Source organism: Tachyglossus aculeatus, chromosome 11 (genome assembly GCF_015852505.1).
Source record: "Tachyglossus aculeatus isolate mTacAcu1 chromosome 11, mTacAcu1.pri, whole genome shotgun sequence".
Classification (NCBI taxonomy): domain Eukaryota; kingdom Metazoa; phylum Chordata; class Mammalia; order Monotremata; family Tachyglossidae; genus Tachyglossus; species Tachyglossus aculeatus.
Genome location: NC_052076.1, coordinates 36749841 through 36820850, shown reverse-complemented (window position 1 = coordinate 36820850; position 71010 = coordinate 36749841). Strand labels below are relative to the sequence as shown.

At 51.6% G+C, this 71010-nt stretch overlaps 2 protein-coding genes across 2 annotated transcripts in view; one reads left to right on the top strand and one right to left on the bottom strand.

Moving 5' to 3' along the window:
* Positions 1 to 23942: 23942 nt before the first annotated feature.
* SRRM2 (serine/arginine repetitive matrix 2) lies at positions 23943 to 55189 on the top strand. Its single transcript, XM_038754024.1, is given in 15 exon segments — positions 23943 to 24110; positions 41482 to 41753; positions 42707 to 42814; positions 43129 to 43293; positions 43505 to 43582; positions 43945 to 44007; positions 44094 to 44126; positions 44378 to 44428; positions 44649 to 44741; positions 45431 to 45617; positions 45838 to 52631; positions 53681 to 53894; positions 53896 to 53972; positions 54734 to 54847; positions 55072 to 55189. Coding segments are annotated over 14 exon segments (8337 nt in total). The 5' UTR covers positions 23943 to 24110; positions 41482 to 41511.
* A 9973-nt stretch (positions 55190 to 65162) lies between these two features.
* The window catches only part of ELOB (elongin B), an 11101-nt gene continuing 5253 nt past the window's right edge, over positions 65163 to 71010 (bottom strand). The window contains exons 3-4 of the mRNA XM_038754162.1: positions 67050 to 67158; positions 65163 to 65372 (exon numbers count right to left, since the gene is read on the bottom strand). Of these exons, the coding sequence (XP_038610090.1) occupies positions 65260 to 65372; positions 67050 to 67158 (222 nt within the window). The 3' untranslated portion in view covers positions 65163 to 65259. The remainder of the gene's footprint in view (positions 65373 to 67049; positions 67159 to 71010) is intronic.

The window sequence follows — 71010 nt, the reverse complement described above, 5'->3', positions numbered from 1 at the left end:
CGCAACCACAGCGCAGGAACGAGAAGCTTTCTGTGGAGACTGGACCGCCACAAGAAAAATCAGGCTGAGGGGTGACTTTGCATCATAGAAAAAGCAACTGAGGAAATGGGGATCCTGGTTGGAGAAATCCTGAATGAGCTGCTTGACGACAAAGTGACCCACTGGAAGCCTGGAGACTGCTAAGAAATGCCAATTTAGGGGTCCCTGGACTTATCAATTTAGCAACAGATGCCGTCGTTATTATTATTATTCTTATCAAGCCGTGAAACGAACTGAAGCCCCAAAGACAGAGGCACCAACATCTTTGGCCAGCCAGAGCCCTGTATGGGCTCCTATGTTGTCAATTCGAAGGCCATGTGATCAGAACCAAGTGAAGACTCCCGTGGGCTTTGGAGCGATCTGATTTTGAGGGATGACCCGCACGACACGTGACAGTATTATGTCACGCTACACTCGATGCAATGAACTGATGTCATCGATCCGTGCCCCTCCTCTCCAATCCAAAGCCCGAGCCTCAGTCTCTCAAACCCCTATTCGGTGCCACACTCATCCCTGCCATGAAATGTGAGGGAGCATCCGGCTCCAGCGCCAGGGAGCGGCTGGGCGCCAGGAGATCACCTTGTCCAACGGGCTCACTAATCTGCCGACCCTCACCCTGGCCCCAGAAAGACCCCTCCCCTTCCCCATGGAGCGAGGAGAGCTCTCCCACCACCCCCATCATCAAAATCGTAACAACTGGGGTCTGTGTGGCCATCATGGGGAGAAACCCACCAGGGCAGAGCCACGGGAGCCTTTATGCACCATGCAGGATGGGAGTAGGGTGTGTCTGTCAGATGATTGACGGGCCGGCCGGATGCTGTGAGCAACTCGAGGACTGAGCCCAGGGCCGAGATTTACCGTATTTCAGAGCCTGTCCGTAGAGCCCTTCCCACCCGTTCACCGTTTAGCCGCTTGGTAGTCATTTCCAACCGAAAACATCTATGAAACACCATGGAGCGGCGATATTCCTAAGGCATCTGGTGACAAAAATGATCGATCTGCTGAAGACGAAGGGAGTTGGGAAAGGGCCTGTGGGCAAGTCGGGAAGAGTCACTCACGATTGAAATTGCCAGAGTTGACATTTCTGCTACCAGAGAAGCTGGATCTGGTATTTCCCAGGTCTTCTCCTCTTTGTCACTGTAGGACCTGATTCTCCGGGAGGGAGAAAAGTGCAGAGTTAGTCCACTACTGTCAGGAGCCAGGCCTCCTCCACTCACCCTGTTCTCAAAACACCTGAATTCAAGTCATCTCCCGACTCAGGCTTTGGGTCCCAGCTCTCCATCTCAGCCCCAGACATCTGGACCGTTGGCTCCCCTCTGCTCTGGGGTTGTCCCCAACCTGAGACCCAGTCATTTCCTGTCCCAGCTTTGCTCCTTCCTCCTTCTGTTGCCCACTCCCCTCCCTTCTCCCCTCACTCTGGACTTGTTCCCGCCAGGGGCCATACTTTTCATTTGGGGAAAGGGGAGAAACAGGATTTTTAGGGGAGATGGCGGGTTGGAGAAGAGGAGTTGTATTTTTGGCTCTAGAGATTGAGAGGGGGCAGAGCTACCATTTTTAGACTGTGAGCTCCCTGAGGGAGGGGAACCGTCTCCAATTCCTGCCTGAAGGAAAGATCCTAGCACTTAGTACTGTGCTCTGCTCACAGTAAGTACTTAATAAATACCGTTACTACTATTTGGAATCTTTTTTTGCCCTGATTGGAAACTCAGTTCCTGCAGGGCACTTAGGAGTGCAGTTTGGAAACCTGGGGGGGATTGCCCCCTCTCCCCCTTCGACTGGACCCCAGTGGTTCTCTCCTCGCTCCTCCCTGGGTTATTCTCCTCCCCGGTCCCCCCGTTAGTCCCCACAAACCCAACACTTGCAGGGGTCTGGCCGATCTGTCCGTTCCTTGGCTTAGGCGCTGATGAAATGGTGGAGCAGGGCAGGGCAGGAAATGTTTTTCTTTGCTTTCAATTTCATCTGGGCAACCGGCACGCAGCGCTTCTGGTTGGATTTTTTAAAGGGCTCGCATCCTCTGAGTACTGACTGAACCTGAGTAGAGGAGAGCAGCAGCCAAATTTTGTGAGGGCCACCCATCTTCCAGCCCCCACTTCCCCTCTCGGGCAGATGCCGTTGTCTCATGGCGAGGAAGCAACAGCTGCAGAGGTCCCTCCCAACACCCAAAGAAGCGGACTGGCCTCGTGGAAAGTTCAGGGGCCTGGGAGTTGGAGGGCTTGGTTTCTAATCCAGTCTCCTCATTTGCCTGCTCAGTCATACTTACTGAGTGCTTACTGTGTGCAGAGCACTCTACTGTGCACTTGGAAAGTACAATTCGGCAACAAATAGAGACAATCCCTACCCAACAATGACCACGGGCAAGTCGCTTCACTTCTCGGGCCTCAGTTTCCTCAGTTTCCTCATCCGTCCGATGGGGATCGATCCCCGTTTTCCCTCCTACTGGATGCGGGAGAGGGACTGTGTCCGACCTGATGATCTTGTCTCTACCCCAGCGCTTAGTATTGCGCTCGGCACATAGCAAATCGATCAATCAATCAATTAATCATATTTATGGAGTGCTTATTGTGTGCAGAGCACTGTACTAAGTGCTTGGCAGAGTACAACACTGTACTAACGGACACATTCACTGCCCGCAACAAGATTACAGTCTAGAGGAGGAGACAGACATTAATACAAATAAAGAAGTTACTGATATATACGGATATAAGTGCTGCGGGGTTGAGGGGCAGGGTGGTGAATAACGGGAGCAAGTCAGGGTGATGTAGAAGGGAGTGGGAAAAGAGAAAATGAGGGCTTAGTCAGGGAAGACCTCTTGGAGGTGACGTGCCTTCAATAAGGCTATGGAGGTGGGGAGAGTAATTGTCTGTCGGATATGGAAAGGGAGGGCATTCCAGGGCAGAGACAGGGCGTGGATGAGAGGTCGGCATTGAGGTCGTTGAGATCAAGGTACCGTGAATAGGTTGGTATGAAAGGAGCAAAATGTGAGGTCTGGGTTGTAGTAGAAGAGTAGTGAGGTGAGGTAGGAGGGGGCAAGGTGATTGAGTGCTCTAAAGCCAACGTTAAGGATGCGGAGGGCAACCAATGACGATTCTTCAGGAGTAGGGAAACATGGGCTGAATGTTTATGTAGAAAAATGATCCGGGTAGCAGAGTAATGTACGGACTAGAATGGGGAGAGACAGGAAGCTGGGAGGTCAGCAAGAAGGTTGACATGGTAATTAAGGTGGGGTAGGATAAGTGCTTGGATTAACGTGGTAGCAGTTTGGACGGAGAGGAAAGGGCAGATTTTAGCGATGTCGTGAAGGTGGAATCGACGAGATTTAGCGATAGATTGAATATGTGGGTTGAATGAGAGAGCAGAGTCAAGGATAACACCATGCCACAGTTATTATTGTTATCCATTCCCAATTCCCCTCAGAACCCACTTCCTCTTGTTCAGTTTCAGTGAACGTGGAGAACACCTGGACCTTCTCCTCCCCAAAGAAGCCTCTTCCCAGATGGAACAAGGGTTCTGAGTTCTGTTCCAGCCTTTCCATCTCCAGACTGAATGGCCCCCGGGCTTCCAACCTGCCCCGCTCCGGTCTCCCCTCGCCCCAGGCCCTTTCATCCCTGTGGTTGCTCTCCTCTGAACTCTCTCCAGGGTACATACCCGTAATCCGTAATTTTATTTATTTGTACTGATGTCTGTCTCCCCCACTGGATTGGAAGCTCGTTTTGGGCAGGGAATGTGACTGTTTCTTGTTGTATCGTATTCTCCCAAGCACTTAGTACAGTGCTCTGCACACAGTAAGCACTCAATGAATATGATTGAAGGAATGAATGACCTCCTCTCCCTTCTTAAAGGACGGTGACCCAGGCTGAGTGCTGAGCGTCGAGGAGGGGGTGCTCAGGGTGAGATATGGCGATGGCTTCTGGATCCTGCACATTGCTGTGATGATAATAGTGATAATGATAATAAGATGAAGAAGTCTAGTTTTCGTTAAGCGCTTTCTAGGTCTCGAGCACTGCACTAAACACTTGTGTGAATACCAGATCACAAGGTCAGCACAGTTCCCATCCCACACGGAACCTCACAGTCTAAGGATGAAAGAGAACAGGCATTTCATCCCCTAGATGTTAGAGAAGCAGCGTGGCCCAGTGGAAAGAGCCCAGGCTTTGGAGTCAGAGGTCATGGGTGTAACTCCCGGCTCTGCCGTTTGTCAACTGTGTGACTTGGGCAAGCCACTTGACTTCTCTGTGCCTCAGTTACCTCATCTGTAAAATGGGGATTAAGACTGTGAGCCCCATGTGGGACAACCTGATCACCTTGTAACCTCCCCAGTGCTTAGAACAGTGCTTTGCACATAGTAAGAGCTTAATAAATGCCATTATTATTATATCCCCCCCCATCTTACCTCCTTCCCTTCCCCACAGCACCTGTATATATGTATATATGTTTGTACATATTTATTACTCTATTTATTTATTTATTTTATTTGTACATATCTATTCTATTTATTTTTATTTTAATTTGTTAGTACATTTGGTTTTGTTCTCTGTCTCCCCCTTTTAGACTGTGAGCCCACTGTTGGGTAGGGACTGTCTCTATATGTTGCCAATTTGCACTTCCCAAGCGCTTAGTACAGTCCTCTGCACATAGTAAGCGCTCAATAAATACGATTGATGATGATGATGATAGATACAGATGAGAAAGTTGTGGCCCGGAGAGAGTAAGGGACCTGCCCGAGGTCACGCGGCAGGCAAGCGGCAGAGCCGGAGTTAGGACTCAGGTTCCCTAACTGGGCCTGGGCTCTTTCCACTAGGCCACTCTGCTTGTCAGCGCTGCATCCCAGTGCCCCGTTGACGTGGGCATGAGAAGCAGCGTGGAACAGCGGAAAAGAGCCCGGGCTTTGGAGTCAGAGGTCATGGGTTCAAATCCCAACTCCGCCAATTGTCAGCTGTGTGACTCTGGGCAAGTAATTTCACTTCTCTGAGCCTCAATTCCCTCATCTGTAAAATGGGGATTAAGACTGTGAGCCCCCCTGGGACAACCTGATCACCTTGTAACCTCCCCGGTGCTTAGAACAGTGCTTTGCACATAGTAAGCGCTTAATAAATGCCATTATTATTATTATTATTATTATTATTATTATGGGCAATGCAGGATCAATCAATCAACCATATTTATCGAGTGTTTACTGTATGCAGAGCACTGTACTTAGCACTTGGGAGAGTATAATATAATGGAGTTGGTAGTCAAGTTCCCTTCCCACAGCATGATCACACCACGGTCTGTAATTACACTGTGACGCTGGTTTTTAGACTGTGAGCCCACTGTTGGGTAGGGACCGTCTCTATGTGTTGCCAACTTGTACTTCCCAAGCACTTAGTACGGTGCTCTGCACACAGTAAGCGCTCAATAAATACGATTGATGATGATGGTGATGATGACGGTTGGTTTCCGCTCTGTCTGGACCCAGCCTTTTCCCATCCCTAAATGCACCCCCTCGCCTTCGTCTCACTGAATTCCTTCCCGTGGCTCTAGGCCCATTTTCCAAAAAGTCTGAGTCCCTCTGAATGTTTTTCTTGGCTCGCTCATTCATTCATTCATTCATTCAATCGTATTTATTGAGCGCTTACTGTGTGTACAGCACTGTACTAAGCGCTTGGGAAGTACAAGTCGGCAACGTATAGGGACGGTCACTATCCAACAGCGGGCTCACAGTCTAGAAGGGGAGACAGACTACAAAACAAAACATGCGGACAGGTGTCAGGTCATCAGAATAAAGAAAAATAAAGCTAGATGCACATTATTAACAAAATAAATAGAATAGTAAATATGTACAAGTAAAATAAATGGAGTAATAAATCTGTCCAAACCTATATACAGGTGCTGTGGGGAGGGGAAGGAGGTAGGGCGGGGGGAGATGGGGAAGGAGAGAGGAAAAAGGGGGCTCAGTGTGGGAAGGCCTCCTGGAGGAGGTGAGCTCTCAGTAGGGCTTTGAAGGGAGGAAGAGAGCCGGCTTGGCGGCTGTGCGGAGGGAGGGCATTCCGGGCCAGGGGGAGGACGTAGGCCAGGGGTCGACGGCGGGACAGGCGAGAACGAGCTCATTGACATCGACTTCATCATCACTACCTTAGGGGGAGAGAGAGGATGGGGTCTGGGACTGTGCAAGCTGGGTGGTGAGAGTGAAGTGGTGTTTCGTTTTGTTGTCTGTCTCCCCCTTCTAGACGGTGAGCCCATTGCTGGGTAGGGACCATCTCTATGTGTTGCTGACTTGGACTTCCCAAGCACTTAGTGCATCATCATCATCATCAATTGCGTTTATTGAGCGCTTACTGTGTGCAGAGCACTGTACTAAGCACTTGGGAAGTACAAATTGGCAACATAGAGAGACAGTCCCTACCCAACAGTGGGCTCACAGTCTAAAAGGGGGAGACAGAGAACAAAACCAAACACACTAACAAAATAAAATAAATAGAATAGATATGTACAAGTAAAATCAATCAATCACTCAATAAATAGAGTAATAAATATGTACAAACATATAGACATATATACAGGTGCTGTGGGGAAGGGAAGGAGGTAAGATGGGGGGGATGGAGAGGGGGACGAGGGGGAGAGGAAGGAAGGGGCGGCTCTGCACACAGTAAGCCCTCAATAAATACAATTGAATGAGTGAGGGGTTGGGCGAGGGGAGTGGGGCAGGACTAAGGAAACAGGACTAGGGGGACCAGAGTGGCAGGGGGAATTGCTTGGAGAGTAGGAACTGGGGTTCTAGGGAGGCGGTGGGGGTGGGGGCAGAGCCATAGAGGGAAGCAGAAGTGGGAAGGAAATGGCCAGAAGCTCAGGGGGATCTTTGCCTCACATTGTTATCATAGAGATCACATATCCAGCAAAGGCTAGGGCTGCGACCGTGACTACGATGAGCCCCAAAGTGCTTATGGGGTGGTTACCGACTGCCGGTCCGATGAGTCCCAAGCCAGCTTCATCCACAGTCTGGATGGAGAGAAAATGGATTAAGTTGGGAGCAGTGGATGGACAGGCAGCCCCGATGCCAGAGGTCCACGTGGGAAAGTTATTCTGCCAGCCCGGCCGCAACGCAGGGACTTGAACCCGTGGGGAATGGACCGCCGCAACGATATCAAGCAGCGGGAGGATGTAGAAAAACAACTGAAGAAACGGGGATCCTGGTTGGAGAAATCCTGGACGAGCTGCTCGACAAAGAAGGGAGCTGCCGGGATCCTGGAGGGGGCCAAGAAATGCCAATTTGCAGGTCCCTGGACTCATCAAGGTGGAGACCGAACCGAAGCCTCAAAGAGAGAGGCGCCAACATCTTCACCCAGCCGTGGACCAGGCCTGGCTTCCGTGTTCTAGATTCGAAGGCCGTGGTGATCGGAGCCAGATTGAGACTCCCATGGCTCTGAGGTCATTTGGGGGCCACTTTGGGGCTGGGAAGCAGCGTGGCTTAGTGGAAAGAGCCCAAGCTTGGGAATCAGAGGCCGTGGGTTCTAATCCCAGCTCCGCCACTTGTCAGCTGTGTGACTTTGGACAAGTCACTTAACTTTTCTGCGCCTCAGTGACCTCATCTGTAAAATGGGGATTAAGACTGTGAACCCCATGTGGGACAACCTGGGAACCTTGTATCTATCCCAGTGCTTAGAACAGTGCTCTCCCCCTTTTAGACTGTGAGCCCACTGTTGGGTAGGGACTGTCTCTATATGTTGCCAACTTGTACTTCCCAAGCGCTTAGTACAGTGCTCTGCACACAGTAAGCGCTCAATAAATACGATTGATGATGATGATGCTTGGTACATAGTAAGCACTTAACAAATACCACCACCACCATCATCATCATCATCATCACTTAATTTTGAGGGCAGATCCACGTGACACGTGACATTCATTCATGCATTCAATCATATTTATTGAGCACTTACTGTGTGCAGAGCACTGTACTAAGCGCTTGGGAAGTCCAAGTCGACAACATCTAGAGACGGCCCCTACCCAACAACAGGCTCACAGTCTAGAAGGGGGAGACGGACGACAAAACAAAACAGAGCCTATCAACTCTGTTGTACTATACTTTCCCAAGCGCTTAGTACAGTGCTCTGAAAAAAGTAGACCATCAATAAATCATCATCATCATCATCAATCGTATCTACTGAGTGCTTACTATGTGCAGAGCACTGTATTAAGCACTTGGGAAGTACAAATTGGCAACACATAGAGACAGTCCCTACCCAACAATAAATATCACCAAAGAATTGATACCTGATATATGCTAAAACCTTAAGGCTGTATATCCAACATTATGATGTCACGCTGCACCCAGAGCAATGAAATGACATCATTTCTCCACGCCTCTCCTCTCTAATCCAAAACCCGGGCTGGAGTCTCTCAAAACCCTAGTCTTTTTTTTTTGTATGGCATTTATCAAGCGCTTACTGTGTGCAAAGTACTGTTCGAAGCGCTGGGGGATACAAGGTAATCAGGTTGTCCCACGGAGGGCTCACGGTCAATCCCCATTTTGCAGATGAGGGAACTGAGGCACAGAGAAGTGAAGTGACCTGCCCAAAGTCACACAGCTGACAGTTGGCAGAGCCGGGATCAATCAATCAATCAATCAATTGTATTTATTGAGCGCTTACTATGTGCAGAGCACTGTACTAAGCGCTTGGGAAGCACAAATTGGCAACACATAGAGACAGTCCCTACCCAACAGTGGGCTCACAGTCTAAAAGGGGGAGGCAGAGAACAGAACCAAACATACCAACAAAATAAAATAAATAGGATAGAAATGTACAAGTAAAATAAATAAATAAATAAATAAATGAGTAATAAATATGCACAACCATATATCCATATATACAGGTGCTGTGGGGAAGGGAAGGAGGTAAGATGGGGGGATGGAGAGGGGGATGAGGGGGAGAGGAAGGAAGGGGCTCAGTCTGGGAAGGCCTCCTGGAGGAGGTGAGCTCTCAGCAGGGCCTTAATGTCTTAATGCCTGCCTCCCCCTCTAGACTGTAAACCTGTGAGCCGGGAATCTGTCTACTGATTCTGTTATATTGTATTATTTGTACATATCTATTCTATTTATTTTATTTTGTTAGTATGTTTGGTTTTGTTCTCTGTCTCCCCCTTCTAGACTGTGAGCCCACTGTTGGGTAGGGACTGTCTCTCTATGTTGCCAATTTGTACTTCCCAAGCGCTTAGTCCAGTGCTCTGAGCTCTCAGCAGGGCCATGACCTCAGCAGGATTTGAACCCATGACTGCTGACTCCAAAGCCCGGGCTCTTTTCCACTGAACCACGCCGACTTCTCCAAAGTTAGTCCACGCCACAGTCGCCCCTGCCGTGAAATGGGGAAGTGAGGTATCCGGCCTCAGTGCCAGAGAGGGGGCTGGGTGCTAGGAGGCCAACCCCAGCCAACAAGGCTAACCAATCTGCCGACCCCCGCCCTGATCCCAGAGAGACCCGTCCCCTTCCCCGAGGGGCGCGAAGAGCTCTCCCACTCCCCATCATCAAAATAATAACAACTGCGGAATCTGTGTCCGTCACGGAGAGAAGCCGCAACCCACGGGGGCAGGGCCGCAGGACGGGGGTCGGGGTCGTCCGTCGGACGAGGGATGGCCCGGCTGGATGCGGTGAGAAGCTCGAGGACTAAGCCCAGGCCTGGGATGAATCATTTCTCAAAGCCAGTCCTCAGAGCCCTACCTTCCCATTCACCATTTAGCCGCTTAATAGTTACTTCCAACGGTAAACAGAAAACATCTGTGGAGCACCAAGGGGAGTCGATATTCCCAGGGCGTCGGGTGACAAAATGACCGATCCGCTGAAGGCGAAGGGAGCCTGGGAATGGCCCGTGAGCAAGTCAGGAAGAGCCACTCACCATTTAAACTGCCAGATAGGATTCATTCATTCATTCAATCGTATTTATTGAGCTCTTCCTGTGTGCAGAGCACTGTACCAAGCGCTTGGGAAGTACAAGTTGGCAACATATAGAGGCGATCCCTACCCAACAGTGGGCTCACAGTCTAGAATGATGTTCTGTGATGAGCAGCATGATGTTCCGCTGCCACAGAAGCGGGACACAGCATTTCCCCGTCCCACTCCTCTTCGTCATTCAGGGAGAGAAGTGCAAAGTTATTCCTCCGCTGCCAGGATCCAGGCCTCCTCTGCTCATCCTGTTCTTGCAATGCCCATATTCAAGTCAACCCCAGACCCGGGCTTTAGGTCCCATCATCATCATCATCATCAATCGTATTTATTGAGCGCTTACTATGTGCAGAGCGCTGTACTAAGCGCTTGGGAAGTACAAATTGGCAACATATAGAGACAGTCCCTACCCAACAGTGGGCTCACAGTCTAAAAGGGGGAGACAGGGAACAAAACCAAACATACTAACAAAATAAAATAAATAGAATAGATATGTACAAGTAAAATAGAGTAATAAATATGTACAAACATATATACATATATACAGGTGCTGTGGGGAAGGGAAGGAGGTAAGATGGGGGGGATGGAGAGGGGGACGAGGGGGAGAGGAAGGAAGGGGCTCAGTCTGGGAAGGCCTCCTGGAGGAGGTGAGCTCTCAGCAGGGCCTTGAAGGGAGAGAGACATATAGAGACGGTCCCTACCCAGCAGTGGGCTCACAGTCTAGAATGATGTTCTATGATGAACAGTGTGATGTACATATTTATTACCCTATTTATTTATTTATTTATTTATTTTACTTGTACATTTCTATCCTATTTATGTTATTTTGTTGGTATGTTTGGTTCTGCTCTCTGTCTCCCCCATTTAGACTGTGAGCCCACTGTTGGGTAGGGACTGTCTCTATGTGTTGCCAATTTGTACTTCCCAAGCGCTTAGTCCAGTGCTCTGCACATAGTAAGCGCTCAATAAATACGATTGATTGATTGATTGATTCTGCTGCCACAGAAGCGGGACACAGCATTTCCCCGTTCCAGTCCTCTTCGTCATTCCGGGAGAGAGAAGTGCAAAGTTACTCCTCCGCTGCCAGGATCCAGGCCTCCTCAGCTCATCCTGTTCTTGAAATGCCCATATTCAAGTCAACCCCATACCCAGGCTTTAGGTCCCAGCTCTCCTTTTTTCCGCCAAAGTGATTGGGAGGGGGGCAGAGCTACCATTTTTTAGATTATGAGCCCCCTGAGGGACAAGAACCATCCTTAATTCAATCAATCAATCAATCAATCAATCAATCAATCAACCAATCGTATTTATTGAGTAATAATAATGGTAGCATTTATTAAGCACTTACTATGTGCCAGACCCAGGCTTTAGGTCCCAGCTCTCCGTCTTTCCGCCAAAGAGATTGGGAGGGGGGCAGAGCTACCATTTTTTAGATTGTGAGCCCCCTGAGGGACAAGAATCATCCTTAATTCAACCAATCAATCAATCAATCAATCAATCAACCAATCGTATTTATTGAGTAATAATAATGGTAGCATTTATTAAGCGCTTACTATGTGCAAAGCACTGTTCTAAGCACCGGGGAGGTTACAAGCTGATCAAGTTGTCCCACGGGGGGCTCACAGTCTTAATCCCCATTTTACAGATAAGGTAACGGAGGCATGGAGAAGTGAAATGACTAGCCCAAAGTCACGCAGCTGACAATCGGTGGAGCTGGGATTTGAACCCATGACCTCTGACTCCAAAGCCCGGGCTCTTCCCACTGAGCCGCACTGCTTCTCACACTGCTTGCACACTGACCTAGGTGTTTGGGAAAGTACAATAAAACAGAGTTGGTCGCCATATTCCTTACCCTCAGGTTTCTTTCCTTGGATTCAGTACAGTGCTCTGCACACAGTAAGTGCTTAATAACTACTATTATGACTATTCTGAATCTTTTTCACCCCGATTAGAAACTCTCAATTTCAGCAGGGGACTTCATCATCATCAATCGTATTTATTGAGCGCTTACTATGTGCAGAGCGCTGTACTAAGCGCTTGGGAAGTACAAATTGGCAACACATAGAGACAGTCCCTACCCAACAGTGGGCTCCCAGTCTAAAAGGGGGAGACAGAGAACAAAACCAAACAGACTAACAAAATAAAATAAATAGAATAGATGGGTACAAATAAAATAAATAAATAAATAGAGTAATAAATATCATCATCATCATCAATCGTATTTATTGAGCGCTTACTATGTACAGAGCGCTGTACTAAGCGCTTGGGAAGTACAAATTGGCAACACATAGAGACAGTCCCTACCCAACAGTGGGCTCCCAGTCTAAAAGGGGGAGACAGAGAACAAAACCAAACAGACTAACAAAATAAAATAAATAGAATAGATGGGTACAAATAAAATAAATAAATAAATAGAGTAATAAATATCATCATCATCATCAATCGTATTTATTGAGCGCTTACTATGTGCAGAGCGCTGTACTAAGCGCTTGGGAAGTACAAATTGGCAACATCTAGAGACAGTCCCTACCCAACAGTGGGCTCACAGTCGAAAAGGGGGAGACAGAGAACAAAACCAAACAGACTAACAAAATAAAATAAATAGAATAGATATGTACAAATAAAATAAATAAATAAATAGAGTAATAAATCTGTACAAACATATATCCATATATACAGGTGCTGTGGGGAAGGGAAGGAGGTAAGATGGGGGGGATGGAGAGGGGGACGAGGGGTTGTGCAGCTCAAAAAACTGAAGGTGATCGCCCCCTCATTCCCTTAGACTGAGCCCTTATGGTTCTCTCCTTGTTCCTCCCTCAGTTACCCCCCAAGCCCCCCTAGTCCCCACAAACCCGACACTCGGAAGCAGGAAAAGTTTTTCTTCACTTTTGATATTGTCTGACTGAGGGACTCGGACAAACACTGCTTCTATTAGATTTTTTTAAAGGGCTCAAATCTGCTAAGTAGTGATGGACCCTGAGGTTGAATGGACAGCAGCCAATAATAATAATAATAATAATAATGGCACTTATTAAGCGCTTACTGTTAGTGTTCTAAGCACTGGGGAGGTTACAAAGTGATCAGGTTGTCCCACGGAGGGGGGCTCACAGTTTGAATCCCCATTTTACAGATGAGGTGACTGAGGCCCAGAGAAGTTAAGTGACTTGCCCAAAGTCACACAGCTGACGAGTGGCGGGGCCGGGATTTGAAACCGTGACCTCTGACTCCAAAGTCCGTGCCCTTTGCATTGAGCCATGCTGTTTCTCTGTGATAGACATCTCAGGAATGATGAAACATTTAAACCGGCACAGAAAGTGCTCAAAATAAAAGCAAAATCGGTAGGATGTTGTGCCTAGAGGAGCAGATTTTCAGCCTCCTTGGGGTGCAAAGTTCAGGACATAATAATAATAATGGTATTTGTTAAGCGCTTACTGTGTGCAAAGCACTGTTCTAAGCGCTGGGGAGGTTACAAGGTGATCAGGTTGTCCCACGGGGGGCCACAGTCTTCATCCCCATTTTCCAGATGAGGGAACTGAGGCCCAGAGAAGTGAAGTGACTTGCCCAAAGTCACACAGCTGACAATTGGCAGAGCCGGGATTTGAACCCACGACCTCTGACTCCAAAGCCCAAGCTCTTTCCGCTGAGCCACGCTGCCAGCAGTCTTCCCAGAGTTTTGTGGAGCCTCATGCTGTGGGGGTTTGCGGGAGCAGCTTTTATCTCCAGCCCACTAAGCCCAGTGGCGGGAAATTCTATTTATTTTATTATGTTAGTACGTTTGGTTTTGTTCTCCGTCTCCCCCTTTTAGACTGTGAGCCCACTGTTGGGTAGGGACTGTCTCTATATGTTGCCAATTTGTACTTCCCAAGCGCTTAGTCCAGTGCTCTGTACATAGTAAGCGCTCAATAAATACGATTGATGATGATGATGATGATGTTGGGTAGGGCCCGTCTCTATATGTTGCCAACTTGGACTTCCCAAGCTCTTAGTCCAGTGCTCTGCACACAGGAAGCGCTCAATAAACACGATTGATTGATTGATTGATTGATGCTTCTTTTCTCAGCGGCAACGGAGGGGTCCAAGAATGGGCTGGAGCAGATTTTATCCCTGCCCCGGCAGTCATGGAGCAAGCCAATAATAATAATAATAATAATAATGGCATTTATTAAGCGCTTACTATGTGCAGAGCACTGTTCTAAGCGCTGGGGAATTTACAAGGTGATCAGGTTGCCCCACATGGGGCTCGCAGTCTTAATCCCCATTTTACAGATGAGGTAACTGAGGCCCAGAGAAGTGAAGTGACTTGCCCAAAGTCACACAGCTGACGAGTGGTGAAGCCAAGAACAGAGACCCTTCGCGGTGTCTGTCTTCCCCCTTCTAGACTGTAAGCCCGTTGGTGGGTAAGGACCGTCTCTATATGTTGCCGATTTGTACTCTCATTCATTCAATCAATCAATCAATCAATCAATCGTATTTATTGAGCGCTTACTATGTGCAGAGCACTGTACTAAGCGCTTGGGAAGTACAAATTGGCAACACATAGAGACAGTCCCTACCCAACAGTGGGCTCACAGTCTAAGAGGGGGAGACAGAGAACAGAACCAAACATACCAACAAAATAAGATAAATAGGATAGAAATGTACAAGTAAAATAAATAAATAAATAAATAAATAGAGTAATAAATATTCATTCATTCAATCGTATTTATTGAGCGCTTACTGTGTGCAGAGCACTGTACTAAGTGCTTGGGAAGTCCAAGTTGGCAACATCTAGAGACGGTCCCTACCCAACAGCGGGCTCACGGTCTAGAAGGGGGAGACGGACGACAAAACAAAACATATTAACAAAAGAAAATAAATGGAATAGTAAATATGTACAAGTAAAATAAATAGAGTAATACATCTGTACAAACATATGTACAGGTGCTGTGGGGAGGGGAAGGAGGTAGGGCCGGGGGGCGTGGAGAGGAAGGAGGGGGCTCAGTCTGGGAAGGCCTCCTGGAGGAGGTGAGCTCTCAGTACTCTTAGAGAAGCAGCGTGGCTCAGTGGAAAGATCACGGGCTTTGGAGTCACAGGTCATGGGTTCAAATCCCGGCTCCGCCAATTGTCAGCTGTGTGACTTCGGGCAAGCCACTTCACTTCTTTGTGCCTCAGTTACCTCATCTGTAAAACGGGGATGAAGACTGAGAGCCTCCCGTGGGACAGCCTGATCACCTTGTAACCTCCCCCGCGCTTAGAACAGTGCTTTGCACAAAGTAAGTGCTTAATAAATGCTATTATTATTATTATTCTTAATTGTCAGCTGCGTGACTTTGGGCAAGTCACTTGCCCATCTTACCTCCTTCCCTTCCCCACAGCACCTGTATATATGTATATACATTTGTACATATTTATTACTCTATTTATTTATTTATTTTACTTGTACGTATCTATTCTATTTATTTTATTTTGTTAGTGTGTTTGGTTTTGTCTCCCCCTTTTAGACTGTGAGCCCACTGTTGGGTAGGGACTGTCTCTATATGTTGCCAATTTGTACTTCCCAAGCGCTTAGTACAGTGCTCTGCACACAGTAAGCGCTCAATAAATACGATTGATGATGATGATGAAGTCACTTCACTTCTCTGTGCCTCAGTTACCTCATCTGTAAAATGAGAGCCTGAGCCTCCCGTGGGACAGCCTGATCACCTTGTAACCTCCCCCGTGCTTACAACAGTGCTTTGCACAAAGTAAGCGCTTAATAAATGCCATTATTATTATTATTATTATTAATTGTCAGCTGCATGACTTTGGGCAAGTCACTTCACTTCTCTTCACTTCACTTCTCAAGTCACTTAGAGAAGCAGCGTGGCTCCGTGGAAAGAGCCCGGGCTTGGGAGTCAGAGGTCATGGGTTCGAATCCCGGCTCCACCACTTGTCAGCTGTGTGACCTTGGGCAAGTCACTTAACTTCTCTGAGCCTCCGTTCCCTTATCTGTAAAATGGGGTTTAAGACTGTGAGCCCCATGAGGGACAACCTGATAATCTTGTAGCCTCCCCAGTGCTTAGAACAGTGCGTTGCACATAGTAAGCGCTTAATAAATGCCATTATTATTATTATGTGGGACAACCTGACCACCTTGTATCCCCCCCAGGGCTTAGAACAGTGCTTCGCACATAGTAAGCGCTTAACAAATGCCATCATCATTATTATTATTATTCTCTGTGCCTCAGTAACCTCATCTGGAAAATGGGGATGAAGACTGTGAGCCCCCCGTGGGACAACCTGATCCCCTTGTAACCTCCCCAGTGCTTAGAACAATGCTTTGCACATAGTAAGTGCTTAATAAATGCCGTCATCATTATTATTACTTCCCAAGCGCTTAGTACAGTGCTCTGCACACAGTAAGCACTCAATAAATACGATTGAATGAATAAAATTCTCTTTTGATCTGATCATTTTGTATCTATGCCAGTGTTGGAGTGCTTGTCACATAGTAAGCACTTAATACCGCAGTTATTATTTCCCATTAAAAATACTCCAGGAACCGCAACCTGATTTCCTTCAGGCCTTGGTTCTTTGAGCCTGTAGCAATTTTGTTTTTTTGAAAAAATGTTTTAAATATGTACCTAAGTGCCGTGGTTGGGGGTGGGGAGAATATCAAGTGTCCAAAGGTCATAGATTGAGGTGCAGAGGCAATGCAGAAAGGAGAACAAGCTGGGGGAAAGAGGGCTTAATCAGGGAGGGCCTCTTGGAGGAGATGTGACCTTAGAAATGCTTTGAAGGTGGAGATAATAATAATAATAATAATAATAATAATGATGGCTTTTGTTAAGCACTTACTATGTGCCAAGCACTGTTAATAATAATAATAATAATAATGTTGGCATTTGTTAAGCGCTTACTATGTGCAAAGCACTGTTCTAAGCGCTGGGGGGGGACACAAAGTGATCAGGTTGACCCACGTGGGGTTCACAGTCTTAATCCCCATTTTCCAGATGAGGTAACTGAGGCCCAGAGAAGTTAAGTGACTTGCCCAAGGTCACACAGCAGACATGTGGTGGAGTCGGGATTTGAACTCATGACCTCTGACTCCAAAGCCCGGGCTCTTTCCACTGAGCCACGCTGCTTCTAAGTGCTGGGGGGGATACAAGGTAATTAGGTTGCTCCACAGGGGGCTCGCAGTCTTAATCCTCATTTTACAGATGAGGTAACTGAGGCCCAGAGAAGTTAAGTGACTTCCCCAAGGTCACACAGCAGACATGTGGTGGAGTTGGGATTCGAACCCATGACCTCTGACTCCAAAGCCCGGGCTCTTTCCACTGGGCCACGCTGCTTCTAAGTGCTGGGGGGGGGGGGGGGTGGGATACAAGGTAATTAGGTTGCCCCACGGGGGGCTCACAGTCTTAATCCCCATTTTCCAGATGACGTAACTGAGGCCCAGAGAAGTTAAGTGACTTGCCCAAGGTCACACAGCAGACATGTGGTGGAGTCGGGATTTGAACTCATGACCTCTGACTCCAAAGCCCGGGCTCTTTCCACTGAGCCACGCTGCTTCTAAGTGCTGGGGGGGGATACAAAGTGATCAGGTTGTCCCACGTGGGGTTCACAGTCTTAATCCCCATTTTCCAGATAAGGTAACTGAGGCCCAGAGAAGTTAAGTGACTTGCCCAAGGTCACACAGCAGACATGTGGCGGAGTCGGGATTCGAACCCATGACCTCTGACTCCAAAGCCCGGGTTCTTTCCACTGGGCCATGCTGCTTCTAAGTGCTGGGGGGGATACAAGGTAATTAGGTTGTCCCACGGGGGGCTCACAGTCTTAATCCCCATTTTACAGATGAGGTCACTGAGGCCCAGAGAAGCCCAAGTGTGCTTTGCACATAGTAAGCGCTTAACAAATGCCATCACTATTATTATTATTATAAAAGTGGCAGAGCCGGGATTAGAACCCATGACCTCTGACTATATGTCGCCAACCTGTACTTCCCAAGCGCTTAGTCCAGTGCTCTGCACACAGTAAGCGCTCAATAAATACGATCGAATGAATGAATGACTCCCAAGCCCGGGCTCTTTCCACTGAACCACTCGGCTTCAGGCCTGTTCATTTTTGATGAGGACTTTGCTCAGCATTGTGGTTAGACTGTTGCTGCGGTGGTGCAGGGACTTATTTATTTTTACTATATGATAATAATAATAATAATGGCATTTATTAAGCGCTTACTATGTGCAAAGCACTGTTCTAAGCACTGGGGAGGTTACAAGGTGATCAGGTTGTCCCACGGGGGCTCACGGTTTTAATCCCCTTTTACAGTTGAGGTAACTAAGGCACAGAGAAGCTAAGTGACTTGCCCAAAGTCGCACAGCTCACAGCTGGAGGAGCCGGGATTTGAACCCATGACCTCTGACTCCAAAGCCCGGGCTCTTTCCACTGAACCACTCTGCTTCAGGCCTGTTTATTTTTGATGAGGACTTTGCTCAGCATTGTGGTTAGACTGTTGCTGCGGTGGTGCAGGGACTTATTTATTTTTACTATATGATAATAATAATAATAATGGCATTTATTAAGCGCTTACTATGTGCAAAGCACTGTTCTAAGCACTGGGGAGGTTACAAGGTGATCAGGTTGTCCCACGGGGGCTCACAGTTTTAATCCCCTTTTACAGATGAGGGAACTAAGGCACAGAGAAGCTAAGTGACTTGCCCAAAGTCACACAGCTCACAGTTGGAGGAGCCGGGATTTGAACCCATGACCTCTGACTCCCAAGCCCGGGCTCTTTCCACTGAACCACTCGGCTTCAGGCCTCTTCATTTTTGATGAGGACTTTGCTCAGCATTGTGGTTAGACTATTGCTGCAGTGGTGCAGGGATTTATGTATTTTTACTATATGATCTGTGGTTGGGTAGGGACCGTCTCTATATAATAATAATAATAATAATAATAATAATGGCATTTATTAAGCGCTTACTATGTGCAGAGCACTGTTCTAAGCGCTGGGGAATTTACAAGGTGATCAGGTTGTCCCACGTGGGGCTCACAGTCTTCATCCCCATCTTACAGATGAGGGAACTGAGGCCCAGAGAAGTTAAGTGACTTGCCCAAAGTCACACAGTTGACAAGTGGTGGCATAATAATAACAATGATAGCATTTATTAAGCGCTTACTATGTGCAAAGCACTGTTCTAAGCGCCGGGGTAGTACAAGGTGATCAGGGTGCCCCACGTAGGGCTCACAGACTTCATCCCCATTTTACAGATGAGGGAACTGAAGCCCAGAGAAGTCAAGTGACTTGCCCTAAATCACACAGCTGACGAGTGGCCGAAGCGGGATTAGAACCCACGACCTCTGACTCCCAAGCCCGGGCTCTTTCCACTAAGCCACGGGCCGATTTGTACTTTCCAAGCGCTTGGTAATAATGATGGCATTTTTTAAAAGCGCTTACTATGTGCAAAGCACTGTTCTAAGGGCTGGGGGTGGATACAAGGTGATCAGGTTGTCCCACGTGTGGGCCCCCAGTCATAATCCCCATTTTACAGATGAGGGAACTGAGGCTCAGAGAAGTTAAGTGACTTGCCCAAGGTCACACAGCAGACATGGCAGAGCTGGGATTAGAACCCATGACCTCCGGCTCCCAAGCCCGGGCTCTTTCCACTCAGCCACGCTGCTTAGTACAGTGCTCTGCCCACAGTAAGCGCTCAATAAATACGACTGAATGACTGGGTTTGGGATCAAACCACTTACAGTGTCACAATGTAGAGAAGCAACATGGCTCAGTGGAAAGAGCCCGGGCTTTGGAGTCAGAGGTCATGGGTTCAAATCCCGACTCTGCCAACTGTCAACTGTGTGACTTTGGGCAAGTCACTTAACTTCTCTGGGCCTCAGTTCCCTCATCTGTAAAATGGGGATTAAAACTGTGAGCCCCCCGTGGGACCACCTGATCACCTTGTAACCTCCCCAGCGCTTAGAACAGTGTTTTGCACATAGTGAGCACTTAACAAATACCATTATTATTATTATCATTATTAATTGTCTGCTGTATGACTTTGGGCAAGTCACAACTTCTCTGTGCCTCAGTTCCCTCATCTGTAAAATGGGGATTGAGGCTGTGAGCCCCACGTGGGACAACCTGATCACCTTGTAACCTCCCCGGCGCCTAGAACAGTGCTTTGCACATAGTAAGCGCTTAACAAATACCATCATCATTTCTATTAATTGTCTGCTGTACAACTTTGGGTAAGTCACTTAACTTCTCTGGGCCTCAGTTCCCTCATCTGTAAAATGGGGATTAAGGCTGTGGGCCCCATGTGGGACAACCTAATCACCTTGTAACTTCCTCAGCGCTTAGAACAGTGCTTGAAACATAGTAAGCGCTTAACAAATACCATTATTATTATTATTATTATTATTAATAATTGTCTGCTGTATGACTTTGGGCAAGTCACTTAACTTCTCTGTGGCTCAGTTCCCTCATCTGTAAAATGGGGATTAAGGCTGTGAGCCCCATGTGGGACAACCTGATCACCTTGTAACCTCCCCAGCGCTTAGAACAGTGCTTTGCACATAGTAAGCGCTTAACAAATACCATCATCATTTTTATTAATTGTCTGCTGTACGACTTTGGGCAAGTCACTTAACTTCTCTGGGCCTCAGTTCCCTCATCTGTAAAATGGGGATTAAGGCTATGAGCCCCATGTGGGACAACCTGATCACCTTGTAACCTCCCCAGTGCCTAGAACAGTGCTTTGCACATAGTAAGTGCTTAACAAATACCATTATCATTATTATTATTAATCGTCTGCTGTATGACTTTGGGCAAGTCACTTAACTTCTCTGTGCCTCAGTTCCCTCATCTGTAAAATGGGGATTAAGGCTGTGAGCCCCATGTGGGACAACCTGATCACCTTGTAACCTCCCCAGCGCTTAGAACAGTGCTTTGCACATAGTAAGCGCTTAACAAATACCATCATCATTTTTATTAATTGTCTGCTGTACGACTTTGGGCAAGTCACTTAACTTCTCTGGGCCTCAGTTCCCTCATCTGTAAAATGGGGATTAAGGCTATGAGCCCCATGTGGGACAACCTGATCACCTTGTAACCTCCCCAGTGCCTAGAACAGTGCTTTGCACATAGTAAGTGCTTAACAAATACCATTATCATTATTATTATTAATCGTCTGCTGTATGACTTTGGGCAAGTCACTTAACTTCTCTGTGCCTCAGTTCCCTCATCTGTAAAATGGGGATTAAGGCTGTGAGCCCCACGTGGGCCAACCTGATCACCTTGTAACCTCCCCAGCGCTTAGAACAGTGCTTTGTACATAGTAAGCGCTTAACAAATACCATCATCATTTTTATTAATTGTCTGCTGTACGACTTTGGGCAAGTCACTTCACTTCTCTATGCCTCAGTTCCCTCATCTGTAAAATGGGGATTAAGGCTGTGAGCCCCACGTGGGCCAACCTGATCACCTTGTAACTTCCTCAGCGCTTAGAACAGTGCTTGAAACATAGTAAGCGCTTAACAAATACCATTATTATTATTATTAATAATAATTGTCTGCTGTATGACTTTGGGCAAGTCACTTAACTTCTCTGTGCCTCAGTTCCCTCATCTGTAAAATGGGGATTAAGGCTGTGAGCCCCACGTGGGACAACCTGATCACCTTGTAACTTCCCCAGCGCTTAGAACAGTGCTTGAAACATAGTAAGCGCTTAACAAATACCATTATTATTATTAATAATTGTCTGCTGTATGACTTTGGGCAAGTCACTTCACTTCTCTATGCCTCAGTTCCCTCATCTGTAAAATGGGGATTAAGGCTGTGAGCCCCATGTGGGACAACCTGATCACCTTGTAACCTCCCCAGCACTTAGAACAGCGCTTTGCACATAGTAAGCGCTTAACAAATACCATCATCATTTTTATTAATTGTCTGCTGTACGACTTTGGGCAAGTCACTTAACTTCTCTGGGCCTCAGTTCCCTCATCTGTAAAATGGGGATTAAGGCTGTGGGCCCCACGTGGGACAACCTGATCACCTTGTAACTTCCCCAGCGCTTAGAACAGTGCTTGACACATAGTAAGTGCTTAACAAATACCATTATTATTATTATTAATTGTCTGCTGTGTAACTTTGGGCAAGTCACTTCACTGGGCCTCAGTTCCCTCATCTGTAAAATGGGGATTAAGACTGTGAGCCCCCAGTGGGACAACCTGATCACCTTGTAACCTCCCCGGCGCTTAGAACAGCGCTTTGCACATAGTAAGCGCTTAACAAATACCATCATCATTTTTATTAATTGTCTGCTGTACGACTTTGGGCAAGTCACTTCACTTCTCTGGGCCTCAGTTCCCTCCTCTGTAAAATGGGGATTAAGGCTGTGAGCCCCGCGTGGGACAACCTGATCACCTCGTAACTTCCCCAGCGCTTAGAACAGTGCTTGACACATAGTAAGTGCTTAGCAAATACCATTATTATTATTATTAATTGTCTGCTGTGTAACTTTGGGCAAGTCACTTCACTGGGCCTCAGTTCCCTCATCTGTAAAATGGGGATTAAGACTGTGAGCCCCCAGTGGGACAACCTGATCACCTTGTAACCTCCCCGGCGCTTAGAACAGCGCTTTGCACATAGTAAGCGCTTAACAAATACCATCATCATTTTTATTAATTGTCTGCTGTACGACTTTGGGCAAGTCACTTCACTTCTCTGGGCCTCAGTTCCCTCCTCTGTAAAATGGGGATTAAGGCTGTGAGCCCCGCGTGGGACAACCTGATCACCTCGTAACTTCCCCAGCGCTTAGAACAGTGCTTGACACATAGTAAGTGCTTAGCAAATACCATTATTATTATTATTAATTGTCTGCTGTGTAACTTTGGGCAAGTCACTTCACTGGGCCTCAGTTCCCTCATCTGTAAAATGGGGATTAAGACTGTGAGCCCCCCGTGGGACAACCTGATCACCTTGTAACCTCCCCGGCGCTTAGAACAGTGCTTTGCACATAGTAAGCGCTTAACGAATACCATCATCATTTTTATTAATTGTCTGCTGTACGACTTTGGGCAAGCCACTTCACTTCTCTGGGCCTCAGTTCCCTCATCTGTAAAAAGAGGATTAAGACTGTGAGCTCCCTGTGGGCCAACCTGATCCCCTTGTAACCTCCCCAGCGCTTAGAGCAGTGCTTTGCACATAGTAAGCGCTTAATAAATGCCGTCATTATTATTATTCACTTCTCTGGGCCTCAGTTCCCTCATCTGTAAAACGGGGATTAAGACTGTGAGCCCCCAGTGGGACAACCTGATCACCTTGTAACCTCCCCAGCGCTTAGCACAGCTGTTTGCACATAGTAAACGCTTAACAAATACCATCATCATTATTATTATTATTGTCAGCTGTGTGACTTTGGGCAAGCCACCTCACTTCTCTGGGCCTCAGTTCCCTCATCTGTAAAATGGGGGTTAAGACTGCGAGCCCCCCGTGGGACAACCTGATCCCCTTGTAACCTCCCCAGCGCTTAGAACAGTGCTTTGCGCACAGCAAACGCTTCATAAATGCCATCGATATTATTATCATCGCCGCCTCCCAAGATGGCGGAAGACAAAATGGCGGCTCCGCCCCCGCCTTCTCCCCCCTCCCCGAAGCGGACACAGGTTTCCGGTCCCGGCCGGAACTACAACTCCCAGAATCCCCCGCGGCGGGAAGTGCGGCGCCCCCGCGGTGCCTGACGGGAGTCCCGCTCGGCTCGAGGATTTCTACGCGACCCCGTCCCCTTCAACGGCCGGACGTTAGCACGGATTGTAGGTTCTCCCCCCCGCAACCGTCGAGGTTCCCTCCGAAAGCCTCGGCTCGGCCGCGTGGGGGAAAGCGGCCGCCATCCCTCCTTCCGGCCCGCCCCGGGAGGGGCCGGCGCGCATGCGCGGGGCGGCCCGCGCGGCCGGAAGGCGTAACGCCGACTACGCCTCCCGGCGGCCCCCGCGGCGGACGTGCTGACGTGCGGCGCGGCCCAGGCGGGGTGCGAGTGGCGCAGTCGGAGCCCGCTGCGGCCCCCCGAGGAAGCGCGGCGGCGGCGGAGGAAGAAGGAGGAGGAGGAGGAGGCGGCAGAGGAGGCAAGGCCCAGCGGCGGTTGCAGGCCCCGAGCGCTCGGAGCGGGAGCGCGGATTCCCCCCGGGCCCGGCCGGGCTTCGTCGGGTGAGCCCGCGCGGTGGGGGGAGGGGCGGCGGCGCCAGGCCGGGCGCGCACGCGCGCTCGCTCCCTCGCGGGCCTCCATTGGCACGCGGGCGTTTCCCCTCCCCTCCCCCCCTTCCGCGCGCTCCCCCGCCCCTCCCCCCCTTCTCTGCGGCGCCAACCGTCCGCGCGCGCGCGCGCCTTTGCAGACGGCCCGCGCGCGTGCCCGCTGAGGCGACCCGCGCGCACGCGCGCCCCGAGCCGTCGCCGCCTTCCCGCTTGGTTTACGGGTGCTGTCCCCCCCCCCCCCTTTAATAATAATCATTTTGGTGTTTATTAAGCGCTTACTATGTGCTAAGCGCTGGGGAGGAGACAAGGTCATCAGGTGGTTCCACGCGGGGCTCCCAGTCGTCACCCCCATTTTACAGTTGAGGGAACTGAGGCCCAGGGAGTAATAATGTTGGTATTTGTGAGGCGCTCATTATGTGCAAAGTAGTGTTCTAAGCGCTGGGGTGATTATTGTAATAATGGTAATAATGATGGTATTTATTAAGCGATTACTATGTGCAAAGCACTCTTCTAAGCGCTGGGGAGGAGACAAGGTGATCAGGTTGTCCCACGCGGGGCTCCCAGTCTTCACCCCCATTTTACAGTTGAGGGAACTGAGGCCCAGAGAGTAATAATGTTGGTATTTGTTAAGCGCTGGCTATGTGCCAAGCACTGTTCTAAGCGCTGGGGAGGTTATAATAATTATAATAATGATGTTAAGCGTTTTAATTGCTGGGGGGGGGAATGAAGGTGATGAGGTTGTCCCACGAGGGGCTCCCAGTCTTCACCCCCATTTTACAGTTGAGGGAACTGAGGCCCAGAGAGTAATAATGTTGGTATTTGTGAGGCGCTCATTATGTGCAAAGTAGTGTTCTAAGCGCTGGGGAGATTATTATAATAATGGTAATATTGATGGCATGTATTAAACGATTACTATGTGCAAAGCACTGTTCTAAGCGCTGGGGAGGAGACAAGGTGATCAGGTGGTTCCACGCGGGGCTCCCAGTCTTCACCCCCATTTTACAGTTGAGGGAACTGAGGCCCAGAGAGTAGTAATGGTGGTATTTGTTAAGCGCTGGCTATGTGCCAAGCACTGTTCTAAGCGCTGGGGAGGTTATAATAATTATAATAATGATGTTAAGCGTTTTAATTGCTGGGGGGGGAATGAAGGTGATGAGGTTGTCCCACGAGGGGCTCCCAGTCTTCACCCCCATTTTACAGTTGAGGGAACTGAGGCCCAGAGAGTAATAATGTTGGTATTTGTGAGGCGCTCATTATGTGCAAAGTAGTGTTCTAAGCGCTGGGGAGATTATTATAATAATGGTAATATTGATGGCATGTATTAAACGATTACTATGTGCAAAGCACTGTTCTAAGCGCTGGGGAGGAGACAAGGTGATCAGGTGGTTCCACGCGGGGCTCCCAGTCTTCACCCCCATTTTACAGTTGAGGGAACTGAGGCCCAGAGAGTAGTAATGGTGGTATTTGTTAAGCGCTGGCTATGTGCCAAGCACTGCTCTAAGCGCTGGGGAGGTTATAGTAATTATAATAATGATATTAAGCGTCTTAATTGCTGGGGGGATACAAGGTGATGAGGTTGTCCCACGAGGGGCTCCCAGTCTTCACCCCCATTTTACAGTTGAGGGAACTGAGGCCCAGAGAGGAATAATGTTGGTATTTGTGAAGCGCTCATTATGTGCCAAGTAGTGTTTAAGTGCCGGGGAGATTATTATAGTAATAGTAATAATGATGGCATTTATTAAGCGATTATTACGTGCAAAGCACTGTTCTAAGATCTGAGGGGGGATACAAGGTGATCAGGTTGTCCCACGCGGGGCTCCCAGTCTTCACCCCCATTTTACAGTTGAGGGAACTGAGGCCCAGAGAGTAATAATGTTGGTATTTGTTAAGCGCTGGCTCTGTGCGAAGTACTGTTCTAAGCGCTGGGGAGATTATTATAATGTAATAGTGATGGCATGTATTAAACGATTACTATGTGCAAAGCACTGTTCTAAGCGCTGGGGAGGAGACAAGGTGATCAGGCGGTTCCACGCGGGGCTCCCAGTCTTCACCCCCATTTTACAGTTGAGGGAACTGAGGCCCAGAGAGTAGTAATGTTGGTATTTGTGAAGCGCTTGTTATGTGCAAAGCGCCGTACTAAGCGCTGGGGAGGAGACAAGGTGATGAGGTGGGCCCACGCGGGGCTCCCAGTCTTCACCCCCATTTTACAGTTGAGGGAACTGAGGCCCAGAGAGGAATAATGTTGGTATTTGTTAAGCGCTGGCTATGTGCCAAGCACTGTTCTAAGCGCTGGGGAGGTTATAATTATAATGATGTTAAGCGTTTTAATTGCTGGGGGGGGATACAAGGTGATGAGATTGTCCCACGTGGGGCTCCCAGTCTTCACCCCCATTTTACAGTTGAGGGAACTGAGGCCCAGAGAGTAGTAATATTGGTATTTGTGAAGCGCTTATTATGTGCAAAGCGCCGTACTAAGCGCTGGGGAGGAGACAAGGTCATGAGGTGGGCCCACGCGGGGCTCCCAGTCTTCACCCCCATTTTACAGTTGAGGGAACTGAGGCCCAGAGAGGAATAATGTTGGTATTTGTTAAGCGCTGGCTATGTGCCAAGCACTGTTCTAAGCGCTGGGGAGATTATTATAATAATGGTAATAATGGTGGTATTTATTAAGCGATTACTATGTGCAAAGCACTGTTCTAAGTGCTGAGGGGGGATACAAGCTGATGAGGTTATCCCACTGGGGCTCACAGTCGTCATCCCCATTTTACAGTTGAGGGAACTGAGGCCCAGAGAGGAATAATGTTGGTATTTGTTAAGCGCTGGCTATGTGCCAAGCACTGTTCTAAGCGCTGGGGAGGTTATAATAATTATAATAATAATGTTAAGCGTTTTAATTGCTGGGGGGGATACAAGGTGATGAGGTTGTCCCACGCGGGGCTCCCAGTCTTCACCCCCATTTTACAGTTGAGGGAGCTGAGGCCCAGAGAGTAGTAATGTTGGTATTTGTGAAGCGCTTGTTATGTGCAAAGCGCCGTGCTAAGCGCTGGGGAGGAGACAAGGTTATGAGGTGGGCCCACGCGGGGCTCCCAGTCTTCACCCCCATTTTACAGTTGAGGGAACTGAGGCCCAGAGAGTAATAATGGTGGTATTTGTTAAGCGCTTGCTATGTGCAAAGTACTGTTCTAAGCGCTGGGGAGATTAATGATAGTAATAATGATGGTATTTATTAAGCGCTTACTATGTGCAAAGCGCCGTTCTAAGCGCTGGGGAGGAGACAAGGTGATCAGGTGGTTCCACGCGGGGCTCCCAGTCTTCACCCCCGTTTTACAGTTGAGGGAACTGAGGCCCAGAGAGTAATAATGTTGGTATTTGTTAAGCGCTGGCTATGTGCAAAGTACTGTCCTAAGCGCTGGGGAGATTATTATAAGAATGGTAATAATGATGGTATTTATTAAGCGATTACTATGTGCAAAGCACTGTTCTAAGTGCTGAGGGGGATACAAACTGATGAGGTTATCCCACTGGGGCTCACAGTCGTCATCCCCATTTTACAGTTGAGGGAACTGAGGCCCAGAGAGTAGTAATGTTGGTATTTGTGAAGCGCTTATTATGTGCCAAGCGCCGTTCTAAGCAATGGGGAGGAGACAAGGTGATGAGGTGGGCCCACGCGGGGCTCCCAGTCTTCACCCCCATTTTACAGTTGAGGGAACTGAGGCCCAGAGTGTAATAATGTTGGTATTTGTTAAGCGCTGGCTATGTGCAAAGTACTGTTCAAAGCGCTGGGGAGAGTACTATAATAATAGTAATAATGATGGTATTAAGTGCTTATTATGTGCAAAGCACCGTTTTAAGCGCTGAGGGGGGATACAAGGTGATGAGGTTGTCCCACGCGGGGCTCCCAGTCTTCACCCCCATTTTACAGTTGAGGGAACTGAGGCCCAGAGAGTAGTAATATTGGTATTTGTGAAGCGCTTATTATGTGCAAAGCGCCGTACTAAGCGCTGGGGAGGAGACAAGGTGATGAGGTGGGCCCACGCGGGGCTCCCAGTCTTCATCCCCATTTTACAGTTGAGGGAACTGAGGCCCAGAGAGTAATAATGTTGGTATTTGTTAAGTGCTGGCTATGTGCAAAGTACTGTTCTAAGCGCTGGGGAGATTATTATAATAATGGTAATAATGATGGTATTTATTAAGCGCTTACTATGTGCAAAGCGCCGTTCTAAGAGCTGAGGGGGAATACAAGGTGATGAGGTTGTCCCACGCGGGGCTCCCAGTCTTCACCCCCATTTTACAGTTGAGGGAACTGAGGCCCAGAGGGTAGTAATGTTGGTATTCGTTCATCGTCATCATCATCAATCGTATTTATTGAGCGCTTACTGTGTGCAGAGCACTGTACTAAGCGCTTGGGAAGTACAAATTGGCAATATATAGAGACAGTCCCTACCCAACAGTGGGCTCACAGTCTAGAAGGGGGAGACAGAGAACAAAACCAAACATGCTAACAAATTATTTGTTAAGCGCTTATTATGTGCCAAGCACTGTTCTAAGCGCTGGGGAGGTTACAATAACAATAATAATGATGTTAAGCGTTTTAATTGCTGGGGGGGGGGATACAAGGGGATGAGGTTGTCCCACGCAGGGCTCCCAGTCTTCATCCCTATTTTACAGTTGAGGGAACTGAGGCCCAGAGAGTAATAATGTTGGTGTTTGTTAAGCGCTTGCTATGTGCAAAGTACCGTTCTAAGCGCTGAGATGGTTACAATAATAGTAATAATGATGGTATTTATTAAGCGCTTATTATGTGCAAAGCACCGTTTTAAGTGCTGAGGGGGGATACAAGGCGATCAGGTTGTTCCACGCGGGGCTCCCAGTCTTCATCCCCATTTTACAGTTGAGGGAACTGAGGCCCAGAGAGTAATAATGTTGGTATTTGTGAAGCGCTTGCTATGTGCAAAGCGCCGTTCTAAGCGCTGAGGGGGATGCAAGGTGATCAGGTTGTCCCACGCGGGGCTCCCAGTCTTCACCCCCATTTTACAGTTGAGGGAACTGAGGCCCAGAGAGTAATAATGTTGGTATTTGTGAAGCGCTCATTATGTGCCAAGCCCTGTTCTAAGCGCTGGGGAGGTTACAATAATAACAGTAATAATGATGGTGTTTATTAAGTGCTTATTATGTACAAAGCCCCGTTTTAAGCGCTGGGGGCGGGGGGGTTACAAGGTGATCAGGTTGTTCCACGTGGGGCTCCCAGTCTTCATCCCCATTTTACAGTTGAGGGAACCGAGGCCCAGAGAGTAATAATGTTGGTATTTGTGAAGCGCTTACTATGTGCAAAGCGCTGTTCTAAGCGCTGGGGAGGAGACAAGGTGATCAGGTTGTTCCACGCGGGGCTCCCAGTCTTCACCCCCATTTTACAGTTGAGGGAACTGAGGCCCAGAGAGTAATAATGTTGGTATTTGTTAAGTGCAGGCTATGTGCAAAGTACTGTTCTAAGCGCTGGGGAGATTAATGGTAGTAATAATGATGGTATTTATTAAGCGCTTACTATGTGCAAAGCACCGTTCTAAGCACTGAGGGGGAATACAAGGTGATGAGGTGTCCCACGCGGAGCTCCCAGTCTTCACCCCCATTTTACAGTTGAGGGAACTGAGGCCCAGAGAGTAATAATGTTGGTATTTAAGTGCTTGCTATGTGCAAAGTACTGTCCTAAGCGCTGGGGAGATTATTATAATAATGGTAATAATGATGGTATTTATTAAGCGATTACTATGTGCAAAGCACTGTTCTAAGCGCCGAGGGGGGATACAAGGTGATGAGGTTGTCCCACTGGGGCTCACAGTTGTCATCCCCATTTTACAGTTGAGGGAACTGAGGCCCAGAGAGTAATAATGTTGGTATTTGTTAAGCACTTACTATATGCAAAGTGCTGTTTTAAGCGCTGGGGAGGAGACAAGGTGATGAGGTGGTCCCACGCGGGGCTCCCAGTCTTCACCCCCATTTTACAGTTGAGGGAACTGAGGCCCAGAGAGTAATAATGTTGGTATTTGTTAAGCGCTTGCTATGTGCAAAGTACTTTTCTAAGCGCTGAGATGGTTACAATAGTAGTAATAGTGATGGTATTTATTGAGCGCTTATGTGCAAAGCACCGTTTTAAGCGCTGAGGGGGGATACAAGGTGATCAGGTTGTTCCACGCGGGGCTCCCAGTCTTCTTCCCCATTTTACAGTTGAGGGAACTGAGGCCCCGAGAGCAATAATGTTGATATTTGTTAAGCTCTTGCTATGTGCAAAGCGCCGTTCTAAGCGCTGGGGAGGAGACAAGGTGATCAGGTTGTTCCACGCGGGGCTCACAGTCTTCATCCCCATTTTACAGTTGAGGGAACTGAGGCCCAGAGAGTAATAATGTTGGTATTTGTTAAGCGCTGGCTATGTGCAAAGTACTGTTCTAAGCGCTGAGAAGGTTACAATAATAATAGTAATAGTGATGGTATTTATTAAGCGATTTCTATGTGCAAAGCACTGTTCTAAGCGCTGAAGGGGGATTCAAGGTTATCAGGTTGTCCCACGCGGAGCTCCCAGTCTTCAACCCCATTTTACAGTTGAGGGAACTGAGGCCCAGAGAGTAATAATGTTGGTATTTGTTAAGTGCTTGCTATGTGCCAAGCACTGTTCTAAGCGCTGGGGAGGTTACAATAATAATAGTAATAATGATGGTATTTATTAAGCGATTTCTGTGTGCAAAGCACTGTTCTAAGCGCTGAAGGGGGATTCAAGGTTATCAGGTTGTCCCACGCGGAGCTCCCAGTCTTCAACCCCATTTTACAGTTGGGGGACCTGAGGCCCAGAGAGTAATAATGTTGGTATTTGTGAAGCGCTTGCTATGTGCCAAGCACCGTTCTAAGCGCTGGGGAGGTTACAAGGTGATGAGGTTGTTCCACGTGGGGCTCATAGCCTTCATCCCCATTTTACAGTTGAGGGAACTGAGGCCCAGAGAGTAATAATGTTGGTATTTCTTAAGCGCTTGCTATGTGCAAAGTACTGTTCTAAGCGCTGAGGAGGTTGAAATAATAATAGTAATAGTGATGGTATTTATTAAGCGCTTATTATGTGCAAAGCACCATTTTAAGCGCTGAGAGGGGATACAAGGTGATCAGGTTGTCCCACGAGGGGTTCCCAGTCTTCATCCCCATTTTATAGTTGAGGGAACTGAGGCACAGAGAGTAATAATGTTGGTATTTGTTAAGCGCTTGCTATATGCAAAGTACTGTTCTAAGCGCTGGGGAGATTATTATACTAATAGTAATAATGATGGTATTAAGCGATTTCTATGTGCAAAGCACTGTTCTAAGCGCTGAGGGGGGATACAAGGTGATCAGGTTGTCCCACGCAGGGCTCAGTCTTCATCCCCATTTTACAGTTGAGGGAACTGAGGCCCAGAGAGTAATAATGTTGGTATTTGTTAAGTGCTTGCCATGTGCCAAGCACTGTTCTAAGCGCTGGGGAGGTTACAATAATAATAGTAATAATGATGGTATTTATTAAGTGCTTATTATGTACAAAGCACCGTTTTAAGCGCTGAGGGGGGTTACAAGGTGATCAGGTTGTCCCACGAGGGGCTCCCAGTCTTCATCCCCATTTTACAGTTCAGGGAACCGAGGCCCAGAGAGTAATAATGTTGGTATTTGTTAAGCGTTTCCTATGTGCCAAGCACTGTTCTAAGCGCTGGGGAGGTTACAGTAATAATCATGATGTTAAGCGATTACTATGTGCAAAGCACCGTTTTGATTGCTGGGGGGGGGGGGTATACAAGGTGACCAGGTTGTCCCACTGGGGCTCACAGTCGTCATCCCCATTTTGCAGTTGAGGGAACTGAGGCACAGAGTAATAATGTTGGTATTTGTTAAGCGCTTACCATGTGCCAAGCACTGTTCTAAGCGCTGGGGTCAGGTTGTCCCACCTGGAGCTCACAGTCGTCATCCCCATTTTACAGTTGAGGGAACTGAGGCCCAGAGAATAATAATAATGTTGGTATTTGATAAGCGCTTACTACGTGCAAAGCACTGTTCTAAGCGCTGGGGAGGTTACAAAAATAATAATAATAATGATATTAAGGGATTACTATGTGCAAAGCACCGTTTTAATTGCTGGGGGGCGGATACAAGGTGATGAGGTTGTCCCATGCGGGGCTCACAGTCTTCACCCCCGTTTTGCAGTTGAGGGAACCGAGGCCCAGAGAGTAATAATAATAATGTTGGTATTTGTTAAACGCTTAATATGTGCAAAGCACTGTTCTAAGCGCTGGGGAGGTTACAATAATAATAATGATGGCATTTATTAAGTGACTCCTATGTGCAAAGCACCGTTTTAAGCGCTGGGGAGATTACAAGGTGATCAGGTTGTTGCACGTGAGGCTCACAGTCTTCTTCCCCATTTTACAGTTCAGGGAACCGAGGCCCAGAGAGTAATAATGTTGGTATTTGTTAAGCGCTTACTATGTGCCAAGCACCGTTCTAAACGCTGGGGAGGTTACAAGGTGATGAGGTGGTCCCACGTGGGGCTCCCAGTCCTCATCCCCATTTTACAGTTGAGGGGACTGAGGCCTAGAGAGTAATAATAATAATGTTGGTATTTGTTAAGGGCTTACTTTGTGCAAAGCACTGTTCTAAGCGCTGGGGAGGTTACAATAATAATAGTAATAATGATGGCATTTTTAAGCGATTACTATGTGCAGAGCACCGTTTTAAGCGCTGGGGAGGTTACAAGGTGATCAGGTTGTCCCACGGGGGGCTCACAGTCTTCATCCCCATTTTACAGTTGAGGGAACCGAGGCCCAGAGAGTAATAATAATAATGTTAGTATTTGTTAAGCGCTTACTATGTGCAAAGCACCGTTCTAAGCACTGGGGAGGTTACAATAATAATAATGATGGCGTTTATTAAGCGATTACTATTTGCAAAGCACCGTTTTAAGCCCGGGGGCGGGGGGGGAATACAAGGTGATCAAGTTGTCCCACGCGGGGCTCACAGTCTTTGCCCCCATTTTACAGTTGAGGGAACTGAGGCCCAGAGAGGAGTAATATTGGTATTAAGCGCTTACTATGTGCAAAGCACCGTTCTAAGTGCTTGGGGGGGGGGATACAAGGTGATCGGGTTGTCCTACGCGGCACGCTCAGTCCTCTTCCCCATTTTACAGTTGAGGGAACCGAGGCCCAGAGAGTAATAATAATAATGTTGGTATTTGTTAAGTGCTTACTATGTGTAAAGTACTGTTCTAAGCGCTGGGGAGGTTGCAATAATAATAGTAATAATGATGGCATTTATTAAGCGATTACTATGTGCAAAGCACCGTTTTAAGCACTGGGTCGGGGAGGGGGGGGATACAAGGTGATCAGTTTGGCCCAAGTGGGGCTCACAGTCTTCATCCCCATTTTACGGTTGAGGGAACTGAGGCCCAGAGAGTAATAATTATAATGTTGGTATTTGTAAAGCGCTTACTATGTGCAAAGTACTGTTTTAAGCTCCGGGGAGGTTACAATAATAATAGTAATAATGATGGCATTTATTAAGCGACTGCTATGTGCAAAGCACCGTTTTAATTGCTGGGGCGGCTTACAAGGTGATCAGGTTGTCCCACGTGGGGCTCACAATCTTCATCCCCATTTTACAGTTGAGGGAACCAAGGCCCAGAGAGTAATAATAGTAATGTTGGTACTTGTTAAGTGCTTACTATGTGCAAAGCACTGTTCTAAACGCTGGGGAGGTTACAATAATAATAATAATGATACTAAGCGATTACTATGTGCAAAGCACCATTTTAATGCTGTGGGGGGATACAAGGTGATCAGGTTGTCCCACGTGGGGCTCCCAGTCTTCATCCCCATTTTACAGTTGAGGGAACCGAGGCCCAGAGAGTAATAATGTTGGTATTTGTTAAGTGCTTACTATGTGCCAAGCACTGTTCTAAGCGCTGGGGAAGTTACAGGGTGATCAGGTTGTCCCACATGAGGCTCACAGTCTTCATCCCCATTTTACAGTTGCGTGAACTGAGGCCCAGAGAGTAATAATTATTATGTTTGTATTTGTTAAGTGCTTACTATGTGCAAAGCACTGTTATAAGCCCTGGGGAGGTTACAATAGTAATAATGATGGCATTAAGCAATTACTATGTGCAAAGTACCGTTTTAAGCTCTGGGTGGGGGGGGATACAAGGTGATGAGGTTGTCCTACGGGGGGCTCACAGTCTTCATCCCCATTTTGCAGTTGAGGGAAGTGAGGCCCAGAGAGTAGTAATAATAATGTTGGTATTTAAGTGCTTACTGTGTGCAAAACACTGTTCTAAGCGCTGGGGAGGTTACAATGATAATAATAATAATGGTGGCATTTATTAAGCGATTGCTATGTGCAAAGCACCGTTTTAAGCACTGGCGGGGGGGGTACAAAGGTGATCAGTTTGTCCCACGTGGGGCTCACAGTCTTCATCCCCATTTTGCAGCTGAGGGAACTGAGGCCCAGAGAGTAATAACAACAATGTTGGTATTTGTTAAGTGCTTACTATGTGCAAAGCACTTTTCTAAGCGCTGGGGGATATCCAAGGTGATCAGGTTGTCGCACATGGGGCTCACAGTCTTTATCCCCATTTTACAGATGAGGGAACTGAGGCACAGAGAAGTGAAGTGACTTGCCCAAAGTCACACAGCTGACAGTACTGTTTATTTTATGTTGTGAATATGTTTTGTCATCCGTCTCCCCCTTCTAGACTGTGAGCCCATTGTTGGGTGGGGACCGTCTCTATATGTTTGCCGACTTGTACTTCCCAAGCGCTTAGTACAGTGCTCTGCACTCAGTAAGTGCTCAATAAATACGATTGAATGAGTGAGTGAATTGGTGGAGTTGGAATTTGAACCCATGACCTCTGACTCCCAAGCCCGGGCTCTTTCTGCTGAGCCACGCTGCTTCTCTGCATAATTTCCCCCACCCCCACCTTCTTGGGCCTCCCAATTTCTCCTTCAGCCGCTTCGCCTCTAATCAATCAGTCAATCAATCGTATTTATTGAGAGCTTACTATGTGCAGAGCACTGTACTAAGCGCTTACTCTCCTCTACCCTCCCTCCTCTGCCCAGAGCACTTGTGTATACTTGTACTCATATCATCATCATCATCAATCGTATTTATTGCGCGCTTACTGTGTGCAGAGCACTGTACTAAGCGCTTGGGAAGTACAAGTTGTACTTATACTTGGAGAAGCAGCGTGGCTCAGTGGAAAGAGCCCCGGCTTGGGAGTCAGAGGTCATGGGTTCTAATCCTCGCTCCCCCACATGTCTGCTGTGTGACCTTGGGCAAGTCACTTAACTTCTCTGAGCCTCAGTTACCTCATCTGGAAAATGGGGATTAAGACTGTGAGCCCCCACGTTGGACAACCTGATCACCTTGTATCCCCCCAGCGCTTAGAACAGTGCTTTGCATACAGTAAGCGCTTAACAAATGCCATCATTTTTTTGTACAGATCTATTACTCTATTTGTACATATTTACAACTCTTAATTTTGTTAATGATGTGCATAGAGCTGTAATTCTATTTGACGGTTTTGACACCCGTCTACTTTTTGTTAGCCATCTCCCCCCTTATAATAATAATAATGATGACAGTATTTGTTAAGCGCTTACCACGTGTGGCACACTGTTTTAAGCGCTGGGGAGGTTACAAGGTGATCAGGTTGTCCCACGTGGGGCTCTCAGTCTTCATCCCCATTTTTACAGATGAGGTAACTGAGGCACAGAGAAGTGAAGTGACTTGCCCAGAGTCACACAGCTGACATCTGGCGGAGCCGGGATTTTAACCCATGACCTCTGACTCCCAAGCCCGTGCTCTTTCCACTGAGCCATGCTGCTTCTCTACATAATCTCTACATAGTGTACATATTTACTACTGTCTATTTTGTTAATGATGTTTATAGAGCTATAATTCTGTTCATTCTGACGGTTTTGGTACTTGTCTACTTGCTCTGTTTTATTGTCCGTCTCCCACCTTCTAATAATAATAATGATGGTATTAAGCGCTTACCATGTGCGACGCACTGTTTTAAGTGCTGGGGGATAGTACAAGGTGATCAGGTTGTCCCACGTGGGGCTCACAGTCTTCATCCCTATTTTACAGATGAGGGAACTGAGAGTAATAATAATGTTGGTATTTAAGTGAGGCATAGAGAAGTTAAGTGACTTGCCCAAAGTCACCCAGCTGACAAGTCCAGCGCTTAGAACGGTGCTACGTACATAGTAAGCGCTTAACAATGCCATCATTATTAAGTGGCGGAGTCGGGATTAAAACCCATGACCTCTGGCTCCCAAGCCTGGGCTCTTTCCACTGAGCCACGCTGCTCCTGTGAGCCCGTTGTTGGGTAGAGACCGTCTCTATAGGTTGCTGATTTGTGCTTCCCAAGCGTTTAGTCCAGTGCTCTGCACACAGTAAGCGCTCAATAAATACGATTGAATGAATGAATCCTACTGACCCGCCCCCTCCCCCCCAAACTTCCCCACCCCCTCCCTTAGTCCTTTCCGATCTCTTCCAAGGCCATCTTTCTTCATCGCCTCTACGTTCCTCCTCCCCTAACTGCCTCCCGCCCCTGCCTGTTCCTTCTCAATCCCGACTCCTTTCCCCCAGGAGCAGCCCCCACCGCCACTAAATGGCGAGGGCCCACAGTGGGCCGGACCCAGCTGTTGTGGAGCTTTTCCAAGTTCTGAAAAGAAAGTCTCCTGGCAGTTGAAAAATATTGGCCCGGTTTGGGACGGCCGTTGGGGTGGGGGGCACGCAGATGTAAATATCAGAATTTGAACGTGTTTTCATAGATTACATACAGTTTATAACATGATCTATACCGAAGTAGGGGGTGTAGGAGGAGGGAGGATTAGTGTTAATGATAATAATGATGGTATTTGTTATGCGCCTACTACTACCACTACTGCTACTGCTACTACTACTACTATTTGTTAAGTGCTCACTATGCACCAAGCACTGTTCTAAGCGCTAGAGGGGATACAAGGTCATTCATTCAATCAATTGTATTGAGCGCTTACTGTGTGCAGAGCACTGTACTAAGGTAATCAGGTTGTCCCACGTGGGTGTCTGTCTTAATCCCCATTTTACAGATGAGGTAACTGAGGCCCAGAGAAGTGAGGTGACTTGCCGAAGGTCACACAGCAAATAAGTGGTGGAGCTGAGATTAGAATTCGTGATCTCTGACTCTGAAGTGCGGGCTCTTTCCACTGAGCCACGCGAAGCACAGTTCTAAGCTTTGTGGGGGGGATACAAGGTGATCAGGTTGTCCCACGTGGGGCTCACAGTCTGCATCCCCATTTTACAGATGAGGTAACTGAGCCCCAGAGAAGTTAGTGACTTGTCCAAAGTCAGCTGACAGATGGCGGGCCTCTCAATCAATCAATCGTATTTATTGAGCGCTTACTATGTGCAGAGCACTGTACTAATAGCTTGGGAAGTACAAGTTGGCAACATATAGGGACGGTCCCTACCCAACAGTGGGCTCACAGTCTAAAAGAGTATCTTCCGACCAGAAGTAACTCGTCCAATTTCTGGAGTTTCCCAGTGGCCTTCCATTTTGGGCCAGGCCCATCCTAGGTATTTTCGGGTCCGTCAGGGCCCAGGTTGGGCTTCCTACAGGGTCCTTTCGTTAGCACGCTTTCTGGAGCAATGGAGTGCTTGGCAACAAAGGGTGGGGGTGATTCACGTTTTCCCCCTTCCTTCTCCCAAATCTCTCTTTTTCTTTTTAAAGCTTTGTACTTGACGGGGAGAGTAGTGGTGGAACTTGAGGCACCAAATGCTCGTCTCAACCATGTTCCTCCTCTCCCCTTTCTTCACCCTTCTTTCCTCCTTTGCAGTATGGGGCCGGAGGAGGTGGAAAGGTTTCCATCTCTGAGTGGGTGGCAAACTCAGTTGGGTAGCTCTGGGTCAGGGCTCACTTCCAAATAGTTCCCTGTCTTGAGTCTTACCCAGGGTGTTCCTTGGAAAATGCTGTATTCATTGGCCTATAAGAAACTTTTTCAGAAGGAACTTGGAGACTATCCATGCCTTTTGGAATTGCTGCTACCACCTTCAACTGAGCGACCATATCAGGCCTTTACTTGCAAGAGAGAAGGGGGTTATTATTAATGGTGTTTATGTGCTTACTATGTGCTTGGTACCGTACTAAGTAATGGGGAAGGTTCATATTAATCAGGCTGGACATAATCCGTGTCCCTCTTGGGACTCAAAGGCTTAAACCCCATTTTACAGATGAGGTAACTGAGGCACAGAGAAGTGAAGTGATTTGCCCACGGTCTCACAGCAGACAAGTGGCAGAGCCGGGATTAGAATCCAGGCCCTTCTGATTGCCAGGTCTGTGATCTATCCACTAGACCATGCTGCTTCTGAGGGAAGAAATTTGTTAATATGGCTGTGGTAAAGGGCAGAGGGAACAAGGAGCAAAAAAATATAACTGGGGATGTAATATTATTTTACAAAAGCAGTCATGGTCTTGTGACTATAAATAGGTGCACCAGCCAGGCTTTGAAAGGAAAACTACAAGTAAACATTTTTTCCCCAATTTTCCCTTTCACTACTTCACCCCCCTCTCTCCCTATCTTAATTCCCATTGCTACCCTTTGAGCTATTTTACTAGTACTCGTACCTTCTCACTGGGCTTCTCCCATTTTGGGGCTTTCCGCATTTTTTCCCTTTTCCCACCCTCTCCCCCAGTATTTCTTGCCTCTTCCGGTCCTCACTGCAGCTTACCCCCCTTCTCCGCCCACCCTCACCCTTTAGTTTTGCTTTCTTAAGTTCCCCATCCCCAGGTGTATTCCTTTGCCGGTGCTTTTAAATAGCTCAACCAATTTTGTTCCCTTTTTTTCCCCCAAGTCTTGGTAAACTAGCTCTCTTCCTCCATTCAAAGCCCTACTGAGAGCTCACCTCCTCCAGGAGGCCGTCCCAGACTGACCCCCCCTTTCCCTCCTCCTCCCCTCCTCATTGCCCCCTCCCTCCTCCCTCTACCCTACCCTCTTCACCTCCCCACAGCACTTGTGTGTATTTGTACATATTTAGTACTCTATTTTATTAATGACGTGTATATAGCTGTAATTCTATTTATTCTGATGGTATAGACACCTGTCTACTTGTTTTGTTGTCTGTCTCCCCCTTCTAGACTGTGAGCCCATTGTCGGGTAGGGACCGTCTCTATATGTTGCCAATTTGTACTTCCCAAGTACTTAGTACAGTGCTGTGCCCACAGTAAGCACTCAATAAATACGATTGAGTGAATGAATGAGTAGCCCTTCTGAGGTCCCTGTGGCTCTTTCCTCCTATCTCCTGCCATATTAGTTTTCGGGTGCCCAGTGCTCTCTCCTTTGGTCTTTCTGTGGCTACACCTCCAACGCAGCTCTTGACTAGTCTGGATGCCCTGGAACAAATTATTGGTGAAGGCTCTTCCTCCCAATTGCCCATCTTTATCTTATCTGGACTCACCCGAAAGGCTCCTCCCCGCTTGCATGCACCACTCTGAAGGGTTCCTCTTCTTTCCCCCTTATCCCTTCAGAGTCCCTCATGTTCCTTCCTCTACAGCCCCTGGGTTATTTCTTCGCCCGCCACACACTCGCCCTCACACCTTGGTTGGGGAATGGGTTTGGGTGAGGGGTATGAAAGTGTGGGTGAGTGGATAATGCAAGAAGTTGTAGGATTTGGGAAGAGTACTTTGCGATCCAAAAATAGGAAGCTCGTGGTGCAGGATGACAGGCTTTTCGGGGGTGAAATAAATCGTGTGTGGAAGGGTTAGCAGGGAACCTGTGGGTTTGGACCACCGGGGAAGGTTGGCAAGTTTAAATTGGTCATCGTTTCCCATTTCTTGTCATATGTTCCCCAAGCACCTACTATAGGTGCTCAGTAAATGCTGTCGGTGCTGTTTTCTGGTTCCTCTCCTCTGGCTCACTTTCCAGTGTGGGTGGTTTTCCAGACATTTCCCTGTGTTTTGTTTTTCTCTCTTCCTTCAAGGGCCACAGCCTCCCCCTCTCCTGTATCCAGTGTTACGAAACCTCTCTCACTTTCGGTTCCTTTTCTCAGGGCCTGGGGTGCCAGGGTTACCCAGGCCCGAGAAATCCCCTAGAAATCCCCCTTCTCAAGACTAACTTCTGAGTCAGGATGGTCCTTCTCTTTGGAATCAATCTCCTTGCTATTCCTCCCCTGTTCTCCCCCTTTCCTCCAGCATCCTCTGTAGCAATCTGTTCTTTTTACTCCTTGGCGCTCAGTGATTGTTTCTGATCCACTCCCCTTTGAATCTTAAGGCAGCAGTTAGTTGGGTCTAAAGAGATGTGGAGGAAAGGAAATAGGAGTGTGTTGGGGGTAGGGAAATTGGAAGTTCAGGAAGGGCAAGATGACAGGTGTAGGAGGTACTTGGGGAGAACTGGTTGGTCAGGGCAGTTGGAGGGGAGAAACTTGAGTGGAGACGCTGGCAAGTTGGGTGAAAGGGAGCCTGGGTTAGGATGTGGGAATTGGAAGTTTTGAGGGGGGTGAGAGATTTGCGGTTGAGCGGCCGAGGTCGGTTTGAGAAGGTGACTCGGAGAAGGATAGGTCAGGAAGATGCTGGGGAGGGGATTGTGTGGAGATAGGGCTTTGGGAGGAGGCTGCTGGGGCTTAGGAAAGGTGAGTGGCTTCGGGGGAGGGCAAGCTCCTGAGAGGAGAGTTAGAGAAAGGAACAAGGAAAATAGATTAGTTGGTGAGAGGAGCAAGAGTCGGCTTAAGGGAGGAGAAGCCCCCTGGAGTGGCATGTTTCCATACTCCAGGTGTACATCTTTGACTGAGGTGTTTTATGGGTGTCTTGATTTGGGCTGGAGCAACTTCAGGGATGGATGTCCGGTTTGCTCTTTTGGGTGCTCTCCCCCAGGGCCAACTCAGACGGGCCCCTGAAGTAGAGCCTGAATTTTCTCCAGGGCCTACCAGGGTGTGCCTCAAGGGATCCATCCCTGGTGGTGATTCCCGCCCGAAGCCCCACTGTCCGTCTTTCAGGGCATTAGAGAAGCCTCTGGCGTGGATTATGGGCCTTAGGACCAAGAGGGTTAGAGGGGCAGAATGACTCTTGAGTGAACTGGAGGAGAGAAGCTAGAGGAAGGCCATTGCCCGGGGGTAGGGTCTTGGCGAAAAGGGGGATGGGGCAGTTCAGGCAGGGTAAGGAGGCTGAAAGGTTAGAGGCTGGGGGCAGCGTAGGGGGTAGAGATAGTCTGGAGGGGAGAAAGGGGACAGGGTTTTTTGAGGTGGGGCGAGTCAGGCGCCTGACCCGTGTCTCCCCGCTCGCCCCCAGGAGCGGCAGTGCCCCCCCGGGCACGGGGCCATGTACAACGGGATCGGGCTGCCGACGCCCCGGGGCAGCGGCACCAACGGATACGTCCAGCGCAACCTGTCCCTGGTGCGGGGTCGGCGGGGCGAGCGGCCCGACTACAAGGGCGAGGAAGAGCTGCGGCGCCTGGAGGCTGCCCTGGTGAAGCGGCCTAACCCCGACATCCTGGACCACGAGCGCAAGCGGCGCGTCGAGCTGCGATGCCTCGAGCTGGAGGAGATGATGGAAGAGCAGGGGTGAGGGGAGGGCTGAGGGCTGGTCGATGGAGGAGCAGGAGGGAGCTGTGGGCAGGTGACAGAGAAGGACAGGCCGTTGGTGACCAGTCGAAAGAGAAGATGGGCAGATTGGAGAGCTGAGCCAGGGAGAGCTAAGAGCTAGGACAGGGAGGAGATGAAGGGCTTAGTTGCTGGGGATGCAGTGGTTTGCTGGGGAGCTTACTGGAGAGCGTTAGAGGCGTTGGAGTGTTGGGCAAGTTGGGGAGAATGGAGAGGCGAGGACAAGCTGGGAGCTTGGAGGAGAGGATGGGGTCGTTGAGCACCGGAGGAAATGGCAGGCTGGTGAATTGGTTTGGGAGGACTAAGATGATGAAGGAAGGGCTAGAGGAGATGGGGCAGGGGAAGGAGAGAAGGCTGGAGGAGAAATTGGGGAAAGGGGAAAAGAAACAGACTGGGGGGTGTGTTGAAGCAGCCAAAGGAAAGTGGGGAGGAAGTGCAGGGTACAGGGGGAGCAGGCTACAGGAGCCCAAGTATTGAATGGAGGACCGGAAAGATGAGGGCCGTGAGGGGGAGGAGGTCTAGGTTGTGGGGCCAGAGACCAGGCTTGTTGGTTAGAGGAAAAGGAGGGCATGATTCTTCGGGATGTGACGGAGGGAGGTGCTGACAAAGGAGGATTAGAAAGATCATGGCCTTAGGGGCCCTGAGTGGTCGGTAGAGAGGAAGCTTGTATGTGGGGGAAAAACTCTGTGTGACTGTTGGTGAGCCGATTCTGATTAGCCCTGAGGGGATGAAGAGTGAGAGGGATAAGAGGACAGTCAATCAATCAATCAATCAATCAATCAATCGTATTTATTGAGCGCTTACTATGTGCAGAGCACTGTACTAAGCGCTTGGGAAGTACAAATTGGCAACATTAGGCAAACATTGGCAAAATTGTCCCCACTAGGGACTAATTGCGGTGATCTTTACTGCAGGTACGAAGAGCAGCAGATTCAAGAGAAAGTGGCGACCTTCCGACTCATGTTGCTGGAGAAGGACGTGAATCCTGGGGGCAAGGAGGAGACCCCAGGGCAGAGGCCAGCGTGAGTTTCCGACCCTTTTCTTTGCTCTTCCTGGCCTCAAGACTAGTGAACGTTGCTCCCCTCTGCCCCCTGAACATGGGTCTTGGCCTTTCTGCCCCTATTCCTGGCCATGGCTTTCCCTCAGGATCTTGGTAGTCCTTGCCCCACATCCTTACAGACTCATCCACATTTTCTCTCCGCACGACTTTCTGGAGCCCTTGGTTAGGGGTGGTTAGTCCCTGCTTTTGTGACTTGTATTGTGGCCTGCCTCAGGCTCCTCCACTGACACTCTTGTTCCTCACTCCCTTCCTCCCTCGCCTCCTCCCTTTCTGCAGGGTGACCGAGACCCACCAGCTGGCCGAGCTGAATGAGAAGAAGAATGAGCGCCTTCGGGCTGCTTTTGGCATCAGTGATTCCTACGTGGATGGCAGCTCTTTTGACCCTCAGCGCCGTGCACGGGAGACTAAGCAACCACCTCCAGAGCCTCCCAAGCCCTACAGGTATCCCTCCCTCCTTCCTCTCACTCTCCACACAGCTCTACTCCACTCCCTGAGTCCAGAAACCCTACCTATCCGGGTCTTTAGGAATTTTGGTCGCTCTCCAGAATTCCTGAATTCTGTGCTAAGTGCCGTTCTTCCTTTAGAACCCAAGGGCCCCAGGCAATCTCAGGGAACAGCAGCCTCAGCTTCCCTCTGTTTTTTTCCCCCCCAGTCTTGTCCGGGAGTCCAGCAGCTCCCGCTCCCCCACCCCAAAGCAAAAGAAGAAGAAAAAGAAGAAAGATCGTGGCCGGTGAGTTTCCCCAAAGAGGTGCTCTAGAGCAGAAAGCTTTTCCTGGGCTCGTTCTCTGAGGTGGACCTGGGGAAGTAGTGGGTGGGGGGGATCCCTAAGCCAGCAAAGGGAATGTCCCTTGTCAGGGAGTGCGGAGCTCTGCCCGCTTAAGGCTGTTGGGCTCTGGGGTTGACTGTCGGACCACGGCCCAGGGGAGCTGGGTTATTTCTTGGGCGCCTTTCCCCCTCCGATCATGGAAGGGGAGCTGGTCCTGTTTAGAGGGAGTGCCGGAGCGGAGTGCATCAGGGACTTCTATCGCTCGATCAGTGGTAGGGCCCTCGGGTGGAGTCATTGACTCTGCTTTGTAATTGACATCTTTTTAGCAGGTCTGAGAGCAGCTCCCCACGCCGGGAGAGAAAGAAGAGTTCAAAGAAGAAGAAGCACAGGTATTAGGGGCCACCGGGCACCGGAGAGGGGAAGAGATGGAGGGCCCCTTTGGAGCCTGACACCTGCTCTCATTTTCCCATGACAGGTCAGAGTCTGAATCCAAGAAACGCAAGCATAGGTGAGAACTCTCCTAGGTTTTCTGGGCCGGGGAGGGGAGGAGGAGGGTTCTCTATCTGCACCTCTTGATTTTACCGGCCTGTCGTTTGTAAAGTTTTCTTCATAAACCGAGTATCTCTAAGAATCTCTCTGCCTTTGAAGGCTTCTTCAGTAACTTTGGTCTCTACCCCTCTCACTCCCCCCCACCCCGAGCCTGTTAGCGTTCATTAAGCAGCTCTCCGCTTGCATTAACTGCCCCATCTGTCTCCCCAGGTCTCCTTCCCCAAAGAGCAAACGTAAATCCAAGGACAAGAAGCGGAAACGGTGAGTTGAGAGTTAGGGCTAAATGGCGAGAGGAGAAAAATTTGGCTGCCTTTGGCGGGGAGGTCTGGTTAGTAGGAAGGGAAGCGGAGACTAGGGTAGTTGGACGTGGTTCCGGAAAGGGACTGCAGGCCGAGGATGCGGAAGGAGAGTCAGATAAGGGGAGGGGACAGGGTGAGACAACAGGGGCACCAGTCATCGTTAACTGTGTCTCTTCTTTCAGATCCCGGAGCACATCACCAGCTCCCAAGAGCCGTCGGGGCCATCGCTCGACGTCGGCTGATTCCGCCTCATCTTCTGACACCTCCCGTAGTCGGTAAGGGATTGTTCAAGAGGAAGGGAGGGAGTGGGATGGATGGGTTAATTGATTTAATATTTATTGAGCGCCTACAATGTGCTAGGCGCTGCACAGACCATTCGGAAGACACGGTCCCAGCCCTCTAGGAGCTGACAGGCTAAAGCGACAGGATGGACAGACATAAACATGCCCCCTTCTCTTTTCCTTATGTTTTTCTTCTTTTATTTTTGTTTTTTTGTTTTTTGTTGTTCTGCTGTATACGGACTGCCAGGGTAGGGGAGGGTCGGGGAGGGAATGGCTTGTCAGCAATGGCTGGGGGAAGGAAGGCATCCTTGCCCCGCCACACTTAATCGGGGAAGGCTTCCTGGTGGAGGTGGGCTCCCAGGTGAGTTGTGAATGAGGAGGGTGGGGAGTTGGCCGGGTGGATGGTGCAGTGCGGGGGGAGGCTGAAGGGAGAAGAGAAAATTCCCGGGATGGATTCTGGGGGCTAAGAGAGAGAGAGACCAAAGGTCGAGGTGGACTGGTGAAGGCCTCGAATCCTGGCATGAGTAGTCGGAATCTAAAGCGTAGGGCGATAATGGGAGTCAAGGTGAAATGGCTGCCGTCGTTACAGAGATGGGTGGAAGGAAACGAGGTCAAGGGGAGCCGGGGGCGGGGGTGTTTCCTTCTCCCTCTGTCTGACGCTCCCCCTCCAACCCCATACCCAGGTCTCGCAGTGCAGCAGCCAAGACCCGGGCGACTGCCGTAGCCCGTCAGAGCCCCACCCCTGCTGCTCAGCACCACGGAGAAGCTGAGGCTCCGCCCCGGGAGGCCCCCGTTACCACCACTGAGCAGCCTCAAAGTCCCCAGCCTAGCAGCCCCCAAGACAAGGACAAGGAGAAAGACAAGCGAGAGGTGAGTTGTAGGCAGAGGGGCTCCGTGGGGGAGTCAGTCAGTGCAAGGAGCGGCGGGGAGGGCCGAGCTCGAGTGCTGAACGGTGAGACGGGGAGGAGCGTAGCGAGCGAGGGAGGGGCGTGCGGAGCGGAGACAGCGGAAGGCTGATGGACGTTTTGGGGAGGTGGTTCTGGTTCTGAGCGCTGGTTCACATGGCTTCGTCTTGGTTTTCTGCTCCCAGAAATCTGCAACCCGGCCCAGCCCCTCCCCGGAGAGGAGCAGCACGGCCCCCGAGCGACCCGCTCCTACCCTGCCGCCCCCTGATGAGCGGCGCTGCGGCTCCCCCGACCCCCCTCCGTTGGCTCTCCCGAGCCAGGAGCCAGCAAAGGCCCCGGCTGAGCCCTCCCCTCCTAGGGGTCGCTCGCCCTCAAAATCTCCCGGGAAGGCCCCCCGGTCCTCCTCCTCGGAGAGTTCCCCGGCCCCTCAGTCTACCAAGGCCCCCCGGCGAGCCAGCTCCTCCCCAGACAGCCCCCCTAAGCCCGCCCCTCCCCCTGTTACCCGCCGGGAGATCTCTCCCTCCCCCACAACCAAGAGTAGCCGCTCCCGTGGCCGAGCGAAGCGGGACAAGTCCCGCTCCCGCTCTCCCTCTCGCAGGGTGGGGAGGTCCCGTAGTCCCGCCGCCCCTCGGCGGGGGCGGTCCCGGTCCCGGACCCCCGCCAGGAAAGGGCGCTCTCGGTCTCGCACCCCTCAGTGGCGCCGGTCCCGGTCCCCACAGAGGTGGGGGCGGTCCAGGAGCCCCCAGCGGCGTGGCCGCTCCCGGTCTCCCCAGAGGCCCGGCTGGTCCAGGAGCCGGAATGCCCAGCGGAGAGGCCGGTCTAGGTCCGCGGCGAGACGAGGCAGGTCCCGTTCGAAAACCCCGGCTGCCAGAGGCCGATCCCGGTCCAGAACCCCAGCCAGGCGGGGTCGGTCTCGCTCCAGAACCCCCGCCCGGCGGAGGTCTCGCTCCAGAACGTCCACACGGCGGAGGTCCCGCTCTAGGACCCCCGCCCGGCGGGGCCGATCCCGCTCCAGGACCCCGGCTCGGCGTAGGTCCCGTACCCGGTCGCCGGTACGCCGGAGGTCGCGCACCAGATCGCCAGTTAGACGAGGCAGGTCCCGCTCCAGGACCCCGGCCCGGCGGGGGGGCAGGTCCCGCTCCAGGTCCCCGGCCCGGCGGGGGGGCAGGTCCCGCTCCAGGACCCCGGCCCGGCGCGGGGGCAGGTCCCGCTCCAGGACCCCGGCCCGGCGCGGGGGCAGGTCCCGCTCCAGGACCCCGGCCCGGCGAGGAGCCAGATCTCGCACCAGAAGCCCGCTGCGCCGGGGAAGGTCCCACTCGAGGACACCGCCCAGGAGGGGTCGGTCTGGCTCCTCCTCAGAGCGGAAGAACAAGTCAAGGGCTTCACAGCGGAGCCGGTCCAATTCCAGCCCAGAAGTGAAGAAGTCCCGCACGTCCCTGAGGCGCAGCCGGTCTCTCTCTTCTCCACGGCCAAAAGCAAAATCCCGACCGTCTCTGAGGCGCAGCCGCTCCGGATCATCTCCTCGCCCCAAAGCAAAATCTCGAAGTCCACCTAGGCGAAGCCGGTCGAGCTCCTCCCCTCGTCCTAAGCCGAAATCTAGAACCCCCCCACCCAGGCGAAGCCGCTCCGGGTCCTCCCCACGCCCCAAGGTGAAGTCTAGAACCCCCCAGCCGCGGAGCCGTTCGGGCTCGTCTCCCAGAGCCGCTTCCAAGTCTCGGACCCCGCCGAGAAGCCGTTCTGGATCCCCGCCCAGCTCGGCGGTGAAAACGAGAACGCCACCGAGGCCAAGTTCTGGGTCGAGCCCCTGCCCCAAAGCTAAGGCTGGGACGCCTCCGAGGCAAAGCAGGTCGGCATCCCCTGGCCCCAAAGCGAAGTCAGGAACCCCCTTGAGACGTAGCCTTTCCAGTTCTTCTCCACGCCCGAAGGCGTCCCCCAGAACGCCTCCAAGAGCAAAGTCTGGGACGCCACCAAGGAGCGGTTCCGGCTCTTCTTCTCCGAGTCCCGACAGGGCCGCGCCCGGGACACCGCCCAAGAGCGGCTCCGGGCCGTCCTCTCCGTGTACCAAAGCAAAATCCAGAACCCCTTCAAGACGAAGTCACTCAGGGTCCCCTTCGCCTCATCCCAAAGCCAAGTCTACCACCCCACCAAGACGAAGCCGCTCTGGATCAGGCTCACCGTGTCCTCCGGTTAATTCCAAAGCTTCACCAAATCAGAGTCCTTCGCCATCCTCCTCCCCGCCACATCCCAAAGTGGAACCTGGCACACCACCACCACCGCCACCCGGACAGAATCAGTCTAGATCTCCTTCGCCACAGCCAGAAGCAAAAGCTCAGTCGCCGCCAAGCCGTAGCGGATCTGGTGGTTCTTCTCCAAGCCCTGACGGGACGTCTACAACTGTGGCGGGGCCCAGCCACTCCGGGTCCTCTCCTCTCCCTAAAGCGGCGTCTCAGTCACCGCCCAGCCAATCCAGGTCCTCCTCTCCGTGTCCTGACGGGATGCCCAGGATCCCAGGAAGACAGAGCAGGTCACCGGTGAGGCAGAGCGCCTCAGAGTCTTCCATGAGTCCGCAGAACAAACCCCAAACACCCTTGAAGAGGAGCCGGTCCAGGTCTGGGTCTTCCCCGCGGCCCAGCGTGGCTTCCAGGTCTCCTCCAAGACGTAACAGTTCCGACTCCTCCCCGGAGGCGCAAGAGAAAGGGAGTTCATCACCCAAGCAGAATTTCTCCGGATCGTCTCCGGGTCCAAATGACAAATCTGCGCCTCCTTCGGGAGAGAGCAGCTCTGGGTCCTCACCTGTACTCAAGGACCCGCCCAAGACTCCCCCGCGGGGTAGAGTTGACTCCAGTTCGTCTCCAGAAGTCAAGGCTGGAGAAACCGTGCTGCCTGGGCCCAGCCAGCCTGACTTGTCAGAAGCGATAGAAAAGCCAGAGGTGTCTTCGACCCTGACCGTGCCGCTCTCGTCTTCGGAGAGCCAAGAGACACCTAGACCATCCCAGGAGGGAAGCAGCTCTGAGTTCTCCCCAGAAGTTGGAGAGAGCCCCGCTGGGCTTCCTAGACCAACTCAAACGCAGACCGCCGTAGAAGTAACAGAGAAGTCGGAAACGCCTTCAGCCTGGAGCGGGCCCTGTTCGGCCCCAGAACAAGAAGATGCGCCCAGGAGCCCTCCTGGGCAGAGCGCCGCGGGGTCACCGGCGGAGTCGAGAAACGTAGTTGGCACCCCGTCGGTGGAAAGTCTAACCGGCCCGGCCCCCGAGCAGCTCCAGGAGGACTTGGGACTTCCCGCACAGCAAGGAACTGCCTTGCCTCCGGAAACTGCAGATCAGCCTAAAGCTGTCGCCGGGCCTGGGAGCGCCGAGGAGCCCGAGGTGACGGAAACGATGGAAGTGCCCTCCAGCCAGGGCGGATCTCTCTCTCCTGGCGCTGACGACCCTGCACCAGGAACTCCTCCAAAGGAAAGGAGGGCCTCTGGGTCATCTCCAGAGCCCAGAGATGCCCCGAGAACGCCATCGAGGCAGAGCCGCTCTGGCTCCTCTCCGGGTCTCAAAGATGGATCCGGAACCCCCTCGAGGCGAAGCCGTTCGGATTCCTCTCCGGGGCTCAGAGAGGCCCCCGGAACGCCCCCGAGAAGAAGGAGCGGGTCGGAGTCCTCCCCGGAACCCAAACCTCCGACACCCTCGAGGCAGAGAGCTAATTCTGAATCGTCCCCGGAGCTCAACAACAAATCGCAGTCTCCCCAGAGAGAGAGGAGCGCGTCGGAGTCCTCGGTGGAGCAGAAGGCGGCGACCAGACCCTCGCCCGGGCAAAGAAGTCATTCCGGGTCCTCCCCGGAGGTCGATGGCAAGGCCAGAACTCCCCTTCAAGGAAGAAGCGGGTCGGAATCCTCACCGGAGCGTAAAGCGGCGACCCGGCCCGGGAGCCGCTCTGGATCCTCTCTGGAAGGTGACAACCAAGGGCGGCCTTCTCCCCGACGTAGCGGGTCCGGCTCTTCCCCGGAAGTCAACGACAAGCCGAGAACGTCGCCCGGGGGACGGAGCGGCTCCGACTCTTCTCCTGAGCCCCAGCCCTCCGGGCCTCGGGCCCCTCTCAGACGAAGCCGATCCGGTTCATCTCCGGCCAGTAAAGGCCGGGGGGCCTCCCACCCGGGCAGCAGCAGTTCGGAGTCCTCCCCGGAGCCGCCGCCCAAATCCAGGACCCCCCGCCGGAGCTCCAGGTCCACTCCAGAGCCGAAGACCAAGTCCCGAACCCCGCCCCGCCGCCGCAGCTCCCGGTCCTCGCCGGAGTTGAACAGGAAGGGCCGCCTCTCTCGCCGGAGCCGATCGGCCTCATCCTCCCCGGCGGCCCGCTCGAGGACCCCGCCCCGGCGCCGGCGCAGCCCGTCGGTCTCGTCCCCGGAGCCGGCAGAGAAGTCTCGGTCCTCCCGGCGCCGGCGGTCGGGCTCCTCCCCGCGGGCCAAGACCACGTCGAGGAGAGGCCGTTCCCCGTCTCCGAAAGCCCGGGGGCTCCAGAGATCCCGCTCCCGCTCCAGGCGGGAGAAGGCCAGAGCGAACCGCCGCAGGGACAGGTCGGGCTCATCCCAGTCAACCTCCCGAAGGCGACAGCGTAGCCGGTCCCGGTCCCGGGTAACCCGGCGGCGGCGGGGGGGCTCCGGCTACCACTCCCGGTCCCCGGCCCGGCAGGAGAGTTCCCGGACCTCCTCCCGTCGCCGCCGGGGCCGCTCCCGCACGCCCCCCGCGAGCCGGAAGCGTTCTCGCTCCCGCACGTCCCCGGCTCCCTGGAACCGCTCCAGGTCCCGGGCCTCCCCGGCCACCCACCGGCGCTCCAGGTCAAGAACGCCCCTGGTCACCCGCCGGAGGTCCCGGTCGAGGACGTCGCCCGTGAGCCGCCGGCGCTCCCGCTCCCGCACGTCGCCGGTGAGTCGCCGCAGGTCCCGGTCCAGAGCCTCGCCGGTGAATCGCAGGAGGTCCCGGTCCCGGACGCCCGTGGTGACCCGCCGCAGGTCCCGATCCAGGACGCCGGTGACCCGCCGCCGCTCCAGGTCCCGGACCCCCCCGGTGACCCGCCGGCGGTCCCGCTCGAGGACCCCGCCGGTGACCCGCCGGCGGTCCCGGAGCCGGACCTCGCCCGTCGCCCGCCGGAGGTCGCGGTCCAGGACGTCGCCCATCGCCCGCCGGCGGTCCCGCTCGCGCACCTCCCCGGCCGCGCGCCGGCGGTCCCGCTCACGCACCTCCCCGGCCGCCCGCCGCCGCTCTCGGTCCCGGACGCCCCTGGTGATCCGGCGCCGCTCCAGGTCCCGGAGCCCGCTGCTGACCCGCAAGCGGTCGCGGTCCCGCTCGCCGCCGGCCATCCGCCGGCGCTCCAGGTCCCGCACGCCACGTGCAGCTCGGGGTAAGCGGTCCCTCTCCCGCTCGCCTCCGGCCATCCGGCGCCGCTCGGCCTCGGGGAGTTCCTCCGACCGCTCTCGCTCGGCCACCCCGCCGGCCACCCGGAATCACTCTGGCTCCAGGACCCCCCCCATGGGCCTCAACAGCTCCAGGATGACCTGTTTCAACCGCCCCAGCATCTCTCCGACGCCCCTGGATCGCTGCAGGACGCCGCCCGGCGTCCTGGACTGCTCGGGCATCTCTCCGGCCCTGAGCAGCAACCGAACCCCGCTCGGGATCCTGCAGAGCGGCGCTTCCATGCTGGACGGGCCGGGCCCCCGGATCCCCGACCACCCCAGGGCCCCCTCGGTGGCCGAGAACCACGCGCAGTCGAGGATCGCCCTGGCCCTGACCGCCATCAGCCTGGGCACCGCCCGCCCGCCCCCGGCGATGACCGCCGCCAGCCTGGCCGCCCGCATGGCCCAGGTCCCGGCGCCCGTGCCCCTCATGAGTCTCCGAACGGCCCCGGCCGCCAGCCTCGCCAGCAGGATCCCCACGGCCGCGGCGGCCATGAGCCTGGCCGGCGCCCGGACGCCCGCCCTTCCGACGGGGGTGACCCTCGCCGACTCGAGAACCCCCGCGACCGCCGCGGCCGTGAACCTGGCCAGCCCCAGGACCCCGGTGGCCCCTTCGGCCGTGAGCCTCGCGGACCCGAGAGCGCCCGCCGCCCCGGCCGCCGTGAACCTCCCCGGAGCCAGGGCGCCCGCCGGCCTGGCGGCCCTGAGCCTGGCGGGCTCCGTGACGCCCCCGGGGGCAGCCGGCTTCGCCAGCCCCCGCACGGCCCAGGCGCCCATCCCCGCCAACCTCGTGGGTCCCCGGACCCCCCACGCCCCGGCGGCCGTGAACCTCGCCAGCTCGCGGACGCCCCCGGCCTTGACGCCCTCCGGTCTCGCCGGCGCCCGGATGCCTCCGACGCTGACGGCGGCCAACCTCACCGGTTCCAGGATGACCATGGCCGCTTACGACCGGGCCGGGGGCAGAACCTCGCCCCCCGTTCTGGAGCGGGCCCGTTCCAGAACCCCGCCGGGCCTCCCCGGCTCTAGAACCCCGCCGTCCGCCCCCCCGGGCCAGTCCAGATTAGCTTCCGAGCGGGCCGCCTCTCCCGCTCCCCTTGGCTCTCGAATGGGCCCGGCTCCTTCCCAGTCCGGGCCTCTCCCCCTGGCTCAGGAGCGGTCCCGCTCCCCCTTGCCCACCCTGGGTCCGGAGCAGCCCCGCTTCTTGCCCGCCCAGCCCTACCCTCTGGCTGGGGCCCTGACCCCAAGCCCGGTCGGGGGGGCCAAGGGCTTGGCCGCCGGCGGGGACCAGAATGGCACCCTCCCCGGCCCCGCTCCCGGCTTGCTCCGCCCCGAAGGCGGGGAGCTGGCCCCGGGGCCCCAGCTGGCCCCCTCCACACTGACCCCCCTGCTGCCCGGGAAGGAGCGGCGGAGCTCCTCCTCCTCCTCCTCCTCCTCGTCCTCCTCCTCCTCCTCCTCGTCCTCCTCCTCCTCCTCGTCAGGCTCCAGCTCCAGCGACTCCGAAGCTTCTAGTCCCCCTTCCCAGCCCGAGGTGGCTCTGAAGAGGTGAGGTGTCCGGGAGTGCGTCGGAGGGAAAGGCGTGAGAGGGTGCGCGTGCGTGTGTTGGGGAGAAAGCGTGTGTGTACGCGTGTCCGGTGGCGGGCGGGAAGAGGCCCAGGCAGCCTGGGGTAGCGGAAGAGGGTGCGTCGACCCGAGCGTAGAGCGTCAGGTGTATGCGCAACTGGGGGTCGGGGTCGAGAGATCTCTGAGAGAAGTCGATGTTCTTCCTCGGAAGAGAAGAAAACGGCCCTCATCTCTCAGCCCGAGCCTACTGCCGGCTTTGTTCCCCTCCTTGCCGAGAGCGGAGGGCTAGCGGGAAGCGGGGAGTGGCGGGGAACCAGGCGGATAGCGAGGAAAAAAGGGTGCACCCACCAGACTGGGGTCAGATCATTTTGGTCAGTGGTTTTTTTGGGGGGTTGGAGGGGGTGGGGGCGCCGGGGGTTTGTTCTTTTCTCCTTTCGGAAGTCTGTGTTTGCTTATGGTCTGGGACGTCTTCAGTAAGTCCCTGACAGTTTGTTCTCTGAAGGATGATGATAGTTGTTTTCCATCTCCACAGAGGGCAGAACTAGAGGAAATGGACTTAATTTGCAGCAGGAGGGAAGGCAGTTAGACCTCAAGAGGAACTCCTCGGGTTGGAAGGACTTCCAGAGGCCACCCCGCCCCTACCTCTGCTTCCAGGCAGGATGGAGCCTCCACCTTCTCCCCTTCCCCCAGCCCAGATACAAGGGGGGGGCTCTCCTGGCCCGGAAGATCTCCAGGGAAGGAGAAGTCACACAGCCTTGCCTCCCCAGTTTCAGGGTCTCTCCCGCCAGAAGGTCTTGAGGTTTACCCGCTCTCCCTCCTGCTGCAGGGCCCGCCCCTTCTTTTCTTTGGTCTCCATTGGAAGCGGGGGACAGCTGGCCACTGGTCTTCAGAGTCTATCCCTGGAGAGCCTTGAAGGCCGGTAACCAACCGCCCCCTTCCCCCGCCTGCCCGGCCTTACTCTCTCCAGGCGCTGCAAGGGACCGGGAGGGGTTCCCCCTCTCTGACCCCCCACCCCTCTTCCTCTCCCGCAGGGTCCCCAGCCCCAGCCCGGCCCCCAAGGAGGTTGTTCGGGAAGGGCGGCCCCCGGAGCCCACCCCAGCCAAACGGAAACGGCGCTCCAGTAGCTCCAGCTCCTCCTCCTCCTCTTCGTCGTCCTCCTCCTCCTCCTCTTCCTCCTCCTCCTCCTCCTCTTCCTCCTCCTCGTCCTCCTCCTCCTCCTCCTCTTCCTCCTCCTCCTCCTCCCCCCCCCTCCCCCGGCAAACCAGGCCCTCAGGCCTTACCCAAAGCTGCGAGTCCCAAGAAACCGTCCCCTGGAGAGAGGAGGTGTGTATTCCCGGGGGGAAGAGGGCGGGTGGCGGCGGAGGCCGAGTGCGCCAAACGCGGTCTTTTTGTGCCCGGTCGAGGGGAGGGGAAGTGGGGGGCGAGCCAAGGCATCCGGCGTGATGGAGGGCCGACCCGGTTTAAGGGATGGGAAGTTGCCCGGCGTTGGGGGAGGGGGGGGAGGATCCGTCCAGGAGAGCGTGACAGTGGTAGAGAGGCCGGAGGCGAGAGGCGTTGGCGAGCTGGGGCGGTGGGATGGCTAGCGCCTGGAGGAAGGCTTGCGGAGGCGCCGCTGTTTCCCGGCACGTTGGGCGAGCGAGCGAGCGGGGCGAGGACAGGACTCGTAGGGAGCGGGAGGGGACGGGGCAGTGGGCGACCCCCCGTCCGGCCTCTGAGCCGGGACTACTGCCGAGTGTGCCGCCCGTTTTGACCTAGCGACGCGGAGGAAGGAAGGAAGGAGGTAGATGAGTACGTACTGGGGGCGGGAGCGCCTGGGGGCGGGGCGGGGGGCTCGGGGGAGGCCGGGCCCCGCGGCCGACTCTTGCGGCTGGGCCCAGTACCCGTCGCGGGCTGCCGCAGGGCCCAGCACTTTCTCCGTGAGGACAGAACTGTCGAGTAAGGCAGTGATCCCACTTCCTCCCAGTATTCAGCGGTGCCCCTTACTGGAGGTGGAATACTGGGCTGGATAGATTAGTTTATTCCAGTATAGCGTCTCTTAGGGGTCTCCCCCTCTCCACCCCCCCACCCCCCAACCTACTCCCCAGGTCCCGCAGTCCCCGGAAGCCCATAGACTCTCTGCGGGATTCCCGCTCGCTCAGCTATTCACCCGCAGAGCGTCGCCGACCCTCACCCCAGCCCTCCCCGCGGGACCAGCACAGGTAGGGGGGGCTTTCCAGTCCTCCATGGGGAAACGGGGCCCTTCCGTTGCTTCCCGTCCCCACGCTCGCCGGAAGGAGGGATCTCTCCTTTCCTCTCGTTCCCTCCTCCACTCCCCCCCACCCCGTGCCGCTCGGTGGGCTGAGTAAATGAAAACTCCACCCCCTCCCGAGCCCCGGGAAGGCCCCACTCTGATGGTCGTGTCCCGTTCCGTCTTGTGTTGCAGCAGTGGCGAGCGGGGTTCCCGACGGGGCCCCGGAGGAGGGGACAGCCGTTCCCCGGGCCACAAACGCAGGCGGGAGACACCCAGCCCTCGTCCCATCCGCCACCGCTCCTCCAGGTAGGTGTCCTGGTCCCCCGCCCCGGCTCGGGTCCCCGAGTCACTCCTTCCCGGGACCTTCTCAGCACCTCCCCGGGCTGTGGGTCCTTTCTCCGCGCTCTTCCCTGGCACAGGGAGGGATGAGGGAAATGAATTCCGTCCAGGCTCCGTGGCCCCTCTCACTCCGTCCCTCTCTCTCTCTCTCTTTTGCAGGTCTCCATAGTTTGTTTTCAGCAGATCCTACCATCCTCCCTCATCTCCCCTTTCCCCCACCCCATTCCCCCCATCCCACCCTGGAGCTGCAGGAAGTGCCCTCCTTTCCCCACAGAGCCCCAGGGTAGGGGGGCCCCGGTTTGCCCCCCTCCCCCTTAACCCCTGGCAGCATCTTGAGGGGAGGTTCCCCTATTTCCCGATTCCTCCTCGTTTCTTTGGTTTCGTTTTATTTTTATTTTTATTTTTTTTTGTTCTGTGAAATGTTGATCTCTGTGAGTTTTTTCTGGTTCACGTGTTTTTGGGGGGTTTGGGGGTGGGAGGGAATGATTAGGAAGGGGGGGGGGTTGCGGGGGAGCGGCAGGTTTTTGGGGGTCCCGGAGTTCAAGGTGACTGTGGGGAGCTGCTCTCCTCCCCTTCTCAGACCCCTGAGAGCCTCAGGGCCGGCAGTGTGGAGCCTGGGGGCCCTAGGGGGGTGGGCTCTTGGGAGAGCAGGGGTCACAATGGCATGGGGTGGTTGGCCCCTGGAGTGGGGGTGGGGGGGGGTGGGCGGGGAGTCCCTTCAATCGGCCGTGGGGCCCCTCCCCCCGACTTTTCTTCTTCTTCTTCTTCACGTTTCTTAAAGGCATTTTTGGTTTTTTTTTTAATCTGTACAGCGAGAGCGACTTTTTCTGTCGAATAAAAATGAGAAATGCACGAGCCGGATCTGGACTGTGTTCATTTGGCGAGGAGTGGGGGGCATTTAGGGCTTGGTCAGGGGAGGGGGAGTAGAGGGGGAGAGCCGGGGCTCTTTCCCGCCCTGGGTGGGTCGATCATTTTAGCCAACGTCGCATCAATCAATCAATCAATCAATCAATCAATCGATCGTATTTATTGAGCGCTTACTATGTGCAGAGCACTGTACTAAGCACTTGGGAAGTACAAATTGGCAACACATAGAGACAGTCCCTACCCAACAGTGGGCTCACGGTCTAAAAGGGGGAGACAGAGAACAGAACCAAACATACCAACAAAATAAAATAAATAGGATAGAAATGTACAAGTAAAATAAATAAATAGAGTAATAAATATGTACAACCATATATACATATATACAGGTGCTGTGGGGAAGGGAAGGAGGTAAGATGGGGGGATGGAGAGGGGGACGAGGGGGAGAGGAGGGAAGGGGTTCAGTCTGGGAAGGCCTCCCAGCTGCTGACGCTCCTCGCCCCTCCTCTGATATCTTGGGTCATCTTGTTAGACGTGTTCTGTTCTGTGGCACTTGAGTCCCGTAATTCCTCTCTATCATCATCATCAATCGTATTTATTGAGTGCTGTGTGCAGAGCACTGGACTAAGCGCTTGGGAAGTACAAGTTGGCAACATAGTCCCTACCCAACAGTGGGCTCACAGTCTAAAAGGGGGAGACAGAGAACAAAACCAAACATACTAACAAAATAAAATAAATAGAATAGATATGTACAAGTAAAATAGAGTAATAAATATGTACATATATAGAATGCAAAGTTGCTTAGTGAAGGGATGGTAGGTCAGCTGTCAACCGTGCACCGGTTCTCATCAGGAGCAAGTTCCCGCTCTGCATCCCACACTGGCAGGGTCTGTCTTCCCTAGCCTGGGAGGTGGGCCACTGCCTGCCGAAACACGAGAGGCCCATGGGCAGGGACGGAGGGAGGTGACTACTGGGCTCTTGGGGCCTGGGGTGCTGGCTGGACTGGTTCGGGGGTGGGACAGGGTGGGAATATCACAGCTCCATGTCGCTCAGAGGGTTTAGTTTCCAAGTGGTCACCCCAGTACTCCCAGAACCCACTTAGCTCCTTGTCCTACTCCTTGCCGTTTCCTCAGAGCAGCTCCTTTCTCTCCCCCAGGGCATATCATCAGGGAACTCAGAGCAGCTCCTTTCTCTCCCCCAGGGCATATCATCAGGGAAATTTGGCCCCTCTTTTCTGTTGTGGGGATGGGAATTACCATCCAAACCCTGTCCTCACCTTGACTTTCCCGTCACCAATACCACCATCCTCCATCTCGCAAGCTTGCTACTTTGGCGTAATCCACGACTCATCCCTCTCATTCAACCCACACTTTCAATTCCCCACCAAAGCCCCCCGCGTCTATCTTCGCAACATCTCTAGAATCCTCTGCATCCAAACGGCTACCACGTCGATCGAAGTACTATCATGTCTTGCCTTGGCTACAGCTTCAGCCCCCTTACTGACTTGCCTGCCTCCTGTCTTTTCCCCACTCCAGTGCACTCTGCTGCCCGGTTCACTTTTCTAAAAAAAACCCCAAACTTAAAAACAGCAGCCGTTTCCCGTCTCCCCAGTTCTCCAGCGGCTGCCCGTCCACCTTCACATCAAATTGAAAGTGCTTACCATTAGCTTTAAGGCTCTGTCAGTTTGCCCCCCCCCCACTTAACCTCGCTGATTTCCTGCTACAACCCAGCCTGCTCACTTAGCTCCTCTGACACTAACCTACTCTCTGTACCTTAGTCTCATCTACTTTCTTGATCGTGAGCTCTAATTCCCACCGCTGTATTCTCCTTTCTTGATTGTGAGCTCTAATTCCCACCGCTGTATCTACTTTCTTGATTGTGAGCTCTAATTCCCACCGCTGTATTCTACTTCCTTGATTGTGAGCTCTAATTCCCACCTCTGTATCTACTTTCTTGATCGTGAGCTCTAATTCCCACCGCTGTATTCTACTTTCTTGGTTGTGAGCTCCAATTCCCACCGCTGTATTCTACTTTGATTGTGAGCTCCAATTCCCACTGCTGTATTCTGCTTTCTTGATTGTGAGCTCCAATTCCCACCCCTGTATTCTTTCCCCAGTGTTTAGTATAGTGCTCTGCACCCAGTAAGTGCTACTGCTACTACTTCTACTAATTGTTAGGATTGTCTTGGGCCAAGGCACTCGGTTCAATCACGTCCTGATTCATTCAATTCCAAGCTTGTAGATTTTTGAATCCCCAAATCACCCCTCAGTCGTTCTTATCCATCAAATTGAAAGTGCTTACCATTAGCTTTAAGGCACTGTCAGTTTGCCCCCTCCTACTTTACCTCGCTGATTTCCTGCTACAACCCAGCCCGCTCACTTAGCTCCTCTGACACTAACCTACTCTCTGCACCTTAGTCTCATATACTTTGATTGTGAGCTCTAATTCCCACCGTTTTATCTGCTTTCTTGATTGTGAGCTCTAATTCCCACCGCTGTATTCTACTTTCTTGATTGTGAGCTAATTCCCACCGCTGTATTCTACTTTCTTGATTGTGAGCTCTAATTCCCACCGCTGTATCTACATTCTTGATCGTGAGCTCTAATTCCCACCGCTGTATTCTACTTCCTTGATCGTGAGCTCTAATTCCCACCGCTGTATCTACTTTCTTGATTGTGAGCTCTAATTCCCACCGCTGTATTCTACTTTCTTGATTGTGAGCTCTAATCCCACCCCTGTATTCTTTCCCCAGTGTTTAGTATAGTGCTCTGCACCCAGTAAGTGATACCGTTACTACTTCTACTAATTGTTAGGATTGTCTTGGGCCAAGGCACTCGGTTCAATTACGTCCTGATTCATTCAATTCCAAGCCTGTAGATTTTTGAATCCCCAAATCCCCCCTCAATTGTTCTTGTCATCTACTCTTGCTTCTAGATTGGAAGCTCATTATAGGCAGAGAGCATGTCTGCTAGCTCTGTTGTATTTAATAATGGCATTTATTGAGCGCTCACTATGTGCAAAGCACTGTTCTAAGCACTGGGAAGGTTACAAGGTGATGAGGTTGTCCCACGGGGGGCTCACAGTCTTAATCCCCATTTTACAGATGAGGTAACAGGCCCAGAGAACTTGTGACTTGCCCAGTCACACGGCTGACATTTGGCAGAGGCAGGATTTGAACCCATGACCTCTGACTCCAAAGCCCGGGCTCTTTCCACTGAGCCACGCTGCTTCTCTATTCTTCTGTATTTAACTCCCTAGTGCTTAGTTCAGTGCTCTGCACATAGCTGTCAATAAATACCAATGACTGGATGATAGATTGCTTCTGGCCCCTTGCCTGTGTCCTCCCCCGGGCCTGGAATTCCCTCCCTCCTTATATCAGAGAAGCAGCGTGGCTCAGTGGAAAGAACCTGGGCTTTGGAGTCAGAGGTCATGGGTTCAAATCCTGGCTCCGCCAATTGTCAGCTGTGTGACTTGGGGCAAGTCCATTCTCTCCTTCTCCAGCCCAGCCCGCACCCTCCGCTCCTCTGCCGCCAATCTCCTCACCGTACCTCGCTCTCGCCTGTCCCGCCATCGACCCCCGGCCCACGTCCTCCCCCGGGCCTGGAATGCCCCCAATCCCTCTGCCCATCCGCCAAGCTCGCTCTCTTCCTCCCTTCAAGGCCCTGCTGAGAGCTCACCTCCTCCAGGAGGCCTTCCCAGACTGAGCCCCTTCCTTCCTCTCCCCCTCGTCCCCCTCTCCATCCGCCCCATCTTACCTCCTTCCCTTCCCCACAGCACCTGTATATATGTATGTATGTTTGTACATATTTATTACTCTATTTATTTTACTTGAACATATCTATTCTATTTATTTTATTTTGTTAGTATGTTTGGTTTTGTTCTCTGTCTTCCCCTTTTAGACTGTGAGCCCACTGTTGGGTAGGGACTGTCTCTCTATGTTGCCAATTTGTACTTCCCAAGCGCTTAGTACAGTGCTCTGCACACAGTAAGCGCTCAATAAATACGATTGACGATGATGATGATGACTTCACTTCTCTGCGCCTCAGTTCCCTCATCTGTGAAATGGGGATTAAGATTGTGAGCCCCCCGTGGGACAACCTGATCACCTTGTATCCCCCCAGCGCTTAGAACAGTGCTTTGCACATAGTAAGCGCTTAACAAATACCATCACCATCATGTGGTAGATCACTGCTCTCCCAACCTTTGAAGTCCTAACCCTCCAGAGGCCTTGCCTGACTATTCCCCGTCATTTCCCCTTCTGCATCACCTAAATAGGCCACTTGGATCTGGGCCCTTTAATAATAATGGCATTTATTAAGCACTTACTATGTGCAAAGCACTGTTCTAAGCGCTGGGGAGGTTACAGGGTGATCAGGTTGTCCCACAGGGGGCTCAGTCTTAATCCCCATTTTACAGATGAGGCAACTGAGGCACAGAGAAGTGAAGTGACTTGCCCAAAGTCACCCAGCTGACAATTGGCGGAGCCGGGATTTGAACCCATGACCCCTGACTCCAAAGCCCGGGCTCTTTCCACTGAGCCACATTGATAACCAGACTCCACCAGCTGGGAGGGGGGGCCAGGTGCCCCAGGGGGTGGTGCTCGATTGTATGGCGGTCGCTTAGTACAGTGTTCTGTCTCCAGTAAGCGCTCAGCAAACACCATCGATGGATCGAGCATTCATTCAATCATATTTATTGAGCGCTTACGGTGTGCAGAGCACTGTACTAAGCGCTTTAAGCACTTGCTAATCACCCCACCCTCAGCCCCTTGTTTCCTCCTATTTCCCGGTTGTCCCACATGGGGTTCACAGTCTTCATCCCCGTTTTACAGATGAGGGAACTGAGGCCCAGAGAAGTGAAGTGACTTGCCCAAAGTCACACAGCTGACAGTACTATTTTATGTTGTGAATATGTTTTGTCATCTGTCTCCCCCTTCTCGACTGTAAGCCCATTGTTGGGTGGGGACTGTCTCTATATGTTGCCGACTTGTACTTCCCAAGCGCTTAGTCCAGTGCTCTGCACACAGTAAGCGCTCAATAAATACGATTGAATGAATGAATGAATGAATGAATATGGGCGTCTGTCTTCCCCTCTAGACTCTAGGCAGGGAGCGTGTCCACTAACTGTTGTATCCAGCGCTTAGTACAGTGCCTGCCACCTATTTAAGTGCTTAACAAATACCATCATCATTATTATTATTGAGCTCCCCCAGGTGCTTAGCACATTGCCCAGTCCACAGTAAGCAATCAATTGGATTATTAATAATAACAGCTTATTATTAATAATAACTAACAATTAATAACAATAATTAATTAATGATATTTAATAATTAATACTAATTAATAATTCCAGCGCTTAGTACAGTGCCTGCCACCTAGTTAAGTGCTTAACAAATACCATCATCATTATTATTATTGAGCTCCCCCAGGTGCTTAGCACATTGCCCAGTCCACAGTAATCAAATGGATTACTAATAATAATAGCTTATTATTAATAATAACTAATCATTAATAACAATAAATAATTAATAATGATTAATAATTAATACTAATTAATAATTCCAGCGCTTAGTACAGTGCCTGCCACCTAGTTAAGTGCTTAACAAATACCATCATCATTATTATTATTGAGCTCTCCCAGGTGCTTAGCACATTGCTCAGTCCACAGTAAGCAGTCAAATGGATTATTAATAATAATAGCTTATCATTAATAATAACTAAATTAATAATAATCAATCATTAATACTAATTAATAATTCCAGCGCTTAGTACAGTGCCTGCCACCTAGTTAAGTGCTTAACAAATACCATCATCATTATTATTACTGAGCTCCCCCAGGTGCTTAGCACATTGCTCAGTCCACAGTAAGCAGTCAAATGGATTATTAATAATAATAGCTTATCATTAATAATAACTAAATTAATAATAATCAATAATTAATACTAATTAATAATTCCAGCGCTTAGTACAGTGCCTGCCACCTAGTTAAGTGCTTAACAAATACCATCATCATTATTATTACTGAGCTCCCCCAGGTGCTTAGCACATTGCTCAGTCCACAGTAAGCAATCAAATGGATTATTAATAATAATAGCTTATTATTAATAATAACTAATAATCAACAATTAATACCAATTAATTATTAATACTAATTAATAATTCCAGCACTTAGTACAGTGCCTGCCACCTAGTTAAGTGCTTAACAAATACCATCATCATTATTATTATTGAGCTCTCCCAGGTGCTTAGCACATTGCTCAGTCCACAGTAAGCAATCAAATGGATTATTAATAATAGCTTATCATTAATAACAACCTATAATTAATAATATTCAATAATTAATAAATAATAATTATTAACAATAGCTAAGATTATTAATTAAAAATGATTAAGCGCTTAATGCAGTGCTCTGCACACAGTAAGCGCTCAATAAATACGATTGATGAATAATAATGACGGTTGAATATCATTCAAGAGCTTGGAGATTTAGTGGGATGGGAGCGGCCTGGGCTGATGGCTGTGCGATTCCCTGGAGATTGGCACACACTCTTTCCTACCACACAGCTCACCCAGGGGCCTCTACCAATTGTCAAGGTGAGCATAAGTTCATTTAATTGTATTTATTGAGCGCTTTCTGTGTGCAGAGCACTGTACTAAGCGCTTGGGAAGTACAAGTTGGCAACATATAGAGACGGTCCCTACCCAACAGCAGGCTCACAGTCTAGAAGCGGGGAGACAGAGAACAAAACAGCGTGGCTCAGTGGGAAGAGCCCGGGCTTTGGAGTCAGAGGTCATGGGTTCGAATCCCCGCTCTGCCACATGTCTGCTGTGTGACCTTGGGCAAATCACTTAACTTCTCCAAGCCTCAGTTGCCTCATCTGTAAAATGGGGATTAAGACTGGGAGCCCCATGGGGGCCAATCTGATCATTTTGTATCCCCCTCAGCGCTTAGGACAGTGCTTTGCACATAGTAAGTGCTTAACAAATGCCATTATTATTAAAACAAAACATATTAACAAAATAAAATAAATAGAATACACACATACAGAGTAATAAATACGTACAAACATATATACAGGTGCTGTGGGGAGGGGAAGGAGGTAAGGCAGGGGGATGGGGAGGGGGAGGTCTTGCTGGGGTCTATAAGGGGCAGAAACCACTGCCCCCTCCACATCTGGGCCTGGGCCTTCTAGACTGTGAGCCCACTGTTGGGTAGGGACCGTCTCTATACATTGCCAACTTGGACTTCCCAAGTGCTTAGTACAGTGCTCTGCACACAGTAAGCGCTCAATACGATTGATTGACACTTCTCTGCGCTAACGAGCCCTCCTGAAGGAAACGTGGTTTCCTAGAGGTGGCCTGTTAAGCGTAGGCAGTCTCTTGTTACCTCAGTGTGGTCACCAATGAGTCATCATCATCATCATCATCAATCGTATTTATTGGGCGCTGACTATGTGCAGAGCACTGTACTAAGCGCTTGGGAAGTACAAATTGGCAACATCTAGAGACAGTCCCTGCCCAACAGTGGGCTCACAGTCACTTGCCATCTGCCAATATCCTGGATTTTGGCCTGCTTCCACCCCTTGCATCTGTCTGGGGCACTTGTGGGCCCAGTGAGTACGGAACACAACAGAAAGCCTTGGTGGCCAGTACCCATCCCTTCCCGGATATCCCGGGAGTGACTATAGGGCCCAAGGAGGAAGTTCTCCTACAGCTAGAGAACTATCAGAACCCAAACTTGGGAGAGGAAGAACAAACGGTGGCCAAAGTTGAAGGTTGCGAACTAGGCCTTGTTGGAGAGAACGGCACTTTGGAAGGGGAAAGGGAGTCCTCGGGTAGAGGGGTACCACCTTCAAGAAGTATTTGGGGAAGGGGAAAGATCCTCGGATGGCCGACGTGATTCTGGAAGTGGCCGGGATCAGATGGCTCATCTCACATCTGTGGGATGATGGGGTCCGTCCAGTTGGACACAGCCACAGTGGCCCGGTCCCTCCTGCAGTGCCCGTTTAGGGCTGGGGAGAAAAGCCTGGCAAAGCAGCCGTCCCTCTCGTGCTCCCGGCCTCACAGGAGCAGCTGTGGACGGGCAAAGCGATACCGCTTAAGAGAAGCAGCATGGCTCAGTGGAAAGAGCAGGGGTTTGGGAGCCAGAGGTCACGGGTTCTAATCCCAGCTCCACCCCTTGTCAGCTGTGTGACTTCGGGCAAGTCACTTCTCTGGGCCTCAAATACCTCATCTGTAAAATAATGATGGCGTTTATTAAGCACTTACTATGTGCAAAGCACTACTCTAAGCGCAGGGGAGGTTACAAGGTGATCAGGTTGTCCCACATGGGGCTCACAGTCTTCACCCCCACTTTACAGCTGAGGTAACTGAGGCCCAGAGAAGTGACTTGCCCGAAGTCACACGGCTGACAAGTGGCGGAGCCGGGATCTGAACCCATGACCTCCGACTCCAACGCCCGGGCTCTTTCCACTGGGCCATTAAGACTGTGAACCCCACGTGGGACAACCCGATCACCTTGCATCCCCCCTCAGCGCTTAGAACAGTGCTCTGCACATAGTAAGCGCTTAAAGAATGCCGTTATAATAGAATAATAATTGCAACATAGAGCTATAGTTCATTCCAGGGGCGGCAGCAGTAGGGCCAGGCCTCACTCGTGGTCCCAGCGGGGCCTGACGCACAAAGCTTGCGTAGTGAAACCCGGGGATTTCCAGCTTCTTCAAGTTGCAGAGATCCGGGGGAGGTGTATATATGTTTGTATTACATATCTATCCTATTTATTTTATTTTGTTAGTATGTTTGGTTTTGTTCTCTGTCTCCCCCTTTTAGACTGTGAGCCAACTGTTGGGTAGGGACTGTCTCTATATGTTGCCAATTTGTACTTCCCAAGCGCTTAGTACAGTGCTCTGCACATAGTAAGCGCTCAATAAATACGATTGATGATGATGATGAGAGGAGAAGCGGAAGAGCTAGATGGGGGTGTAAACCTGAGCTGAGAGGCAGCAGAACTCCAGAGGGGGGGGAACCCCAAGAAGTCACAGAGATTTAGGTGGGGGGGAAGGAGGGAGGCAGAGGCAGCAGCCTGACACAAATCTTTTTATTGTGGTGGCAAGTGGCTCTGGAGGGACTGAGGTGGAGATGGAGCTGGGGCCGCCGAGGGGTCGGGGGGCCGGGCTCCTCACTGCACGGCTTGCTCGTTGGCGCTGCTCCCGGAGTCCTGGGGCTTCATGACGTCTGGCAGCTCAGGCGGGCTGGAGAAAGGCTCGATGCGGAGGGCTTCGAAAGCGTCGTCTGAGGGCCGGAGCGGGAAGAGCGGTGACCCCACCCCTCTCCCACCTCAGCCGGACCCTGCCCCGAGCAGGGTCACGGAGAAGGGCGCTGCTCTGGGGGCCGGGGAGCTGGGGAGGGTCTGCTGGGGCTGGGCACTGACCCAACACCCGCCTAGGGAGTTCCATCAGGCCGCACACTTTGCAGAAATTACGGAAAATAGCCGGCCACCGGTGGGCTGGGGACTGGGCCCGCACAGACGGGCGCTCCAACACAGCACCTGTGCTCCGCTGTGGTGGCCCGCCCTGCCCCAGAATCACTCTCCCGGGCGCCTTGAAATAGGCTCCCCTCCTGCCCGCCTCCCTTTTCGGCCCAGGCCACTTCCCGGTGGGAACATAGGGAAGCAGCGTGGCTCAGCGGAAAGAGCCCGGGCTCGGGAGGCAGAGGTCACGGGTTCTAATCCCGGCCCCGCCACCGGTCACGAGAAGCAGCGTGGCTCAATGGAAAGAGCCCGGGCTTTGGAGTCAGAGGTCATGGGTTCAGATCCCAGCTCTGCCAATTGTCAGCTGTGTGACTTTGGGCAAGTCACTTCTCTGGGCCTCAGTTCCCTCATCTGTAAAATGGGGATTAAGACTGTGAGCCCCCCGTGGGACAACCTGATCGACTTGTAACCTCCCCAGCGCTTAGAACAGTGCTTTGCACATAGTAAGCGCTTAATAAATGCCATTATTATTATTATTATTGTCAGCTGTGTGACTTTGGGCAAGTCACTTCACTTCTCTGGGCCTCACTTCCCTCATCTGGAAAATGGGGATTAAGGCTGTGAGCCCCACGTGGGACCACCTTGATTACCTTGGATCTCCCCCAGTGGTTAGAACAGTGCTTGGCACACAGTAAGCGCTTAACAAATACCAACATTATTATTATTATTATTATTATTAACATGGCTCACAAGGAGCAGACCATGCAAATGGCCCCCTGCACAAACCACTAGTATATCTTGGTGGTGTAGGAGGCAAGATGGCAGGCTACAGTGCCAGAGGTTGAGGGTTCAAGTCCCACCTTCGGGTGGTGGCTATGAGAAACTTAACTTAGGGAAGCAGCATGGCTCAGTGGAAAGAGCCCGGGCTTTGGAGTCAGGGGTCATGGGTTCAAATCCCGCCTCAGCCACTTATCAGCTGTGTGACTTTGGGCAAGTCACTTCACTTCTCTGGGCCTCAGTTCCCTCATCTGGAAAATGGGGATTAAGTCTGTGAGCCCCCCGTGGGACAACCTGATCACCCTGTAAACTCCCCAGCGCTTAGAACAGAGCTTTGCAACATAGTAAGCGCTTAATAAATGCCATTATTATTATTATATCACTTCCCTCACGCTGGACAGGAGCTCCTCCCCCTCCACCGCCCGAGTTGAACACTTCCACCTTTCCGGGCCAGGAAACTTGGTGGCGGGAGGAAACCGAGAGGGTGCAGTTCAGTCCGGGCAATAGATTTCCCGGGTTCCTGCAAGCTTAGGTGACGGGGGGGTCTAGTCAAGGTCTCTTTGCACTGGACCTCGGGGACGCCCCTTCGTGTGTGGCTCAGGCAGTGGTGAAACAATCGCGCCGGGGCTTCCCACTCCTCCTCAGACTTCAGTTGCTCTCTCATTCTCCACCTCTTTCACGTCTCCGTTTCCCTCCCTCCACCCCCACCCCTGGGGTCTCACCAGCTGCACGGAAAGCCAATCCCACAGTGGCCGGGGCTTGGGGTCGGGCTGTCTGACTCGTGAAGCCACACTCTCCCAAGGTCTTAGTGTCATCCAGGAGCTGATCGTCCTGAAGGGAAAGAAGGCAGGAGGGAGCGGCGTGAGCGGCTGGCAGTGGACACGGGACTAGACTGGGGGGCAGCTGACACCGGCTGAATTCCAATCTGGAAAGAAGGCAATTAAGAAGGTAGAGAGCGTAGAGTTTTGCTACCAAAATCCATCCACACCAGGACTGTGGAACACCCACTGCAGCTCAAAGGAAACCAGGTACACGACAAAATAGAGGAAATACTTCTTTTGCATAGCAGCTGGGAAGCATGGGAAATGCATAACTACAGTTAAGAAGGCCAAAAACGTATGCAGGACGACAAAACAGAGGAAATACTTCTTTGTGTAGCACCTAGGAAGCATGGGAAATTCATAACTACAGTTAAGAAGGCCCAAAACATATGCAGGACAACAAGATAGAGGAAATACTTCTTTGCGTAGCAGCTAGAAAGCATGGGAAATACATAACTACAGTTAAGAAGGCCAAAAACATATGCAGGACGACAAAATAGAGGAAATACTTCTTTGCGTAGCAGCTAGGAAGCATGGGAAATTCATAACCACAGTTCAGCAGGCCAAAAACATCGGCAGGCTCAAGAGGGGTTTGGATAAACATGGGTTACAGTCCTCAATGGGTGGCTGAAGGGAAAAACTGTGGTAAAACTATGAGGATAACTGTCAAAGAAGCCACCCGTGATTCCCACACCGTCCATTCCCAATCCCCACCCCAGGATTTTGCACCATCACACAGTCACATCTTCAGAACCTCCCAGAAGCCAGCCCGCACATTTTGTTCCTCTAACGCTGACCTCCTCACTGCACCTTGATCTTGTTTCTCTCTCCAGCGACCCCCTGCTCGCGTCCTCTGTCTCGCTTGGAACTCCTTTCCCTTTCATCTCCATCGGGCTGCCGCTCTCCCTGTCTTCAAAATCCTCCCAAATCACTTGTTTTCCTAGAGGCCTTCCCTGACCAACCCCTCATTTGCCCCGCTATTCATCCACTCTTCTGCATCCTCTACGACTTACACTGGTACCTTTTAAGCACTGATACTCTCCCCACCCTCAAAGCCCTTAGGTACCTATCCTGATACTCTGCTGCTTCCCCTACCTGCAGTTTATTTTAATGTCTGTCTCCCTGATTAGAGTGCCAACTCCTTGAGATCACCTTTGTATCCCCCCAGCGCTTAGAACAGTGCTTTGCACATAGTAAGCGCTTAACAAATGCCATCATCATCATCATCAAGCATCGTATTTACCAATTCCATTGTAGGTTACTCTCCCAAGCACTTAATTCAGTTCTCTGCACATAGTTAGTGCTCCCCTGATTGGTTTTGTAGAAACATTTATTACTTTACTTCACACTCAACTAAATATCCACTTTCACCTATCTGTAAATTACTTTAGTGTCTGTCTCATCATCATCATCAATCGTATTTATTGAGCGCTTACTATGTGCAGAGCACTGTACTCCCCAGACAGACTGAAAGATCCTTAAGGGCGGGGGTGGTGTCTGTGAGCCTCTTGTTGGGTAGGGACCGTCTCGATATATAGTGTTGACGATTTGTACTTCCCAAGCGCTTAGTACAGTGCTCTGCACAAAGTAAGGGCTCAATAAATACGACTGACGCGCAATAAATATACGACCGAATGAATGAGTGAATACTGACCACTGCACTCTCCCATGTGCTTAGTAAAGTGCTCTGCATAGAGTAGGTATTCAAGAAATCCAACTGATTGATTTGGTACCACAGCTGAAGACAGCATATTGGCTAAACAGACCCCTGATCTGAAAATAAAACCCCAGCTACGTCTGGGGAAAGGGACACATTCAAGACTAGCAGCATGGCCTAGAGGAAAGAGCGGGGGCCTGGGAAACAGAAGACTGGGGTTTTAATCCCAGCTCTGCCGCTTGTCTACTGTGTGACCTTGGGCGAGTCGCTCAATCGTTCACACAATCGTATTTATTGAGTGCTTACCGTGTGTAAAGCACTGTACTAAGTGCTTGGGAGAGTACAATATAACAGACACTTTCCTGCTCACAACGAATTCACAGTCCAGACGAGTTCAGAGTCTAGATGAGCTCACTTAACTTCTCTGGGCCTCAGTTTCTTCATCTGTAAAAAGGGAATTAAATCCTACTCCCTCCTACTTAGTGAGCCCCAAGTGGGACAGGGACTGTCTTCAACCTGAGTACCTTGTATCTATCCCAGTGCTTGGCACATAGCGAGCACTTCTGTGAGAAGCAGCATGGTGTAGTGCAGGCCTGGAAGACAGAAGGTCATGGGTTCTAATCCTGGCTCAGCCACTTGCCTGCCGTGTGACCCTGGGGAAGTCACTACTTCTCTGGGCCTCAGTTACCTCATCTGTAAAACGGGGATCGAAACAGCCCCACATGGGACGGGGACTATGTCCAACTCGATCTGCTTTGTATCCACTTCAGCGCTTAGTACGGTGCCTGGCACATAGCGCTTAACAAATAGCAACATTATTAAACACCACTACGAGAAAAAGGAATACGGAAGATGAGTTTAGCAGGAGGAGGCAACTGGCTCTGGGGTGGACAGTCAGTTCAATTTCTGTATTTATCACTGCCTTGTCTTTTACATAGTTTCTGTATTGTTTTTATCTTTCCTTATGTGCCTGTTGCTAGCCTCCTTACCACTTACATTGTGAGCCCTTCGAGGGACGGGACCCGTGGTCTAATTTGCACCTGTATGCTCTTTCCCAGTGCTTGGCACATAGCAAAGCGCTTAATAAACACTATTACTACTCAGTACTAAAGGGGAAATGCCACTTGCTTTGGGGAGGGGCAGGAAGGTTTGGCTGTGAGAAGAGGAGAGCACCAGCTGAGATTAAAGGACTCTGGCCTTTCTCTGGGATGGCCGCTACTCCCAGAGAAGAAGCGTGGCTCAGTGACAAGAGCCCGGGCTTGGGAGTCAGAGGTCATAGGTTCTAATCCCGGCTCCGCCACGTCAGCTGTGTGACTTTGGGCAAGTCACTTCACTTCACTCCCTTGGTGAACTCATTCGCTCCCACAGCTTCAACTGTCATCTCTACGCTGATGACACCCAAATCTACACTACTGCCCCTGCTCTCTCTCTCCCCCCTCCCTCCAGGCTCGCATCCCCTCCTGCTTTCAGGACATCTCCATCTGGATGTCTGCCCGCCATCTAAAACTCAATATGTCCACGCCTGAACTCCTTATCTTCCCCCCCAAACCCTGCCCTCTCCCTGACTTTCCTGTCACTGTAGACAGCACTACCACCCTTCCCGTCTCACAAGCCCGCAACCTAGGTGTCATCCTCGACTCCACTCTCTCGTTCATCCCTCACATCCAATCTGTCACCAAAACCTGCCGGTCTCACCTCCGCGACATCGCCAAGATCCGCCCTTTCCTCTCCATCCAAATCGCTCCCTTGCTGCTTCAATCTCACATCCTATCCCGACTGGATTACCGCATCAGCCTCCTCTCTGATCGCCCATCCTCCTGTCTCTCCCTACTTCAGTCTATACTTCACGCTGCTGCCCAGATCATCTCTGTACAGAAACGGTCTGGGCATGTTACTCCCCTCCTCAAAAATCTCCAGTGGCTGCCTGTCAACCTATGCATCAAGCAAAAACTCCTCACTCTCGGCTTCAAGGCTGTCCTTCCCCTCGCCCCCTCCTATCTCACCTCTCTCACCCCCCGTGGGACAACCTGATCACCTTGCATCCCCCCCCAGCGCTTAGAACGGTGAAGCAGCATCGCTCAGTGGAAAGAGCCCAAGCTCTGGAATTAGAGGTCATTGATTCAGATCCCAGCTCCGCCACTTGTCAGCAGGGTGACTTTGGGCAAGTCACTTCACTTCTCTGGGCCTCAGTTCCCTCATCTGGAA